The 72,089-nt window shown below is 35.2% G+C and overlaps 5 protein-coding genes across 7 annotated transcripts; 4 read left to right on the top strand and 1 right to left on the bottom strand.

The window, feature by feature from the left end:
• Positions 1-294: 294 nt before the first annotated feature.
• On the top strand, positions 295-12,464 carry LOC124824011 (glutamate synthase [NADH], amyloplastic-like). 3 transcript variants are annotated; one of them, XM_088110987.1, is made up of 22 exons: positions 295-1,064; positions 1,151-1,270; positions 2,574-2,678; positions 2,881-3,033; positions 3,273-3,373; positions 3,473-3,569; positions 4,024-4,133; positions 4,355-4,458; positions 4,540-4,719; positions 4,819-5,162; positions 5,247-5,317; positions 5,407-5,876; positions 5,970-6,839; positions 7,055-7,209; positions 7,497-7,658; positions 7,759-9,351; positions 9,657-9,863; positions 9,971-10,239; positions 10,419-10,724; positions 10,819-11,086; positions 11,266-11,523; positions 11,783-12,464. In XM_088110987.1, exons 1-22 carry the CDS (start codon positions 723-725, stop codon positions 12,068-12,070), a joined length of 6,573 nt encoding a protein of 2,190 aa, XP_087967113.1. In that variant the 5' UTR covers positions 295-722; the 3' UTR covers positions 12,071-12,464. The 3 variants fall into 3 exon arrangements, with proteins under 3 accessions (XP_087967113.1, XP_087967114.1, XP_087967115.1); XM_088110988.1 differs by lacking the exons at positions 295-1,064; positions 1,151-1,270; positions 2,574-2,678; ... (1 more) ...; positions 3,273-3,373; positions 3,473-3,569 and adding an exon at positions 3,621-3,773; XM_088110989.1 differs by lacking the exons at positions 295-1,064; positions 1,151-1,270; positions 2,574-2,678; ... (1 more) ...; positions 3,273-3,373; positions 3,473-3,569 and adding an exon at positions 3,631-3,691.
• Positions 12,465-17,970: 5,506 nt separating this feature from the next.
• Positions 17,971-22,129, top strand: LOC148201659 (LEAF RUST 10 DISEASE-RESISTANCE LOCUS RECEPTOR-LIKE PROTEIN KINASE-like 2.1). Its single transcript, XM_088109901.1, has 4 exons — positions 17,971-19,010; positions 20,166-20,198; positions 20,549-20,572; positions 20,710-22,129. The coding sequence occupies exons 1-4, from the start codon at positions 18,125-18,127 to the stop codon at positions 21,975-21,977; spliced, it is 2,211 nt and encodes a 736-aa protein (XP_087966027.1). The 5' UTR covers positions 17,971-18,124; the 3' UTR covers positions 21,978-22,129.
• An 11,343-nt stretch (positions 22,130-33,472) lies between these two features.
• Positions 33,473-35,563, top strand: LOC124822644 (rust resistance kinase Lr10-like). The gene is made up of 2 exons (XM_047294672.2): positions 33,473-34,279; positions 34,363-35,563. The coding sequence occupies exons 1-2, from the start codon at positions 33,610-33,612 to the stop codon at positions 35,475-35,477; spliced, it is 1,785 nt and encodes a 594-aa protein (XP_047150628.2). The 5' UTR covers positions 33,473-33,609; the 3' UTR covers positions 35,478-35,563.
• A 5,219-nt stretch (positions 35,564-40,782) lies between these two features.
• Positions 40,783-44,889, bottom strand: LOC124845502 (LEAF RUST 10 DISEASE-RESISTANCE LOCUS RECEPTOR-LIKE PROTEIN KINASE-like 2.4). The gene is made up of 4 exons (XM_088109764.1): positions 44,073-44,889; positions 43,278-43,310; positions 42,318-42,341; positions 40,783-42,198 (listed from the first exon to the last, which is right to left on the bottom strand). The coding sequence occupies exons 1-4, from the start codon at positions 44,887-44,889 to the stop codon at positions 40,952-40,954; spliced, it is 2,121 nt and encodes a 706-aa protein (XP_087965890.1). The 3' UTR covers positions 40,783-40,951.
• A 1,690-nt stretch (positions 44,890-46,579) lies between these two features.
• Positions 46,580-61,570, top strand: LOC124821116 (uncharacterized). The gene is made up of 5 exons (XM_088109458.1): positions 46,580-47,305; positions 47,459-47,877; positions 48,746-48,828; positions 60,496-61,154; positions 61,496-61,570. Exons 1-5 carry the CDS (start codon positions 46,580-46,582, stop codon positions 61,568-61,570), a joined length of 1,962 nt encoding a protein of 653 aa, XP_087965584.1.
• Positions 61,571-72,089: the final 10,519 nt, after the last annotated feature.

Below are 72,089 nucleotides of genomic sequence, written 5' to 3'. Positions count from 1 at the left end.
AAGAGTGAAAAAAAAAATAGTTACTAATAATAGAAAGTATTTATTTACGGTGTCTATCAGCCGCGGAGCACAGCACACAGGTTCCTAGTTCACGACCGAACCTACCCAGATGGTAGGACCCACCCATGAAGCGGCTTTAGCATGCCACATAGAACAGCTAGCACGTGGCGTCACTGTGAATACTAAGCTGTCCACAAAGAAAACAGAACAGTGATGAGGTCGAAGTTGGTAATTACACAAACACCACCACCAAGCACAACAAGAACAACCAGTGGTCCCCACACTCTCTCCAGCTCCTCCTACCTCCTTCTCTTCTTCCTTATATATCCACCTTCCCCTCGTCTCGTAACAACCCTCCTCACACCACACCCTCTGCCATCTATCTGTTCTCTTCTTTTTTCCTCAGTTTCGGTATTCTGTCTTCATCATACCAGACACTCCTTTAACATCTCAATTCTTGGTTACCATCTTCTCACAACTCCGGATCTTCAACCAGTAATTTCAGATCTGTTTGTCTTCATGTGAAAAATACCCCAAATCCGTTTTGTTTCATTTGGATATATACCATCTTTTCTATTTCCCTATTCAGGCACTTCTAACAGAATCTGGACGCTCAAATAAGACTTCTCACAAGTTTAACTCAATTAAAACTATAGGAGAAAAAGAAGCACACACCTTTCACCTTCCTATTGCTTTTAGTTTTTATTTTCTTTTCGTGAACAATGTCGAATGCTTTGTCGTTCACGCTCCCTGTTCTAAACAACCCTCAAATAAAAGCTTTCAATAACCCTAACAAAGCGCGTCTGCGTCTGAGAGGTAGGGTTGCGCGATGCTCTGCCTCTACTGTAGAGAAGAAAAGGTTGTTCGGCACACAGGTGCGGTCGAGTGGGTTCCGGATCGGGTTGCTGCAATCAGGGCGGTTGCCAAAATGGAGGGTGGCAGTCCGGTCAGCATTCTCCACGGTGCCGGAGAAGCCGCTGGGGCTGTATGATCCGGCTATGGACAAGGACTCGTGCGGGGTGGGGTTCGTGGCGGAGTTGTCGGGAGAGTGTAACCGCAGAACGGTACCTTTCGGTTTGGTTTGGATTTAGATGTAACGTGGTGTTTAAGATTGATGAGGTGATTATTTTTTTGGGCGTGTGCACTGCAGGTAACTGACGCGCTGGAAATGTTGGTGAGGATGACGCACAGAGGTGCTTGCGGATGCGAAGCCAACACTGGAGATGGTGCTGGAATTCTTGTTTCTCTGCCTCATGTCTTTTACCAGGAGGCACGTTTTTTGTTTGCGCTTTTTAATTTTACAAATATCTACCACTATGTTTTGTTTGCATTTTTTTTTATTTTACAAATATCTACCCTTAGGTTTTATATAAGTGAAAAGTGAATTCTGGATAGTAATTCGATTTTCAACTCGATTAATTTTACAAATACCAGATAATTTTTAAGTCAATATAGATATCTGGATTAGTAATGATTAAAGTTATACTAATAAAAACATATAAATAATTTGATTATCTATCTATATATAAATTCTACTTTTTTTAACATTGAATATATTTTACTTTACATAATGAACATGGTATTTCTATTTCTTCTAATAAATCTAGTAATAAAAAGTAAGTATGAACTATTTCTTTGAAGGTTTTATAGAAGTGATTGTAAACCATTTATAAAAGTATTTGATTTATAAAGTGTCTATTACATTTTATTTATAACATCATTTTGAAATTGGCAATTTGACATTTTGAAAAAAAAAAAATCTATCATCTCTGTCATACTTAAATTTAAATTAATAACTCCCTTGAACATTATGAGCTTTTTGAACAAAATTGTACTTAACTAATTTTTGTTCAAAACTTATCCGTACATAGAAACAATTACGTCCTCTTGAGGAAATTTCGAAATAGGCATTGTTTGTTGATTCATGGTTTATTATTTTGAGATGTATGTTTTTAGATGAGACATATTGACTTTTGTATGTATGTTTCATGCAAATTACTAGCAATTTTACCATTTTATCATTTGGGATTCTTAGTTGAAAATATATTTATGATTTTTATTTTGTTGTTTTTTGAAAATATATATTATTTTAGTTTCTATTAAAGATGATTTTAATCACTAATAGTTTCGATTGAAGATGATTTAATTTACTAATAGTTTTGATTAATGATGATTTAATTTACTAAAAGCTTGATTTATTTAAGATTTTTTCTCACTTTCAATTATTTATTTTTATTGATACCAACAGCAAATGTGAATGCTTTATTTATTTTTTATATTTGTTTCCTTTTCCTTTCTCTTTTGTTGATTTGGACTATATTATTATTTTAAAGAGCTTTGTATTTGCTTTTTATTTTCTTTTTTCCCAGGAACTTTTAAATTTTATATAAGTATTAGGTTGTACACAATAGTAAATAATACTTAATTGCATTAAGATAAGTTCCTACAGTCTCATTCTTAGACTGTGTAACCTTTTTGTTGATGAAAAAAAAAAAACAAAATATATGATCTATTGGAACTTAGCTTTGTATCTTTCACGAGTTAAATTAAGTAATAGGTTTGTCTTGTTGCAGGTTGTGGATTTTGAGCTTCCTCCCCAAGGAAAATATGCAGTTGGCATGTTTTTCTTGCCAAAGTCTGAAAATCGAAGGGAGGAAAGCAAAAGAACATTTAACAAGGTAAATCTGATTCAGAAGTTTTTGTATTTGATATTTAATTTGAATTGATGTGATGAATTATAATGGCTTTTGAATGCTGTACTTTTCATTATATACTTTTTAAATTATTCTTATCATGCTGAACTTGTCCTCCACTAGCTAAAATTATTATTTTATATTTTACTGACAATTGTTAGTAATTATGCTGTGGTTCTGGTTTAAGGTTGCTGAATCTCTGGGGCACACTGTTCTTGGTTGGCGGTCTGTACCCACTGATAACACAGAATTGGGCAAATCAGCCCTACAGACCGAACCAGTGATTGAACAGGTGTTTCTCACGCCAAGTGCTCAATCAAATGTCGATTTGGAAAGACAGGTATATTTTCTACATGTGACATTGGTGACAAGACATTTGTGTTAAAATATTTAAGTGAAAAAACTAATGGAAACATATTTCTTTCCTATGAAAAAGTTTAAATTTTTTCAGATATAAAATCTTGGTGAGAGTTGAATTTATTGCTTAACAAATTTTGGTTCAGCTCATATTTTTGTCACTGTATGATTAATTCTAAGTGATAATTAAATAGAACTTAATAGGATACTTGGTTTTTGCAGATGTACATATTAAGGAAGCTCAGCATGGCAGCTATTACATCTGCATTAAACCTCCAAAATGACGGCATTACTGATTTCTATATCTGTTCACTTTCATCAAGGTTGGTTGTCTAGAGTGGACCTCGTTTTCTCATGTAAATTATGTTTGCTGCAAATTATGTATTATGTCAAATTCGTGATGGTTATTCAATTTTATACAGGACTGTTGTTTACAAAGGTCAGCTAACACCAGCTCAGTTGAGGGATTATTACTTTGCTGATCTTGGCAATGAAAGGTTTACGAGCTACATGGCCCTGGTAAATATATTACCCATTAGCCTATTTTCTTTCTCCACTAACTCTATACTCCAACAAACAGCATGGGAACAACCAGTAACTGGAGAGATGCAAGGTTGGGGAATGACTTCTGAGGCATTGAGGTTTGAATGATCTCTTAAGTTCTTCCGCTTCCTTGAATACTATTTGAATTTGGATGCTGGATTGGATGCAATGGTCGAGTTGGTAAGAAAGTTCATTATCAAGATAAATCATGTTTGCAGAAATTTCTGCTGATGCTTTGTGGGTAGTTGATCTGGAGGACAATTTCTTCAGAGTGCTGGAGTGAAAAACCATTTTTGGTGAAAGTGAATGGGATATTTAGGATTTCTAGAATTTCTACCGGCACTTAATATATGCGTTTACCTGGAATAAACAGCATTTTTGCATTTGATTTTCTACACTGTTTTATTCTGTTTGGTGTGCATAATTGCAGATACATTCACGGTTTTCTACAAATACTTTTCCTAGCTGGGATCGTGCTCAACCAATGCGTGTATTAGGACACAATGGCGAAATCAACACACTCAGAGGCAATGTTAATTGGTATGCCTTCAGTAATTAAATGGTCTATCAGCAATATGCCCATTATGCTGAAATGAATGAATGCTAAATAGTGTCTGTTAATTACATGATTGTATCTTCATTCCTCCACAAAAGATGGATACTGTGTCAGTTGAGTGTGCGTCAAGCTTATAAAATCATTGTAAATTTTGTGGGGTGTACTCATTGCATTTTAATAGATGTAGTATTGTTTTATTTCTTAGGATGAAGGCACGTGAGGGTTTACTAAAATGCAAGGAGCTTGGTTTATCAGAGAGTGAATTAAAGAAGCTTTTGCCCATTGTGGATGCAAATTCATCAGATTCAGGTAAAATCGTGACTAAAGATTCTGTTTGCACCCTAGACTATAGTCCTATACTGAATCCTAATGGGTACTTTTTAATTGCAGGAGCTTTTGATGGTGTGCTTGAGTTTTTGCTTCATTCAGGAAAAAGTCTTCCTGAAGCTGTTATGATGATGATTCCTGAAGCATGGCAAAATGACAAGAACATGGATTCTCAGCGTAAAGCATTTTATGAATACTTCTCAGCTCTCATGGAGCCATGGGATGGGCCAGCTCTTATATCATGTAAATTTTGCTGGGGCTCCAGTTCTATCACATATTAATGTCCTGTTCGTATTGCTTTTGTCATTTGGCACTAATCCATCTAATCTAATTTCACTACAGTTACCGATGGTCACTACCTTGGAGCTACATTGGATAGGAATGGACTGCGACCAGGCCGTTTCTATGTCACTCATAGTGGACGAGTTATAATGGCAAGTGAAGTTGGGGTTGTTGACATTCCACCAGAAGATATATGTAGGAAAGGTAGACTAAATCCTGGCATGATGCTTCTGGTTGATTTTGAGAAGCATGCAGTTGTAAATGATGATGCCTTAAAAGAGCAGTACTCATTGGCAAGACCTTATGAGGATTGGCTCAAAAATCAGAAAATTGAACTCAAAGACATTGTTGATTCTGTTCCTAAATCTGGAAGAGTACCACCACCCATAGCAGGAGTGACTACAGTAAGTATAGCATAAATATTGATGTGAACAACTCTCAAATTTCTTGTAGACAATTCTAATGGTTACATGTTAAATGAACTGCAGCCATCCAATGATGACGTAGATATGGTAAATATGGGCATCCATGGCTTACTGGCTCCATTGAAAGCTTTTGGGTATGCAACATCCAACATTAATATTTGTTCAATTCTATCTGCAGTTTTTATGAAGAAAAATATTTTTACATGCTGCTTTATACTTGCAGATATTCAGTTGAATCATTGGAAATGCTGTTACTTCCTATGGCCAAGGATGGGGTAGAAGCCCTTGGGTCAATGGGAAATGATACACCACTAGCTGTCATGTCTAATAGAGAGAAACTTACTTTTGAATATTTCAAGCAAATGTTTGCTCAAGTGACAAACCCTCCTATTGATCCTATTAGAGAGAAAATAGTAACTTCTATGCAATGTATGGTTGGTCCAGAAGGAGATCTGACTGAAATCACAGAGCAGCAAGGTCACCGCCTTTCCCTCAAAGGTCCCCTTTTATCCACTGAAGAAATGGAAGCCATTAAAAAAATGAATTATAGGGGATGGAACAGCAAAGTTATAGACATAACGTACTCAAAGGAATGTGGTAAGAGAGGGTTGGAGGAAGCCTTGGACAGGATATGTGCAGAAGCACATGATGCAATTAATGAAGGCTATACCACACTTGTGCTGTCTGATAGAGGTATTACACACCTGGATACCTTTTATTGCTTAAAGTTACTTCTTAATGGTGCATGTCAACCTAATTAATTTATATCTGTGATTTAATCTCTAGCCTTCTCAAGGAAACGTGTTGCCGTGAGCTCCCTCCTATCTGTTGGTGCTGTCCATCAACATCTTGTTAAAACACTTGAGCGCACTAGAGTTGCCTTAATAGTTGAATCTGCTGAACCACGTGAAGTGCACCATTTCTGTACACTTGTTGGTTTTGGTGCTGATGCTATATGCCCATATTTGGCTATAGAGGCAATTTGGCGACTGCAGGTTGATGGAAAGATCCCACCCAAAGCAAGTGGCGAATTCCACTCAAAAGAAGAGTTGGTCAAGAAGTATTTCAAAGCAAGCAACTATGGAATGATGAAGGTTCTTGCCAAGATGGGAATATCAACTTTGGCATCATACAAAGGTGCTCAGATTTTTGAAGCTCTGGGACTTTCATCTGAAGTGATAGAAAAGTGCTTTGCTGGGACTCCAAGTCGAGTAGAGGGTGCAACATTCGAGGCACTTGCTAGTGATGCTTTGCAACTGCATGAGTTGGCTTTTCCTTCCCGTATTTTCTCTCCTGGAAGTGCAGAAGCTGTAACGTTACCAAATCCTGGTGATTACCACTGGAGAAAGGGTGGTGAAGTTCACCTGAATGATCCTCTTGCTATAGCAAAGCTTCAAGAAGCTGCCAGAACTAACAGTGCAGATGCTTATAAACAGTATGCTAAGTTCATTCATGAATTGAACAAGGCTTGCAATTTGCGGGGTCTTCTGAAATTTAAAGAGACAGCTGCTAAAATTCCTATTGATGAAGTGGAGCCAGCTAGCGAAATAGTTAAACGGTTTTGCACTGGGGCCATGAGTTATGGGTCAATATCATTGGAGGCACACACAGCATTAGCAATGGCTATGAATAAAATTGGAGGGAAATCCAACACAGGTTTGTTAAACGTTGTGGAAGAATATTCAAGCATTTTTTTTTTCTGAACTGTTAAATATATTTGCATAGAACGTTTTCCAGCACCGTTTTTTTTCAAAAATATCCAGAATATCCTGAGTTACTTACCACTTGAGTTTCTATTTGTATTAGATGATGATTAAGCTCATCAATTTATGAGATTATCTGATGATTGATTTCTTGGATATTTGTTATAGGTGAGGGAGGGGAGCAACCATCTCGTATGGAGCCTCTTCCTGATGGCACAATGAATCCCAAAAGGAGTGCCATTAAGCAAGTGGCTAGTGGGAGATTTGGAGTTTCAAGTTACTACCTTACAAATGCTGATGAACTACAGATAAAAATGGCCCAGGTAGCTGTCAAAATTAGTCTATTAAATTGAGGTTATTATACTGTTTCTTAAGTATCAGGAAAATTCATTAACTAGTCTCCAGACCCTTCATCACTGTTGGAGTTAAATTTCTATTGTTTATGAATTTATATTCGTGGCAGATGATGCTATGATTTCAAGGCACCTCTGGGTGCTATTGTGTCGTTAAGTATATATATACCTGCATTTGACCTTTGGTAACGTTAGATATAAACTGTAGTTTTTCACATAACAGAGTGGTATTGTCTTAACATAATTGTCCTCTCTAGGGAGCAAAACCTGGGGAGGGAGGTGAACTTCCTGGCCACAAGGTTATAGGAGACATTGCTGTTACAAGGAATTCAACTGCCGGGGTAGGACTTATCAGTCCACCACCCCATCATGATATTTATTCAATTGAAGACCTTGCCCAACTAATTCATGATCTGAAGGTATTTTCATCTAAGGATTCTATTTCTCAATCAGTGTTTTTAATTGAATATTCCTTAAATAGACGTTAATTCTGCTTAATTCCATTCTGTTAATATGTAGAATGCCAACCCAACTGCTCGGATTAGTGTGAAGTTGGTATCTGAAGCTGGGGTGGGAATTATTGCTAGTGGAGTTGTTAAAGGCCATGCCGACCATGTGTTGATCTCAGGTCATGATGGAGGTACTGGGGCATCCAGATGGACTGGCATAAAGAATGCTGGGCTTCCTTGGGAACTTGGCCTGGCTGAGACCCACCAGACTTTGGTTGCTAATGATCTACGTGGTCGCACAGTCCTCCAAACTGACGGGCAACTAAAAACAGGGAGAGATGTGGCCATAGCTACTCTGCTTGGTGCAGAAGAGTTTGGCTTCAGTACTGCTCCGCTTATTACTCTTGGATGCATCATGATGCGGAAATGCCACAAGAACACTTGTCCAGTCGGCATTGCTACTCAAGATCCCGTGCTCAGAGAAAAGTTTGCTGGTGAACCCGAGCATGTTATCAACTTCTTTTTTATGGTGGCAGAAGAAATGAGAGAAATTATGTCCCAGCTTGGGTTTAGGACAGTTAATGAGATGGTTGGTCGATCTGATATGCTTGAAGTTGATAAGGAAGTCATTAAGAGCAACGAGAAACTAGAGAACATTGATCTCTCTCTGCTGCTTAGACCTGCAGCTGAATTGCGGCCAGAAGCTGCTCAATATTGTGTGCAAAAACAAGATCATGGTTTGGACAATGCCTTGGATAACAAGCTCATAAGTCTGTCTAATGCTGCTTTGGAAAAGGGTCTCCCTGTATACATTGAGACTCCAATCTATAATGTAAACCGTGCAGTGGGAACCATGCTTAGCCATGAGGTGACTAAACGTTACCACCTAGCTGGTCTTCCAAACGACACCATTCATATCAGATTTACTGGAAGTGCAGGCCAGAGTTTTGGTGCATTCCTCTGTCCTGGTATCACTTTGGAACTTGAAGGTGATAGTAATGACTATGTTGGTAAAGGATTATCCGGTGGCAAGATTGTTGTGTATCCTCCAAAAGGAAGTAATTTTGACCCTAAGGAGAACATCGTGATCGGTAATGTGGCGCTCTATGGGGCCACTCGAGGGGAAGCTTACTTCAATGGAATGGCAGCGGAAAGATTTTGTGTCCGTAATTCTGGGGCTACGGCTGTTGTGGAAGGTGTTGGTGATCACGGGTGTGAGTACATGACTGGCGGAACTGTTGTTGTGCTTGGGGAAACTGGTAGAAATTTTGCTGCAGGTATGAGTGGTGGGATTGCTTATGTTCTAGATCTGGATGGAAAATTCCAATCTCGGTGCAACTTGGAACTAGTAGATCTGGACAAGGTTGAAGAGGAAGAGGACATTTATACTCTTAGAATGTTGATACAGCAGCATCAGCGTCACACAAATAGTCAGCTTGCCAAAGAAGTGCTTGATGATTTTGAGAATCTTCTTCCTAAATTTATCAAGGTATTCCCTCGGGAGTATAAACGCGCTCTAGCTAGTGTGAAGTCAGAGGAAGCCTCCAAAGATGAAGCAAAAGATGCCGAAGACCAAGATGATGAAGCACAAGCGGTAGAGAAAGATGCTTTTGAAGAACTTAAGAAACTGGCAACTGCATCTTTGAATGAGAAACAGAGTCAGGTTAGTTTATTTTTACCATCAATTTTTTTATAATATTTGTATATTATCTGTTCTATTTCATAAGAAAAAAACGATCTGTTTTAAAAATTAAAACCTGTTAGATTGGGTTTCACTCTACCAAATTTATAATATAACATTGATTTTTAATAAAATGGGACGTGTTAGATGGAGTTGAGGTGAGATGGAAATGGAGGGGTTATCTTATCTTCCTTAATTACTGGGCAGTATGCCAGGAAATTGTAATTTTATAACGTAGAGTAAGTTTTGCACAGTTTATCCATGTTGATGTGTTTGAATATCTGCAGGCTGAGGCGCCCAAGAGGCCAAGTAGAGTCAGTGATGCCATTAAGCATAGAGGTTTTGTTGCATATGAGCGCGAGGGTGTTCAGTATAGGGATCCTAATGTTCGCATGACAGATTGGAAGGAAGTGATGGAGGAGACAAAGCCTGGTCCCCTGTTGAAAACACAGTCAGCCCGTTGCATGGACTGTGGTACCCCTTTCTGTCATCAGGTGTGCATTTCCACCTCCAAGTTTTCATTTTTACTTCACAACTTACTTATTTTCTTAAAAGGGTATTCTGGACCTGCATTTAAACTGATGTTTGCATAATATTTCAGGAAAATTCGGGATGCCCTCTTGGAAATAAAATACCAGAGTTTAATGAGCTAGTATACCAAAATAGGTGGAAGGAAGCATTAGAGAGGCTTCTTGAAACAAATAACTTTCCAGAGTTTACTGGTCGGGTGTGCCCAGCGCCTTGTGAAGGTTCTTGTGTCCTTGGTATTATTGAGAATCCCGTGTCTATTAAAAGCATTGAATGTGCCATCATAGATAAGGCTTTTGAGGAGGGTTGGATGGTGCCACGACCTCCAGTCAAGAGAACTGGGTAACTTGTTTTTCTTCTTAGCATTTAGTTTTATTCACTTTTATTCTGTTGTTCCTTTTCAGCAAATATGTATAACCCACCAAGTTGATGTTCAGTAATTAGCAAAATTTAACTGGAACATTCTCTAAGTTTTTGAAATCGACTACTGTTGCCATTAAGTAATATCTTTCCTGATACAGGAAAAGAGTAGCCATCGTTGGAAGTGGACCAGCAGGTTTGGCAGCTGCTGATCAGCTAAATAAAATGGGTCATACGGTAACAGTGTATGAAAGAGCTGATAGGATTGGAGGGCTTATGATGTATGGGGTCCCCAACATGAAATCTGACAAAGTGGACGTAGTTCAACGACGAGTGAATCTTATGGCCGAGGAGGGAGTAGATTTTGTGGTGAATGCTAATGTTGGACATGACCCTTTATACTCTTATGATCGGCTTCGGGAGGAAAATGATGCCATTGTCTTGGCTGTAGGATCTACAAAACCAAGGTGAAGCAGTGATATGAAGTCCTTGTTACCTATTTGTTTTAGTTCAACTCCTCTAAGTGGGTGTACTGAGAATTATATAATTCTTTTCATGTAGGGATCTTCCTGTACCTGGGCGGGAGCTGTCAGGAGTTCATTTTGCCATGGAGTTTCTTCATGCAAATACTAAAAGCTTGCTTGATAGTAATCTCGCGGATGGTAACTACATTTCAGCCAAGGACAAGAAAGTTGTGGTCATTGGTGGAGGTGACACTGGCACAGATTGCATAGGAACATCCATTCGTCATGGTTGTAGTAGCATTGTAAATCTTGAACTCCTTCCTCAGCCCCCACCAACTAGGGCTCCCGGCAACCCATGGCCTCAGGTTTGATTTGGATTGTTAGTTTTAAAGTTTTGCCATGTATCTTCTTAGAAGTACACAACCAGAAATTGGACTCTTGTAATTACTAGTAATGGCTAAATAATTGACGACATAATTTTGTTCATATTAACTGTTACTGACTTGAATCTTTGAGCTTAAATTACAATATTTTTGGAATGCAGTGGCCTCGCATATTCCGAGTAGATTACGGTCACCAAGAGGCTGCAGAAAAATTTGGCAAAGATCCAAGATCGTACGAGGTTCTGACTAAGAGATTTGTCGGAGATGAAAACGGAGTTTTGAAAGGACTTGAAGTGATTCGCGTTTGCTGGGAAAAGGATGAAACCGGCAAGTTTCAGTTTAAGGAAATTGAGGGTTCGGAGGAGATTATTGAAGCTGACCTAGTTTTACTAGCCATGGGGTTCCTTGGTCCCGAGCCTGTAAGTATCCATCAAAATAACTTTATTTTGTTTCCTCAAAAGCTACTTAACTGAAAATGGCACGTTTATGGAAAAGTGAAGAGACATAGGGAGCCTCTATTATGTCATAATATCATTGTATAAAAGTTGTAAACGTTTGTGTGCAACATGAAAAAACGTCATAGGTGTTTTGCCCTGACATTTATCATGTTTTAGCCAAGTTCAGACATTGCAGTGATGTTTTTCAACAGATCACATGTTTTGCTTTTGGTTTTGGCAGACAATTGCAGAGAAGTTGGGAGTGGATAGAGACAACAGGTCAAACTTCAAGGCTGATTATGGCCGCTTCTCAACGAATGTGAAAGGGGTGTTTGCAGCCGGTGATTGTCGTCGAGGTCAGTCCCTGGTGGTGTGGGCCATTTCAGAGGGACGACAAGCTGCGACACAGGTAGACAAGTACCTTGTCAAAGAAGATGAAGAGCACAGGAATCAGGATGGGCCCTTGAAGAGGCAGCAGGGCCTCAACAAGAAGCAGCAGGGCAGCAACAAACACACTGTGATGACTTAGCTGGCTCCTGTAATTTTTCATTATCATAAACTTCCGAAAGAATTGCACAGAATAATAAAGTAAGAGTGTTCTAAGGTTCATCCTGAGATTCATTGGTTTACTTAGGTATTCTTGATTGGCAGTTGCTACACCCAAAGGGGCGAAATAATCAGAAATAAAGACAAATTTAGTGTTAGGAAAGCTAGAAGAACGTCTTCTGGGTGTTGGTTGGTGGGTCTTTGGTTATTGCAGATTCGAGTGTTCAGTTGTTCATAGCTGGTTTGTTATTTATTATTCGGGCTTTATTGTTGGGAAGTTTTAGCTATATTAGTTGGCAATGGTGACTACTATTATATGTAATGAAATGTACAGTTTGATAATTATTATTTAGATGCAACATTGTTTCAATTTTAAACATCTTTCTGAAGTTATTTTTAAACTTTAAAATGGCAATATCGTCATCATTATCTAGTCTTTCTCCACCCACTCTACCTCCTTTATACCCTATGCTGCCTTTCTGTCTCATTCCCTAGTGCGAGTGGTGTGTAATTTCGACGAGTAGATCGAGTCAATTATGGTATTGCTGAAATATCTATAGGGGGTTCCTATATATCTATAGGAATTACTAAGTATATTGATAGTTATAAATTCTTTTTAGACATAATTGCATAGATATGATAATAGCAAATGTGCAGAGAGAATAAACTAAAGATTATAGATTAAATAGAATAGAGGTTGAATATGATGGTTGTGATTATCAATTGTGAACAAATGTTGGTTGTGAATTAATATGCATTCATTGTTCATACATACACTCATCACATTTTTTCTGTTTTACACCATCAAACTAGGTTAATTTCTAAATCATGGTTGTCTAAGGATTCAATAACTTTGATCAATTTCTGCATTAAGATTCAAATTAATAGCAACCAAAGATACTACTTTTTATTTTTTCCAGTACCTATCATCTTTGGTTGATTTAGTTTAGTTCATATAATGAAAGTATTTTTCAAAATAATTCAAAGTTTATAGTCGAATACAAAAAGATTCATCAATAATCAAACATTATATATAAAACTAAATCAAAGTAGAAAACAAAATATAATTACATAAATGAGACAAAAAGTACAGAAAAGTTAAACTGTAATTCAATTCCAACACAAGGTTAGGTGCTTATTAATGAATCCAAGTTAGAATACAAAAAACAAATAACACAATGTTTAATATGTGAAAATTTTCTCTAACCCAACCTACTAAATCACTGCATCTTCTCTTTATTTATAGATTCAAGCTTCCTTGTTTTCATTTGATGCCTACGCTAAACACCTTACTGCTCCGCTAAGCGAATGACCTTTTCTTATGTGCAGGTTTTCTTTCGTGCTCAACCTCTTTGCATTTCGCCCTATTAAATACTTTATTTGGAAGATTTATTGTATTAAGCTTCTTTACATTTCACTCAAATCTATTTTTCTTCCTCTTGAAGATTTATTCTAAGCTCAACTTCTTTAGAGATTGCTTAGCTCCACGTTTCCTACCTCTAAGGGTTTCTTCTTAGCTTAGCACATCTCCAATTCGCTCATCCTTAAGAGTAAAAATTTAAATTTGTTTTTTCCCCTGAATCTGCTCAACTCCAGCTTATTGTGCTTAGCAGATTAGCTACTCCTCTGCTGCTACGACAAGAAAATTTAAGTTTAAGTCAATAAATTCAAGTAACTTTTGTACAAGTATTCATTTTGCATTTCTAAGTTGATAAGGGTTCTTATTTACAAAAAGAAATTAAAATTGTATACATTAAGTGTCTAAATTAGATATAAAAACACTTAAATTTGATACTTATCAATGATTACATATTTGAATATCTTAAAAGTGGAAAAAAAATTAGATATAACGATACGTAAATTTTGATACTTATCAATTATTACATCTTTGAATATCTTAAAAGGTGGAGAAGTACAAACCTAGTTAAAATTAAATTGATTTGATTTTGATCAATTGAATCTAGTATCTTACATAACCTTCGCGAAAACTTGGAAAGTAGATTGGTTGTTATTTTGTTTACTACTAATCATTATTAGTCTTATTCTGATCTATTATATAGAGTTGTTTGGGTAATAAATAATGACTTTAATACCTATTTTGATTCTTTGGTTTGTTAAGTTTGTTCAAAGTGGTCTTACCCTTTTTCAAATATTCACAATTGTTTCATATTTTGTAAAGATAGTTCAAGTTGGTCATTTTTGCTTACGATGTTAAAAATGCTAAGATTCAAATTGCCCTTATGCCAAAACTGAATGATCTGTCTAGTTAGTGATTGCGTGACAAGCTAAGCCAATGAGGGATTGCCATGTGGTAGTCCTCTTCCCACCCAAGTTAGGGTTCGCGAGAAACTGTCTCTCCTTCTCGAACCAGGGTTTTTGACCCTTATCTGTGGTGACTACTGGTTCTTCCATTTTACGAAGGAGCTCACACAGCGTGATTAGAGAGGATTTCTATGTTGTGGTTCCTTTTCTGTTTGCAGGTTTGAAGATTGATGGAGATGATGTTTGTGTTTCTTCTACGATGAAGAAGATGATGTTGCAAAGAAGGAGATGTTTATTGGCCATGATGGTTCACGAGAATGTGATATGGGCTCTTTGAGTTTGTGGAGAAGACAAAGATGAAGGAAAATAGGTTGCGGTGCCCAAGGTGATGGAGGAAATGAACTCGTCGTTGTGACACTATATAGATTAGGGTTTTCGAATGTTGGTCGTAGAGGTTTGAATTAGGTGATTTGGTTTCTGGGCTTTTCTGATTTTTGATGCAGGTTTTGAATCGAGGGAGAAGGAACTCACAATTAGGGTTCGAAGGGGTGAAGCGTGATTTTGGTTTGGGATTGGTAGCGTCGCGATTGAAGGAGCATGGTTGCAGTGGAGGCGAGGTGCGATTTAAGGTTTGATACATTTTGTGCAGGTCGCCATGGCTGTTGAAGGTGCGTAGTGAAGGTCGATGGTGGTTCTGCAATTCGAAACGAAGATGGTGCAATGTTCACATATGGAGGTTGATGGCGTAGTGGCTATTGAGGTTTGCATGCTCGAGAAGATGAACCTGTGGTAGCGCTAATGACGTCATGGTGGCGCTAATGACGTCATGGTAGGCCTGTGGTGGCGCTTTGCACGAATCCCAATTCACATACATTGTCAAGTCAATTGACCTTAGCATACCACACAATCACTAATTGGACATGTCATTCAGTTTTGGCTAGGAGGACAATTATATCGTTAGTGTTTTTAACGTCATAAGTAAAAAAACCAATTTAAATCATTTTTACAAAATATGGGACAACTGTAAACATTTGAAAAAGATAAGACCACTTTAAACAATTCTAAACCCGAGAGAACAAAATAAGTATTAAACCTAAAGAATGCAAATTAAGTAATTACTACTTGTACTTTCATGATTTCTTCCTAGACTTTCACTAGGGTTTTAAAAATGTTCAAAAATACTACAATGTCCATGCTTTATATTAGAATTAAAAAATTTTATAGTTTATATAATCTGGAATATAATTTTAAGTCTAATACTGTATAGATTGCACAATAATTGTAGATTAACTAATTCATAATATATTTTTGGATATTTAGGTTTTGTAATTCACAAATGCATTTTAGATTATTTAATTATTTAATGCATAACACATTTCAATATTTTCATATTATTTCATTTGAAATGCATTTATCCCATAATCCAAAATATATTTATGGATTGCCTAATTCAAAAATGTACTTTAAATTATACAATTTATAATATATTTTCAAATTACATGTATTTAAAATTATATAATTTAAAATACAATATATTTCAATTTACATAATTTTAAATACATTTTGAATTAATTAAATCCATACCACACTACACCTAAAAGTCCAACATACCTTTTTCCATGTGTTTAAATAATGAATTTCAACCATTTCAATAAATTTAAATATATGAAATATTATTTATAATTCTTTTTTACTTTCTAAATATTTTATTTGAATATAAGAATTGAATCATGTTTCAACATATTTCAATATATTTGTGTGTATGTATCGTATGATCAATATGAACGATTGAAAGGTTAGCTTTTGTTAGAACATATAAGCGAGTCAACATCAAACTCGATCGGGTAACCAATCAGTTAGTCATGATCAAATGGTCTGCTTTCGTGGGAATTTACAAACAAGTCGTCATCATAACTGAATGATCGAGTAGTTGAACCAATTGATCAATAGTCAATATGATGAACTTTAATGATGAACAATGTAGAGTGTGAATACTAATAATAGGGTCGTTATGACATTAATAATTAAAAGTTCACTCAAATATCTATAAATATAGGTTTGAGATAAGGAGGTAAGTACATTTACTCTACCATTAATACCCGATATATCAATTATTTGCTGACTTTAACATCAGAATGTCTTCTATAGATACTCTCCAAACGACCTAAACAAATGATTACAAGAACATATGTTTGAGATATCTCCCAAATAGTGTAGATGAATGGTTATGAGAAGACTTGGAGTTGTTAAGCCCAAGTTACGCACCGTTACACTCTTAACCTTGACCAATCAAAACAATATATATGTATTATATATATATATATATATATATATATATATATATATATATATATATATATTATAAAGAAAGTTCTTTATAAAATTTATATTTTCTATTCTTCTCTTAATAAATTTTAAATTCTATTATCTTAATTATTTCAAATAGTTTTTAAAATTTATGATTTTAGTTTCCTTATCAAACACTCCTTTTTATTTTAAAAAATTAGAAATTCATAAAATAAACAAATTAATTTCCTATATTATTTCGTGCCTTGTGGTGCAGAAAAGGTCAAATATCCCTATGCCGTGAAGCTTAATAAAAGTTTTAATTGCGAAGAACTTTGACAATGTTGTCTTCGTTGTCTTTTGTGTATGTATCTTAGTCTGACTAACAGTGACTTTATTGTTTAGGCTTCTCCTGCGAGGACTTTGATTTGCGACTTTGACTGGGGTAGAGTTAAATCCGATTTGAACAAATCATATTCCAAATTCTGGTTATTTTATGAAACAGAACTTGATATATACTCCGAACTTTATAGGATGAAATGGCTGTATTATAAAGGTAGAAAAAGCTTGATTAAATTTCTGAAAATTTATTCAGTAATGTTTCTTTTTATTATTTATTTGAGTTCTTTTTTTTTTCATTTCCATTTCCATTAAAAGCTTATTTAAAACTATGACACTTATTTCATAATTTAACAAGTTGTAATTCATAAGATAACTTCTAAGTGGCAAAGTAATTGTTTGATGATAAAGTTAATAATTTATAACTTTTTAGTTGATAAGTACCTTATTAACTTAAAAGTGTTTGGTGATATTAGTTGATAAAATAGTTATAAATATAAAATGAGAAGAAAAAAATATAATTACATATATATATATATAGTAATTATAATTTTATTCTTTTTTAGAATAATTAACTTTTTATTCAAAATTGTAATATTTATATTTATTTTCTAAGAGCTGTGTATACATTTTTCTTTTGAATAAAACAACTTTATCTATTTAGTATTAATCATATATAATTTTTTATTTATTTTTATGAATTAATTTTTGTTATTTATCATTTTAAATTATTACAACAGTAAGTTCTTTTTTTACAATTTTTATTTGTGCGTAATTTCCAAATATTATTATGTAATGAAAACATTAATTACTTTAATTTGTAATTTTAATTTTCTATAATTTGAACTACAAAAACAAATTAAAAAGTAACCCCTTAAAATGTACATACATAATTAAAATTGTAAAAATTAATATAATTGGTATCCATATATATAAAATTGGAGAAAAAAATCCTTTTTCCTATGCCCCTCCGGATGTTGTGAGCATTCTCAACACATTTTCAAATAGTAATTTGGAAATTAGTTTGGAATAATATGGTATGGGAAAGAGTAAAAACACAGTGTGAACAAGGAGAAAGGTCAACAGAGGGAGGGGCACCTTTTAATTAAAAAAGCAAGGCAATAATCAGAGGAAGAAGGGAATTTGAAGGATGGAAAATGAAGGGTGGAGTAGGTGTTCTTGCTCTGCACGTACTCTGATATCAATATTGTCTACAATTATTCTCCTACTCCAACCAGATAACTGCCTCGCTAAGCGACACCCACCATGTCCTACTTCATCATGCGGTCAAATTCGTAACATAAGTTATCCATTTCGGCTGAAAGGCGACCCAGGTCGGTGCGGCGACCCAAGGTATGAGTTAGATTGCGTTAACAACGCCACTCTCTTATTAACCTTTTCATCGGCAAAATACCATGTACGAGAGATCGACTACAAGGGATACAAAATCGTTCTTAGGGACCCAGGTCAGGACGAGGACGCTAATTGCTCTTTAATCCCTCGCAATTTCTTAGCGACTTCTAGTTTGTCGTTGCCGGTTGGCCCAGATAATTTCGGATCGGAGCCGTTCACTGGGGAACACTGGTCTACTATCGGAATATGGTACTTCAACTGCTTGAATCCTGTGAGTGACGATCCACGATATGTTAAGGTGGACAGGGGTGGATGTGGCAGCAGAGGGCACGTGTACGCGGTATTAGGATCTTCGTATGATGTTCGTGTGAAGGACATCAAGGTTGGATGCAATCTGATAGTGGCTACGGTTTGGACACCGAAGCAGAATGTTACCTACCACAAGTATGATGAGTATGACAGCTGGGAGGTTGAAGGGCTTGAAAGAATATCGGAGGGGAATGTTACATATGATGATATCGATCGCAAAATAAGTGAGGGATTTTGGTTGTCGTGGTTGCCGATTGTTTGCGAGGATAAATGTGGAAGGGGGACAGAGTGTCTGCTTATCAATGAATCCAGCGGAGAAGTCTTTTGTAAGAACCATTACTGTCATTACGCTTACCACACCACCCAAAAGTGCGGTAATATTATCCACTTTCTCTTTCTTTTTATTATTCCTTATTATTGATTTTACCATTATTTTATTTTATTTTATGATTATTTAGGTTTAACAGACATATTCATTTTATACTATTTTAGGAATCAAATATATATTATTTTACTAATTTTTAATTTTTAAGTTATAAATTTAAGAACATGCATTTTCATTTTTTTTAAATTATAATATAAAATAAGGTTAAATAAGTTTTTAGTCCATCAACTATCAAGCAATTTTATTTTTCGTTCCTCTTTCAAACTTTGGTACATGATCCTTATTCTTAAGAAAACTATAATTTTTCGTATTCTAAAACCAATGTCGTTAAATTCTTAAAGAAAAATTGACTTTGTGTCAGAAAAAAAAGAGGTGGCACACCGTTAGCCAACTCAGCATAATTTTGACGGCGTTGGTTTTGGAAGACGAAAAATTATAGTTTTCTTAACAACAATGATCAAAGTGTACCAAAGTTTTAAAGAAGGACGAAAAATTTCATAGTTAAGGGACTAAAAACATATTTAACTCTATAAAATATAATAAGCTTATTAAAACTCCTCCTTGTATTAAAGTTTAGATTTCTTCTAAATATGAATGATTAAAATTAATTTTTTTATTAATTCTACTAATTCACTTTTTTTTATCATTTCAATATATTCACTTCTTTTTTTAATTCCATATTGGATGGTGTTGGGGGTTACAGTGGGTGGAGGGGGAGGTGGTCATAATAAGGCTATGAACTAGTGGTATAATAAAAAGAGTTTATACACAGAAGAAACTGTGAGAAGTAACATATGCAAAGTTACCAAGGTAATAATAACAATCATGGTTGTTATAGTAATTGATATTAATATTGTGGTAGATGTGAGGGAAATGAAATGACCGTCGCGGGCCATATGAGAACAACAATTATAGTTAAAACAATAATACTACCAAAGATCCTTCTTTTGTTCTGCTATGCTGATTAAAGGTTGTCTTATCGTTAAAACAAAATTCATGTGCGTTATTAAATATTATCATGTGAATTTTCTTACAATTGTCATTTTTACTTATACAAACAAGCTATTAATTGTTTCTCTAAGTAAGTTTTGTTCATTAAGTTTCTAAATTTCATATTAAAATTTATTCTTTTCTTCTGTTTCAGAACCTTGGCAAAAGGTTTTGGGCTATATTCGAGGTAAGTAATTATTTCTGTCTTTATTTTTAAATATCTTACAAATTAGATTATTTTTAGATGAGTTTATATTAAAAAGTTTAGTTCTATTGATTAACGCGTTTTTTTTTTCTAAAAACGAATTGACTAACGAATAAACCAAGAATAACTAAAGAAAAAAAAAATGTTGATTGACGAGTTGAAGATAGAAAAAAAAATCACGTAATAATCACGTAACTAACGAATTATAGTTCTTTTATTTATCTTTCTCAAGTCTAATACTGAGCTCTTTCGTTTTTTGAAGTTCTTTTTATATAAGTGTGGCATTTTTTGGATTGACACGATATTTATTCTCTTATATTTTTTATTTGCAGCTTATCTTAGAGGCATTATTTATGGTAAGATCCTTTTCCGTGATTCCTAAAATTTGAATCACATCATATAACAAGTTTCATTAGTTTATACTCTTGAGCGAAGTTATGAATGATACCGGAGCATGTTGTTAGTTCTTACTCATAGGGCGATATATTTGTAGGAATAGGTAGCAGAATAACATTCAGTACGAAACAATTGGACAACCCTGTTGGACTGCAATATTTTGATGGAGGAATATTCATAGGACGACAAATTATATCAATATTTTTGGCAGGCAGATATCTGTTTGGAGTTGTACTTATTCTTGTGTTATTCATCTACAAATGGCGACGAAGACATTCTTCAATATATGGAAATATTGAAAATTTCTTGCTAGATAGTCATCTAAATCCCATCAGATACGAATACAATGAAATAAAAAAAATGACTAAAAGTTTCAAAGTGAAATTGGGTCAAGGAGGCTTTGGTGCTGTGTATAAAGGAAAACTCCGAAGTGGATTAGATGTAGCTGTAAAGATGTTGAGCAAATCCAATGATAATGGACAAGATTTCATAAATGAAGTAGCTACCATCGGAACAATACATCATGTAAATGTGGTGCGGCTTATTGGATATTGTGTTCATAGAAAAAAACGTGCTCTAGTTTATGAATTTATGTCAAATGGATCATTGGATAAGTACATTTTCTCCAAAGAAGAAAGCACCCCTTTAAGCTACAAAAAACTACATGAAATATCTTTTGGAATAGCTCGTGGGATTGCATATTTGCATCAAGGTTGTGATATGCAAATTCTGCATTTTGATATCAAGCCTCATAATATTCTTTTAGATGACAACTTTGTTCCAAAGGTTTCAGATTTTGGACTTGCAAAACTACATGCTACAATTGATGGTGTTGTGAATATGACTCTACCAAGAGGAACATTGGGTTATATGGCTCCAGAGTTATATTACAACAATATGGGTGGAGTAACCTATAAAGCTGATGTGTACAGTTTTGGAATGCTTTTAATGGAAATGACAAGTAAGAGAAGGAACTCAAATCCTAATGCCGAGCATTCAAGTCAAAATTATTTTCCTTTTTGGATTTATGACCAATTTAAAACGGAGAAAAACATTGACATGAAAGATGCTTCATCAGAAGAAGAGAAGATTCTAGTTAAAAGGATGTTCTTAATTGCACTTTGGTGTATTCAACTAAATCCAAGTGATCGTCCTTCAATGAACAAGGTAATAGAAATGCTTGAAGGGGTGATTGAAAGACTTGAATTGCCTCCAAGGCCTTCCTTTTACAATACTGAAGCATACGAACATGATGATATTGGCTCTAATGTCATTGAGTACACTTACTCTACTAGTCAGGATGATGAAAGCATAACATCGGATTCACCAAAGAATATTGAAATGGGCATAAATAGCGTAACTTAAATTCAGTGTAATGTTGATGGGAGTAATGAATTAATGTTATAGGTTGGTCCTTGTATAAATTTATTTGGTAGTGTAGACAACTATAGTTTTTCATGTGTAATAAGACAATTATAGTTTTTCTTATTATAAAAGTAGTAAGGTCTTTTTTTTAAGCCATATCAAAATCATTTCCTTTACTTTTTTTCTATTTTAGTGCTTGACAAAAAAAAATAACAGCAAAAATACTTCATTCTTTAAGGTTTTCTTAATAATTGTGTTTTTTTTTCAGGGAGAGGATATTATTGATGTTTTCTTAAATATAAAAAAGAAAATGGTATTGTAATTTTATTTCCTAACAAAATTGCATCATTGCCTATTGTTAGTTTTGCTTATCTTTTCATTTTTATTGCAGTTGCGACTTCTTTTCTTATTATTACTAAAGTGGTTTTAGAACTTGATTTTCTTACTAGTTGTAGTCAAAATGCTGGAATAATGTTGTGAAAAAAATCCTATATGCTCTATGACCTGAATGCAACTAATTCATTATAGTAAAAAACACCGTATAATATCGATGATTTTGGGTTTTTAACTGCGAATTATATAGGTCGACGTTAATTGTTTATATAAGACGTCGACCATGTAGAATTGACGTCTAATATGTGACCTAATCCACAATGCTTAGTTGGATGTAAAGGATGATTTAACATCCACTAAAAGGGGGTGAGACGTGAAAGTGACGTCGGCCATGAGGCATATTCGAAGTCAAGCTCGCTGAGCCGTAGAGGAGCTCGCCCAATGGTACATTTCTTTGGTTGGCCACTAGAAAGGGTTAATGTTGTGTAGTGTACAGGCTGATGTCAATACACCTATATTAATATCGTGCAGTGTACAGGCCAACGTTAAATTCAGGGTTATTTTTTTTAATTGGTTCGTTTTTTCTGATTTAACCAAACCTGAAATACATAAACCAATTTTCCAATTCATATATATCAAAATTCATCAATTCAAAGTTTAAACCATATAAAAAGTAAAGCTAAAAGTTAAAGCTAATGTTATCATCAAAACAAAAAGAACTTAAAGGAAAAACTTAAAGCTATAGCTAATGAAAATGTTGATTCAAATATCCTACCCATTCTTGTTTAAGCTTCCCTATTGTGGCATCTATGAATAAAGAGGACTTGTTGAACGCTGCAAAATCAAGAAAATTTTATTATTATATTCATTCTAATGTGAAAAGTTGATTGAGATTTGTAAGATTTCAAATGTAAATTTTTACCTCAGTCTAATCTGCTCTGATTCCTGCTCGGATTATTGTCTTCGTCCATGATATGATGTAGTAGCCACATGCCCGGGAATCTGTCTTCTTGTAACACTAAACATGTGAAAGAACATAGTCAAATGTAATGGTTTAAATTTAACTATGAAAATTAATAAGTTAAAGATCAACGAATTCCAACTTTAGGATATATAATTTCAATCTATTGTGCTCTGGGTCTACCATCGTTAGAGTCGTTTGACAACCATCTGTCATCATCTACCATGAGACATAGGTTGGCTTTTTGTTTTTTTTTTTATCATATTCTAAGAAGTCTAGATCATCCTAGGTACTTATTAGCACATTTTTCTTTCCTTGTTTAGAAATGCCAACTTTTCTCTTTATCTTCTTAAAATCAGGACACTTAGATTTGAAGTGGCTTGGTTTCTTACATTCATAGCATATGATGAGACTTTCTTTTCACTGATCATTTATGGAAATTGATCCAAGACATTTGCCTTTCTTTCTTTTCCACATTGATACGATCTTCTTGGAGATGAAAAGTAATTCATCTTCTTCTCCTTCTTTCATGGAGTCTTCTTCACTAGTTGACTCTTCTAAAGGTTCTTCTACTTTTGTGGGAATTATTCTGACAGATTTTTGAGCCTTTAATACTATGTTCTTTTCTTTCTTTATGATTCCATCTTGTTAAAGCTCCTACTCATGTACTTTCAGGATTCCAATAAGAATTTCTAAGCTCATCCCACCAATATTCTTTAAGGTTCTTAGAATAGTGACTTGAGGTCTACATTTCCTAGGAAGACTGTGAAGAATTTTGTCAATATTATCAAAATTATCATAAGTCTTACCAACGATCTTAACTTATTTAAGATAATTTGAAATCAGTTGAACATGGCTTGGATGTTTTCATTGTTTAGCATGGTGAATAACTCGTACTCACGTCTTAGAAGACTCAACTTATTTCTTTTGACTTCATTTGAGCCTTCATATGTGACAACTAGAGTGTCCCACATATCCTTTGCTCCCTTGAATGCATGTACTTTCTTGTATTCTTCTTCAGACAAAGCACACATTAGTGAATTTTGAGCTTTGGAGTTAAGAAGATACCTATGTTTTTTCTCGTTGGACCACAAGCTTTTCTATAAGTGTTATCCCTTATTACCAAGAGGTATATATAGTCCCCATTTCAAACCGCATCCCATTAATCGATGTGGTAGGATTCAAAGAATATAATCATTCTTTGCTTCCAATAATCGAACCATTCCCCCATGAATAGAGGAGGCATGTTGACAACATATCCTTCGTTTTCCATTGACCACTACAATTTGTCAGAGCGGTTGCCGGAATGGTTAGCGTTGAACAACAAACCAAGAGGGGGGGTGAATTGGTTCTTAATAAAAATGCGTGCCTTTAAAATTTCTACTCAATTATACTTACTTAGCAATTAATAATAACAAGTAAATAAAGTAAAGTTGAGAGAAATTTGCACAAATTTTATCCTGGTTCGGATCTTACCAATCTTACGTCCAGTCGCTTATCTCAAAACAAGATAAACAATTCACTAATCAAAACACAATTACAAACTACAATCACAAGGATACAATTTGTAAAAGTTTAGAAAACACCTTTCTTGATGCCACAAGAGATGAACCTACACCTCCTTTGAATCTTCACAAGGGATGAAACACTTCCTCCGAATACTTCACGAAGGATGACTTTCTCTTCCAAATACTTCCTTAGACACACCAAGGATGAACCAATTATTCCTCTGTCACTGTAGCAGCACTTCACCAGCTCCACAGACAAGAGTTTCCTTAGCCGAACAATAGCTCACAATTGTCAAGAGTTTCTGAGTTATAGAGCACAAGGGAAGAGTTCATTACAAAATGAAGCCTTCCATTCTACTTATAGGCTTCCATTCACTAAAAGACAAACTTAACGACTAGTTTCTCCAACGGCTATAAACGGCCATAAATGGCTAGTTAGTCCAACAGCCATAAACGGCTAGTTTTTCCAAAGACTAATTTCTTCAACGTCTGCTTTGAGCACGATATCATTGTCGCTGAGCGTGACTATTCACATGAATAGTGTTACTATTCATGTGGACAGTGCTATAATGTTTCGCTACAGTGATTTTGCAAAACACATTTTCTACTCTGAAGCTAAGTCATATACATGAAATCTAGACTTATTACAAAAAGCTTTATCATACAATACAAGTCTTCAAATAACTCTTCTTGGTTCTTGATTGTTCTTGACTTGATTTTTTGGCATCATCAAAAGTTCATCTTCATCATTTTGCTAACACAATTGTTTCCTCAAGTTTTGTTAGGAACTCACTCCTAAGGTAAAGTCTGGTGGCAACAACTGAAACTATTTACACAGTGAAATTCTTCAATTATAAAAGGAGACGAGGAACGCGTCAAACAACCTTTTTCTTTTGCGATCTGAGCGTGTTAGAGAGATGTGGGAGAGAGAGAGTTCCTTTCTTTGAGTGAGTGAGATCTGAGCGCCTCTGAGTGTGTGAGATATTGTGAGCTTCCTCCTTCCAGTGCTCCTACGAGATTCTGGCTGAGCCTCCGCTTCTATGTTCGTAAGCTTCTCCTCCCTTCCTGTAAGTTTTCCTTTTCTCAATCTCTTCCTTTTCTTTGTTCGTTCTTTCATGCTTTCTTGCTTATGTTCTCTTTGGCTTGACATTCTTTACTCGTTCTTTCCTTTACTTTGTTCTTTACTTCTCTCACTCTATTTCCTTTATTCTCATTTCCTTTATTTTGCTCACTCTTTCCTTACTCTTTACTCTTTTCTTCAATTTTTTTCTTCGCTCTTATCTTTACTTTGCTCCTCTTTTATCCGCTTCTATTTTCACCTTCTACATTTTTCTTTTATTTCAACTTAAAATACACTGTCATAAAAACATGGGGTACCCCTCTAAACAAGGGAAAAAGAAACTTTTATTTTGGTATGAACACGATATGGACATGGACAATTGGACATAGATCTAGTTAGGATCCGCTGTGAGGACCATGAACCCGATCTACTCCTAAACATAAGGACAAGACTAACTGGATAGAGGACAAAATTGACTCAATAATTAAAGAAAAGAAAGAAAAAAATGAACACTTAACTTGAACACCATAACATTTTTTTTTATTTTTTTTTAATTATATTTTCCAATTATTTTCTTGTTTTTTTATTTGTTTTTATATTAGACGAGAATGAACAACAAAAAAATTGAGAAATCGGAGATTAAGGTTAAGCCGGTGTGTCAACGATGGCGGCCAACCGAGGACCAGGTTAAGATCATGACGAATATCTTCAACTACGGAGTCACACACCCTAGTTGGGCTCAAATTTGTGAGATTATCGCACGACTCAGGGCTTATGGAGAAGTTGGGGAGTACAACTTTTATTGTTGGTTTCAAAACCACGAGAACTGAGTGAGGCGTTTACACGTAGAGCTGGACCCTACTAGCACAACATACTCCCTCCTACCAAAGTTCATGTATGGTAAGTTTATTTTGACCTTATTTCCCTTTTTATTACTTTTTCCCTTTTTCCTTTTTATTTTTTTATTTTTTATGTTATTTATTTTTATTTTATTTTTTACCCTTTTTTTTTCTCGGAGATTTCTCTTGGGTAATCATGAAAGTTCCAAGGCTCCTAAATCTCTTTCCAGTTTCGATTATACTCGAAGAAGAAAAAGAGGTCAATCGGCCCCTACCATTTCGCACCGAGCTCCCTCAATAGAGATCTCCCTAAGACTGCTGCTACCCAATCAATAGTCTTCTTGAGGAGATTTTATTTTGCATTTTAACGTGTGTTTTTTTTATATGTTTTTGTTGGCCATATGTGGCCAAAATTTGAACAAGGATTGTAATATATGTACACTGAATTTGTTTAAATTGTTTTGCTAATTTTTATTTTTGGTGTTTTCGTTGGTCACTTGTGGCCAAACTTGAACGAAGCTTGTAATATGTACTTTTTTGTGCTTGTTTTATTGTGTGATTTTGGTTTTTTTGTTGTTGTTAAATTTATAAAATTCTAGATCTGTAAATTATTGGTTATATACAAGTTGTCAACCTACCAAACCCGGAAATGTCGGTAGGAGACACGACTTTTTGAAGATCCGACCTTCACTTTTCCTTTTTCTATTGCTTTTGTACTTTTTGTTTTTAGGTTTTATTTTATATACATGTTGATAAATCCACACAAACTAATTTACACATTATTTTTGCAATCTCAGTTCATGAAATTATTCTCAATTTCGTCTCTTTTTTCTTAATTATTTGGTTCAAAAGAAAAACATTTAATTTATTAGTTTGAAACAATATTTGAATAAGGTATACGAAATTTCTCAAGATTTAAAAAAAAAGGCTTCATTGATGAGGTAGCAAAGAAATGAACATGGATTTGCCCTAATCTAAAACAAACTTACGCGCCCGAAGACTCAAAGTTAACCAGTATGAACTTATGTTAAGACAAAGACATGAACATATGCCCCTAATGTCAAAGTGTTGATGAACCTTAAGATGAAAAACACACACTTGACATGAACTGACTAAATGACCTGAACAGGGTGAAAATGGATAATGGGATTGACTCTTAATGACCATAAAATGAATAACACATGTTAACGGGAGACTGGATCGGGATTAGACACACATTTAAAAATTGGTTTTAATTAGCATTCTATTCAATACATAACATGCAGTACTCATAGCATCAGCCCAAAATTGTTTAGGAACCCTATATTCATTTAACATAGTTCTAGTAAGTTCCTCTAAGGATCTATTTTTCCTTTCTACAACTCCATTTTGTATGGGTTTCTTTGGGTTAGATTGAAAAATTATTTTACAACCCAAGCATATCTACCACTTGGAACACCATAATCCTTAATTTTACATTTATTTGAAGTATGACCCTTTTTCATACAATAAAAGCATGATACAACATTTCTTTCTTTTCTTCACCCTTCTTTTGATTTGGGCAGTCAACTTTTAAGTGTCTCTTTTCTCCGCAACCGTAGCATTTATGGTTTGAGAAAGATCCTTGATTTTCTTTCTTTTCATATTTGAATCTCCCTTTGCCTTTTGATTTCATGAACCTGTTGAGCCTCTTGATTAGTAGACTCAAATTTTCTTCTTCTTCTGAGTCTTCATCTTCCATTTTCCTTTTGCTCTTTTCTACCTCAGATTTGAAGGCTAGAGTCTTTTTCTTAGTTTTTGCTTCTTCTTCATCTAGTCTTCCGAGGTCAAGTTCATGCTCTCTCAACTTTCCAAATAATGTCCCCATGGTCATTGTGTTGAGATTTTGTGACTAAGAAATTATTGTCACTTTTGGTTGCCAAGACCTGTCTAAAGATTTCAAAATTTTTATATTAAACTCATCAGTATCAAAATACTTACCTAGTCCAATAAGATGGTTTATGATGTTGGTGAAGCGTTTCTGAACATCTACTATTGTTTCCCATTGCTTTATCTTGAACATCTCATATTCCTGGATTAAGGTATTCTTTCTAGCTCTCTTTACATCATCTGTACCTTCATGGGTTACTCTCAGTACTTCTCACATTTCTTGTGCAGTCTTACAAACAAAAATCTTGTAAAACTCATCAACAGTTAAAGTAGATGAAATAATATTACGAGATTTTACATCGTTACCAAATTTTTTCTTTTCTTTAGCAGTCTATTGGTCACAGGGCTTTGGCTCCTGCATATTGTTAGTTGGAAAAAAAAAGGACCAAATGCAACAACATCCCAAATATCTACATCAATAGACTCCATAAAAATTTTCATTCTAACCTTCCGAAATGCATAATTTTCACTTGTGAATAGTGGTGGCATATTGATAGAAGCACCCTCTGCGAAAGTTTGATATTGACCCGCCATTTGAATGACTATCAAAGCAAGCTCTGATACCAATTGTTAGAGCGATTGCAGCGGAATGATTAGCATGGAACAACAAACCAAGAGGAGGGGGTCAATTGGTTCTTAATAAAAACGTGTGCCTTTAAAATTTTTACTCAATTAAACTTACTTAGCAATTAATAATAACAAGTAAATAGACTAAGGTTGAGAGAAATTTGCACAGATGATTTTATCCTGGTTCAGATCTTACCAATTCTACGTCCAATCGCTTATCTCAAAACAAGATAAACAATTCACTAATCACAAAACATTTACAAACTACAATCACAAAGATACAATTTGTAAAAGTTTAGAAAACACATCTCTTGATTCCACAAGAGATGAATCTACACCTCCTTTGAATCTTTACAAAGGATGAACTACTTCCTCCAAATACTTCACGAAGGATGACTTCCTCTTCCAAACACTTCCTTAGACACACCAAGGATGTGTCGGAACAATCGGTACCGTTCTAGAGTCGCGCAGCGGAATAAAATATAGACAGCGGAAAGCGTGTAACTATCACAACACAAGTTAAAATTTTTATCGAACAGTTGATGTGCTAAGAGTTTAGGGATCAAGAAAACCAACACAGAATTTTTATCCTGGTTCGAATTAAAAGATTCTATAAATAGTGATTAACCTTTTTCACTAAAAATATAGTTGTACATATTACAAGATAATGAAATGAGAAAAGAATAGAAAACACCTTCCTTCAACAAACGAACCGGAAGAGCTTCCTTCGACGCACGAACCGGAAGCAACAACTCTGCCAACTTGAAGAGAACTGCTCCTACCTTTGACACACAAAGCGCGAACTTCTCCTATTCACAAGACCAGACAAGAGCACTCTTTCACTTTGAGAACTTCCTCAGACAAACTGTATTCTCAAAATGGCATAGATCCTTTTCACTCACAGAGAGCTTCCCTTAGGCACAAAGATCTAATACTCTCAATTGAAAAGTTCTTTCTAAGGGTTGTGAAGACCTCTATTTATAAGCCTAGTTTCGTACAGGGTCAAAAACTGAAAAGACATCTCCCAACTGCCACTGATAATCGATTATCATAAGTGATAATCGATTATTTGTGTCCGTTATGGGGTTTTCAAAAAAGTGATAATCGATTATCATAAGTGATAATCGATTATTTGTGTCCGTTATGGGGTTTTCAAAAAAGTGATAATCGATTATCCTGAGCAATAATCGATTATTCCAAAGACTTGGACAGAATTAAATGAAACAGTGATAATCGATTATTCTGTGTAATAATCGATTATTTGCGCAAGCAACTCTCTTCTAAACTGGCTCGTGATAATCGATTATTCCTCTTGATAATCAATTATTTTTGCAATGACTCACTAAATACGAAAACTTCTAAGAGTTTTTACATCATTACATTTTATCCTATACATTTGTTTCTACAAAATGCGTTTAACAAAATATGCATTTAGAGTCTTCAATTCTTCAGCTTTTATCATCATCAAAATCCCACAGTAGCTTCAAGATACCAATGCTCCTCATTGGTAACAGGATGAACCAGTTATTCGTCTATCACCGTAGAAGCACTTTACCAGCTCCACAGAAAAGAGTTTCCTTAGCCGAACAATAGCTCACAATTCTCAATTATGAGTTTTTGAGCACTAGGGAATAGTTCATTACAAAATGAAGCCTTCCATTCTACTTATAGGCTTCCATTCACTAAAAGAAAAACTTAACGAATAGTTTCTCCAACTGCTATAAACGGCTAGTTTGTCCAACGGCCATAAACGACTAGTTTTTCCAATGTCTAGTTTCTTCAACGTCTGCTTTGAGTGCGATATCCTTGCCGCTGAGTGTCACTATTCACATGGATAGTGTTACTATTCATGTGGACATTGTTACAGTGTTTCGCTACAATAATTTTCCAAAACACATTTTCTACTCTAAAGCTAAGTTATATACATTAAATCTAGACTTATTACAAAAGCTTTCTAATACAATACAAGTCTTTAAATAACTCTTCTTGGTTCTTGATTGTTCTTGACTTGATTTGGGTATCATCAAACTTCATCTTCATCATTTTGCTAACACAATTGTTTCCTCAAGTTTTGTTAGGAACTCACTTCTGAGGTAAAGTCTGGTACCAACTAAAATATTCAAGAAACACTCTAGAGGGGGATGAATGGTGTTTTTCAAATTCTTTTCACAAAACAACATCTAATGACTTGTAAAGATAATATATATATATATATATATATATATATATATATATATATATATATTAATTGACTCTTGGTTTTTATTGAGATAGTTGAATGGAAAGTGGTTTTGGATAAGAAAGCAATAAACGAAAAATTTTCATATTGGTTCACTCAACCCGGGCTATATCTAGTTCTCTCCTAAGAACTCTTAAGGGATTCCACTAATCTTTTCTAAGATAACACGAGTCTTGCCTCTCTAAGATCTCACCGAGTATTCTCACCACTCCTTGTTACAATGAGTACTAGTACCACTCTTGGTTCCCTAGTCAACACAATTAGATCAAGTTTAGCCACTCCTGGATCTAACCCTAGACAATTTTCTGGATGTTCAACTCAACATGAGCTAAACAACCAAGTATTTAAGTTCTCTTTAGAATTTACAACAAATCCATAAATGGATTTTCTGTAAGGTACAGATAATTAACTCTTAACGAGAGGATATGTATTCTAATATAATACAATTTATGACACTTGAATGTGTTTCTTTCTTTCACTAAGATTTTTCTCTAAAAGAATATTGAGCTTCAAATGATATAGGTTGAATTTTCTCTCATTTCACGTTACTATTCTTCTTATGTTCTCTTTATTGCGCTTTTTATCAACAACAACTTCTCTTCAAGCTTTCTTCTATATATAGCTTCTCTTGGAATATGAATATTAGAGAAAAAGTTGACCTTAAGAGAGTAGGTAGACTTTAGATATGAAGTCAGACTCTACTTTGTAGGGTTCAGAGCTTTTTCTCATAGCCTTAGGTGAAATTGAGCTTGTACGAAGTGACTAAGCGTAGGGCTTCAATGGAAAATTCCTAAAATGTTCTTCTTCTCTCATAACCTCTTTTTCTTGGGTGTCAAGATTCTGATCATATCTTTCTACTTTATCGATCTACAAGAATACCAAGAACAAGGTATACGAGCATCGAAGTACTTTTTGTACATGCATTAAATGATTTGAATGTTGATACACGTTAAACAATGTAGCGTATTCAAAACATTTTATCATTTGTCATTTCATTCATAAATGCATCGTTTGGTAAGATAAATGTTTATTCATCAGATGGGTATAAACATAAGATGGTCACTTATGAGACGATGTTTTCTCTAGAAAGCTTTGCTTTATATATCACTGTATTTGAATGAAAATTTCTTTTAACCCTCAGTGTTATATAAGAGATAGACTTTTATTTTCATAAGAAGCTAGCTTGTTTTGCTCATGAAGTCTATTAATTGATTCAATGAGAGATACTATCTTTCAAATGCTATTTATGATTTTATGAATCATTTAAACATTTTTTGTGTAGAAAACATTATTTATAAACCTTGCTCTAGACTTCTGAAAAGAGTTTTTCATTAGACGTTACTATGTTTTTTTATGTAACAATATTTTATTTAATACTCTTTGTTAAACTTCAAAATCTGTCTTGCCTAAACAATTTATTTTCATTTTGTTTTAATAAAATATAGAAAATTAAATATTAAATAACTTTCCAAAATTGTTAAGTTTAATTTATTGAGTTTATATTAACGAGTCGAACTTTGTTTTAAAAACTTATTTTAATATTTTGTGGACAATTTGTATTTACTATATGTAAAATTTAATACATTATTTGTTAACAAGAATTTAAATAACAATGTAAAAGTTATTAAGAAAATGTATTTAAAATTTATCTCACAAATCTCTTTTATAAATTTTAATTTTATATTTGTAATTTAATTTTTTTTATCGACAACAATTTCAATTTCATTTTAATATATATTTTATATCAAATTTCTAAAACAAAATTAATAATAATCTAATTTTATCAATTAAGACAAATATTTTAATCTATCATATCTCGATACATCATTTACAAATTTTTCTTTTAAATTATTCATTCATCTATTCAAATTCTTTAATCCAAATCCAAATAACAAGGTAATATCCTCTCAATCCCCTCCATTCCACGAAGGAACCGTCTATCACAACCAATCCCCGTCAATACACTAATTACAAGTTACAACTGTTCCTCCGTAATTATTTTATTAGATAATGTCAAGTCCACTTTTTTGTTTTGGTATGCGAGTCAAGTCCACTATTTAATTTTTGATAAGCAAGCAAGTCCACTCGTCTACTTCCAACGCGGAATCGCAGTTGCACTTACACCCGGCGGCCATCATCTCCTTCTCCAACTTGCGCACGCACTTTAAAGAAAGGCTTAATGATGCAAAGCATTGCTAAATTTTCTGCAACCACTCAATGCTAAATTTTCAAACTCTCGCTCTTCTGCTGACGGTGTTGCTTCTGCTATGGAAGCCTGCCATCTGCAAAAATGGGTGCACGGAAAAGTGTGGCCCCATTCACATCCAATTCCCATTTCACCTCAGAAATAGCAAGTTGAATCACACCATGGGCTATCCTCGTGGGTTCGATCTGTTGTGTACGGCTGCAGATGAGACTGTGATGGATCTGCCTTCTGTTCCAATAAAATTGTATGTCCAAAGCATAGATTACAAGTCACAGCAAATCCAACTCTACGACCCTCAAAATTGCCTTCCTAGGCAGCTCATGAAGCTCGGCACTTCCTCTATTTCACCATTTCAATTCCTATCATATAGGGACCGGAATGTTTCCTTCTTCCGCTGCAACTCAATGTCATGCCCAATTTTGCAACTTGATTCTGAAAATGACTTTCTTGATCCCGAGATAGTATCGTGCACAAAGTTGAGTGATGTTTACTCCGTCCAGTGGTATGTAGAGGATGATTTGAAGAACACCGTGGTTGCGGAATGGACCAGGCCCAATTGCAGTTCCTGTGAAGCACAAGGAAGTAAATGTAGATACAAGAATGGTACCCAAAGTGAAATCGAATGTTTTGTTTGCCCCACAAACGGGCTTCCAACATCAACTATTGTACTTATCGCAGCAGGTATGTGCGGTATCCTTGTTTCGCCGTTTTCTTTCTCTGTTTGTGGTTCTTTGTAAGGTGTCTAACAGAAGATACACCCACAGGGGGATTCGGTGGTTTCCTTCTTGTGCTGCTTTTGGCCAAGGCTTTGTTTCATGTGCATGACCATTATAAGATGAAAGGAGAAGACCAAGCTCGTATAGAGAAATTCTTGGAGGATTACAAGGCAATGAAGCCTACAAGATTCACTTACGCTGACATTAAGAGAATCACAAATGTGTTTAGTGAGAGTTTGGGAGAAGGAGCTCATGGAGCAGTGTTCAAGGGAATGCTCTCCCGCGATATTCTCGTTGCTGTGAAGATACTCAATGACGCTGTTGGAGATGGAAAGGATTTCATAAACGAAGTGGGAACAATGGGCAAAATTCATCATGTTAATGTTGTTCGCTTGCTTGGATTCTGTGCTGATGGATTCCACCGTGCTCTTGTCTATGATTTCTTCCCAAATGGATCACTGCAGAGATTCTTGGCTCCACCCGACAACAAGGATGTTTTCCTTGGTTGGGAGAAGTTGCAACAAATTGCTCTTGGTGTTGCCAAAGGGATTGAGTATCTCCATCTGGGCTGTGATCATAGAATACTTCACTTTGACATCAATCCTCACAATGTTTTGTTAGATGATCACTTCAATCCAAAGATCACTGATTTTGGACTTGCTAAACTGTGTCCTAAAAATCAAAGTACTGTGTCTGTGACTGCAGCCAGGGGAACCTTAGGCTACATTGCCCCTGAAGTTTTCTCAAGAAACTTTGGTAATGTCTCTTATAAGTCTGACATTTACAGCTATGGAATGTTGCTTCTGGAGATGGTAGGAGGAAGAAAGAATACAAATATGTCAGTGGAGGAAAGTTTCCAAGTTCTGTACCCTGAGTGGATCCATAATTTGGTGGAAGCACGAGACGTGGAAGTTACAATTGAGGAGGAGGGAGATGCTAAAATTGCTAGGAAACTTGCCATTATAGGACTTTGGTGTATTCAGTGGAACCCAGTGGACCGTCCATCCATGAAAACTGTGGTACAAATGCTTGAAGGAGATGGAGACAAGTTAATTGCACCCCCTACTCCTTTTGATAAGACCGGTTCCTCAAGAACAAATGCAGCTGTTCAAACAAGACACCAGAATTTCGAGTTGGAAATTATTCATGAAATGGAAGAGTAAATACAGTCTCACCGTTTCATCAAATGTAATTCGTACTTTAAAGAAGTTGTAATACAATAAGCCATTTCCCTTGTTAAGGTTTCTAATCTGTTTTTTATTGTTTCGCATGCTTATGCTATTATACTAATACAATTTTAGTTTTGGGTTTTGGTCCCAATAGATGATAGTCTAAAAGGGCTGGCTGAATTGCAACACCAGATGTTTTCTTTCTCTACTTAAACTCCTTGTAGTTGTGACCAAATTCCACCTCTGGCCATTAATATTATTCTCAACCAATGCATTTTTAACCATTTCTTTATGGTGGATGATACTGCATTTGGTGCAACTTCTGGGGTTTTTATGGCATGGAAGACAAGTTCCAGCAACAATAGAATTTCAACATTCAAAATGCACAAAAAATATATACTCACAAAAAGATGGGAAGTATCTTTTGGTATGCTCAAAATGATAGCCAGAACCAGATCAAGTTGATGGACAATTGCCAAGAGAATTTTTTTAAGAGATATTAGGACATTGACTATATGAAAATAATGATGTTGGAAAAATCAAGTTAGATGGTAGAAAAATGAAAAATAGTGATGTTTTTGAAGGGGGGTAATTGTAACAGTGATAACAGAGAACACCAAGGAAATAGTGATAACAGACAAAAGAGCAAGAATAGTATAATCAGTGTAAAGCAAAAATCTGTAATAGTATTATTTACTAGAAAGGGGTTTCTTACAAGAAAGGAGGTACTGCTATGGAGGCAGCAGAAATTATAGAGCTAAAAGACGAAAAATCCAAAAACATAATTGATTTCCCAAAGAGAGAAGACAGAGCAACTTCAACCCTAAAAAAACTTCTCCTCCAACCATTGTGACCTATAAGCTAACAACCTCACCATAGTCCCTAAGCCGTACGTACGTTAGTTATTTTGGGCCGTGGGCTTTTCCATATTTTTCCTCATTTGCATCAGCTGTTGTAATTGGCTTCATTAAATTTCCTCCCCCATTAAATACAACCTTGTCCTCAAGGTTGAAGTCTCGAAAAACATATTGTAATGCAATGTGATCCTCCCAAGTGGCTTGAATGTTATCCAATCCCTCTCATTGGACTAAATGTTGAATCTGCTTAGTGCCCTGATAATCACCCTAGATTGAAGAATAGCAGCTGGTCGGAGTACTAGTTGTGCATCATCAGAAGTGATAGGTATGGGAATATAAGATTTGAGAGTGATTCCCCTTATAAAGTTTAAGCTGCTAAGCATGAAAATCTGGGTGAATTTTAGAAGTCTCTGATGACAGATATTTGTAAGCAACCTTGCCAATCCTTTTTATAATTGAGAACAGACCAAAGTATCTCAAACTTAGTTCCTGGTTCTTCCTTAAGACTGTCTATAGGGTTGCAGCTTGACCAACACTTTATCTCCAACATTAAACTCCACATTCATTCTCTTCTGGTCTGCATTTTTCTTCATTATTTGTTGAGCTCGATGGAGATTTTGCACAAGTTTGGAGAGAATAATGTCCCTATGCAACAACTGCTCTTGAACTGACATTAAACTGTTGGATCAGGTACGTATTTGACTATTTGAGGTAGGTCTCTTCCAGATACAACTTTACATAGAGTCATGCTAGCGCTAATGATGATATGCATTGTTATACCAAAATTCTGCCCAGGGCAAGAATTTGACCCACTCTTTCGGATTTCAAAATGTGAAACACCTTAAAATACATTTCCAAACGCTTGTTTATAGCCTTAGATTGTCCGTGGTAAGCTGTTGACATGCTAAGTGTGGTACCACTCAACCTGAACAAATGTTGCCAGAATTGACTACTGAAAACCTTGTCCCCTATCTGATAATATGGATTTCGGAATTCCATTTAGCTTAACCACAAGAGTGACAAAACTGTTTGCCACCTGTTTACTGGTATAATCTATTTTCGCAGGAGAAAAATGGCTATACTTCCATAGTCTATTCACTACTACCATGATCACTGGGAAGCCATGAGATGGGGCAGCCCAGTAATGAAATCGATAATGTCTTTCCAAACAGTTTTCTCATTAAAAACTATGTAATCACTGATTCTTTATTATGAACAAAGATATGTAGGACATGTCGGGTTTACTTTCAAAAATCCAAAATTTTCTCAAATAGATTTTCAATCAGTTTTCCCATTTAGTACTACATGGTTCTTGATTTTTGTTTGAAAATGTATAGAAACGAGTTCAATCCTTCTCGAATCCAAAATTAGAAAATATGTTTTTGTTTCTTATTCTTATTTCTTGAGGAAAATTAACATTTTAAAATATCATTATTTTGCATATTTAATTAAAAGTTTCATGACTAGATGTTGTGGAGTGCTAAAACATTAATCGATTATCAAACTTAGAATCTCATTTTGTAAACTACGGTGCTCACTCCAAACTCTATCTTTAAAATTTTAATTTTTATTTTTATTTTTGGTTTGTCATCCTATCACGAATTCGATTGTAACACTTAGAAACTTGATTTACCTACTGGCAAGTGTCCAATATGACTTAATTTTAATAGCAATTTGGTATTAATCTTGTTTTGATTATGTTAAATATTTGTAGAAATCACCCCAATTTTACTTGTTTTGTAGATTTTGATGACATTAGAGAATCAAAGGAGAAAAATCATGAAAATTGAGGAATTTTAGACAATTATAGACAAAACTAACTTTGGCACAGCTAAAGCAAAACTATTGTGGCTTGAGAAACACAAGCAAACCCACTTTGAAGGAAAACCTCAAACACTAGACCTAAAGAAAAGCCACCAAGCATATGCCTGAGTCACAGAAAGCATGGAAGCCTACCTTAGATGAAAACTTCTAGGCCTAGAGCCACACTTTCACCACAGAAGTCATACCCTCGAGAGCTTATAAAAATAAAGTTACTCTTCTATTTTGAGAGATGACTAAAGATTCTTTGACATACCTAAATATTTTGCATTCATTTGACACTACCATTCATTACTTTTTATTCTCTTCTTTCTTGAAACAATACAAAAGTTTTCACTTTTTTGACCATTTTATCCTTGTAGCTTTGTCAAATGAATATAAAAGTGTGTCATGGTATCATTACTCTTTGAGAGATTTTTGGATAAATTTTAGAGAAATACTTTTATAGAGTTTTTCATATACTCTCCTTTACTTTAAGGAATTTTATTAGAAGTTTAGAAAACGACGTCTCTTCTTTATATTGAATTTGTTATATTCATTATAACAAACTAAATCTCCTAAAATTTTAAACAAAGATGTAACTTTTTTTAACTTTTTTGTAATAGATATTGTTTTATTCATGAAAATATGTTTTTAATTATATGAATTAGTTTATATTTGTTGTTAGATAAACTAATTATTATCTTATTTTACTATCTTAAGAGCAGTGATTGATTTGAAGTTATCCATTGTTTTTAATTCTCTAAATCAATTCAAATAATCATTACTATTTTGATTCTTATTGTTTTTAACATTTGATTAGTTAAACTCGAAAAAGTTTCATCCCTGACGAATTTTATTCATGAAAAATTCTTTTCAACTTAACCAAATTATATATCAATATTTTTTTGGTGAAGTGGTGAACCACATAAAAGCATTTTATTCAATGATCTTGGAAAGTATTTCATCTTAAGATGTTCATTCATCAATATATCTTGCCATTATATTTGAAATCGAGTTATTGCTTAAAAGTAGATTCTCCCATTTCTCAAAAAAATTTAGTAAACTTTGGGATTTGATATTCTCTTTACAACTCTTCTTGTAGCACTATATGTGGAAATGGATTAATCTAATAGGGTTTATTAAAATACCCAAATCTAGCCCTTGGTGGTTAATCACATTTTCTATTATTTTATTTATCTTAGGATTTGTATTCACATAATTCATGTTATTCCCTGAACCTATGTTCCCCACCATTTCTTTGCGAAACTAATTTATGCCCTTATGCTATACTTGATTGGCATCTTGACCTCTCCTTACTAGACAAGGGATTTCTAAATTATTATTAAGAGCATTGCAATTTCTTCCTGCACCTCCGTACATTTCAACTTGCACCCCGAGTTGTGAAATGATGCATATGCCCTTACCTTCTTCCTCACCTTCTCTCTTCTCCACCAACGCACCCATCTCCTCCCTTCCTTTTCTTTCATCGGTGCTTCCTCTCTTCCTTCTTTCTCCAATGACGTCTCCTTTTCCCACTTCTTCCTCCACTACTATCCTTTTTTTCTTTTCTTCTTCCGTGTTCATATTCTTTACACTGTAAATTATATTTTTTATTGTGCAATTTGGAATGCACAGTCTATAATATAATTTGTGTTTTAAATTATTTATTCTAAAATGTAAAATAAAAAATATATTTCAAATTATATAATATAAAATAAAAATCTAGAAAATAACTTTTACATTCTGAATTATGCATTCAGGAATGTCTTTGCATTTTGGAATTTAAAACAAAGAGGATAAAATTGAAATTTTTAAATATATAGAATTGTAGAAAGAAGTTATGGAGGTGGAGGATATAACCACCTAAAAGCATTTTATGTTTACTTTTAATATTGCCCATTTCAAGGTATCTTATTTTGTGGAATTCATAACACCTCACAAATTCAAGCCAAACAATAGCAGTTTATACCAAAAGAATTAACATTATAGTGAGTTCTTATGACAATATATTCATCATCTCGTAATTACTATCATCCTATTTTCTAATTAAATCTAATGACTCACTTTATATTTTAGAACTTATATTATTTGGACCTACATTTCTCCCATACATCTTGAATACCCATTTGATCTATTACTTCTAGTTTGAGAATCACTTTCCATGGATCGCTTTCATTCGCATGGTATTATTTTTCTAAACATCAATGTTCCAGTCCCAATTACATGTTGTGTACGAAACAGGAATTTCTTCAAATCGATTAATTGTGATTGGTTCCATTTGAGTTAGTATTGGACTTGAATGCAACACTGTAAATGTTATTTGCTATGACATTGATGCATTTGTTGACTAAGTAAACTATTTTATTTGTTTTCCTTGGTTATCTGGTTTCTATCTCCTATAAAAATGGTCGTTGAACACTTTTTTATTTCCTTGATATCACTGCAATTTAAAATACTATGAAATTGGTGATTAATTACCAACATCAAATATATATTTTAAAATAGGATAGTTTTAAAAATTAAATTGAAATATATTTGTACCTTCAAAATACGTCATATGTCAATTTACAACTTGAGAAAAGTGACAACAAAATAAAGGGCAGAGAAAAAAAAATGATGCCTCTGAGAAATTGCACTAATGTCACACTTTCTTACTATATGAAAGTTTTTAAAAGCCATAATCATCTACAATAGCGAACAATTACGACCAAATCAAATTATCCAGGACCAACCATTCCATTAATTCATTAGTCCCATCAACATTACACCTAATTTAAGTTATCTTATGTCCTCTTTAACACTCTCTGGTCAATATAATGATATGCTTTTATTAGGTTGACTATCAGAGTAAGTGAATTCAGAAAAGTCAGAGCTAATATTTTCATGTCTAGAGCTAATATTTTCATGTCTGTATGTTTCATTTTTATAAAATGAAGGCCTTGGAGGCAATTCAAGACCTTCAACCATCCCTTCAAGCATCTCTATTACCTTGTTCATTGAAGGTCGATCACTTGGATTTAACTGAATACACCAAAGTGCTACCAAGAACATCCTTTTAGCTAGAATATTTTCCTCTTCTGAAGCATCTTCTATATCAATATTTTTCTCTTCATGAAATTGATCATAAATCCAAAAGGGAAAGTAACTTTGACTTGAATGTTCTGCATGAGGATTTGAGTTCCTCCTCCTACTTGTCATTTCCATTAGAAGCATTCCAAAACTATACACATCAGCTTTATAAGATACTCCACCCATATTTTTGTAAAACAACTCTGGAGCCATATAACCCAATGTTCCTCTTGCTGCAGTCATATTGATAACACCATCATTTGCTGCATGTAGCTTTGCAAGTCCAAAATCTGAAACCTTCGGAACAAAGTTGTCATCTAAAAGAATATTATGAGGCTTGATATCAAAATGCAAAATTTGAATATCACAACCTTGATGCAAATATGAAATCCCACCGGCTATTCCAAGAGATATTTCATATATTTTCTCATAACTTAAACGAGTATTTTCTTCTTTGGAGAAAATATATCTATCTAATGATCCATTTGACATAAATTCATAAACTAGAGCACGCTTTTTTCCATATACACAGTATCCAAGAAGACGCACCACATTTACATGATGTATTGTTCCAATGGTAGCAACTTCATTCATGAAATCTTGTCCATTATCATTAGATTTGCTCAACATCTTTACTGCTACATCCAACCCACTTTGGAGTTTTCCTTTATATACAGCACCAAAGCCTCCTTGACCCAATTTCACTCTGAAACCTCCAGTCATTTTTTTTATTTCTTTGTACTCGTACCTAATGGGATTTAGATGGCTATCTAGCAAGAAATTTTCAATATTTTCGTATATTGAAGAATGTTTTCGTCGCCATTTGTAGATCAATAGCACAAGAATAAGTACCACTCCAAACAGATATCTGGCAGCCAAAAATATTGGTATAATTTGTCGTCCTATGAATATTCCTCCATAAAAATATTGCAGTCCAACAGGGTTGTCCAATTGTTTCGTACTGAATGTTATTCTGCTAGCTATTCCTACAAAGATATCGGAACATGCTTCGGTTGGATTCATAACTTCGCTCAAGAACATAAACTAAGGAAAATTGTTGTATGCTGACAATTCAGTTTCTAGGAAACACAGAAAAGAATCTTACCAAAAATAACGCCTCTAAGATAAGCTGCAAAATAAAAAATAAAAAATATAAAATCGTTCCGAAAGTGGCACAGGTAAAAAATAAATAAAAGATAGTGTAAATTCAAAAGTAGCAAACGAAAGAGCTGAGTATTTGACTTTAGAAAAATAAATAAAAGAACTGTAGGATGCAGAGTTTGTGAGTGTATTGGAAAAGAGAGAAAAGAAAAAAAATGAAGTATAGTTCATATATTCCAATCTTGTTACTGATTACAAAGATGAGCTTGAATATATAGGCATATTCAAGCATTATAAAAGAAACGAACAAACAACAGAAAAACAAAATCCGTTTATACATGAGCAAAACTGAAGAAGAGATATACTATCTCTATCCGAGTTACATAATGTTTCTCGTCATATCAAAAATGAAACAGTAAAAAGGTTTGAAAGTAGCATGCAGAGTATGTTTAAGTAAATTTTTCATCATTAAAAGAATTAAGAAAAGAAATATAGAAAAAAATTCAGCAAATTAAAAATAATTTACCAATAAAATTAAAACCATCTTTCAAAGACATTAGTATAAGTGAGATTTTACTAATTAAATTAAATTAATTTGAGTTTATGAAAAAACTTAATTTCATTTTTTCTTATCTTTCTCTTAAAACCTACTTACAAAATTATCTAAACATATCCTTATATAATTGGCCAAAATCTCCTAACCACTAGTGACCAGGTAAACTTTATATATATATATATATATATATATATATATATATATATATATATATATATATATATATATATATATATATATATATATAAACTACAAAGACCGAAATATTATTTATATAAAATTTGAATGGCTAAAGTTTGACATCCAGAATTACTTTTTCATTGACGAATACTCTAATAAATAGTTTCTAACTAAGAATATTAAAAAATAGAAATATGAAAAAGAATAAAGACGGAAATAATTACTTACCTCGAATATAGCCAAAAATCTGGTGCCAAGGTTCTGAAACACGGGAAAACGATAGAGTTGTTAATATGAAATTTTGAAAATTAACGAACAAACTTATATGAAGAAACAATTAATCGCCTATTTGTCTAAGCAGAAATGACAATTCTTAGGAACTTGACGTCATAATATTTAAAGATGCACTTGATTAAGGATAGTCCAATATTTAGAAAATCGTAAAATCAAATATTTAAAAAATAGCTATTTTTTTTTAAATTACATTTTAAAAAAAATTATTTAAAAAATATAAAAATTATATTTTAAATTCTACATTCTCGAATAAAAAAATTATGAGTGCAAGTTGAATTGATAAAGGTGAAGAAAGAAATGGCCTTTGTTTTGTGGATAAACTATTTACATTACCATATAAGTTCATAGTCACCCGTCAACCCACTACATCACCCAACACTATCCAACTAAAAAAATGAATTTGCTGAATTAATAAAAAAAAAAAGGATTTTAACCATTCCTTTTTAGAAAAAAAAATAATTTTAAATGTTTATTAGCTTTTTATTAATTTGCTTAAAAGTTATATTTATTATAATTTTGAAATTGTTTTAAGTGTATATTCTTGAATTTATAACTTAAAATTAAAAAATAAATAAATAAAAGGAAATACACGTCATCAAGGGTGTAAAATCTCCATGATAACTTAATAATTTTTCTATAATATTCAATGAATAGTATAAGCACACGATATATCTATTAAAATAAAATATTAATAATAAGGAATAAAAGGACAGAGAAAGTGGATGATACCGCATTTATCGGTGGTGTGGTAGGCGTAATGGCAATAATGTTCCTCACACTGGACTTCTCCGTCGATAACCTTACACTCCGTTCCCCTTCCACATCGATCCTCGCAAATCACCGGCAACCACGACAACCGAATTCCCTCCCTTATCACGCCACGGATCTCGTCGTAGCTCACATTCTCTTTCGGTGACCAGTCAACCACTGTAGCCACCATCAGATCGCACCCAACCTTGATGTCCTTCACACGAACCTCATACAAAGACGGTTCTAATACCGCGTACACGTGCCCACCTCTCCCACATTCACCTCTCTCCACCTTAACATATCGTGGATCGTCACTCACAGGATTCGCGCAGTTGAAGTACCCTATTCGGAGAGTATACCAGGGTTCCCAAGTGAACGGCTCCGATCCGAAATCATCTGGGCCAACCAGGCCCGTGGGCCTGAAATTACTGTCCGATAAGAAATTGCGAGGGATGAAGGAGCAATTAGCTTCTTCCTCCTGACCCGGGTCACTGACAACGACTTTGTATTTCTTATAGTCGATGTCTCGTACATGGTATTTCTCCGAGAACAAGGTTAAGAGTGTGACGTTGTTAACGCAATCTAACTCATACCTTGGGTCGCCGCATTGGCTTGGGTCACCTTTGAGGCGAAATGGGTAAGATATGTTGCGAATTTGGCCGCATGATGAAGGAGGACATGGTGGCTGTCGCTTAGCGATGCAGTAATCTGGTTGGAATAGAAGAATAATTGAAGCCAATATTGACACCAGAGTGCGTGCAGAACAAGAACACCTATTCGAGCCTTCATTTTCCATCTTCCATCCTTCAAAAGTTGATGATGAAAACCGCTTGCTTCTTCCTCTAATTATTGCCTTTTATTTTGAATTAAAAAGTGCCCCTCCCTTCATCCACTTTTCCCTTTCACACTTCGTTTCGCTCTTTCCCATGCCATGTTTTCCAAAACAAACTTCTAAATTACTACAACTATGAAAACGTATTGTATTAGCTATGAAACTATGTGTTTTTGGTCAGATTTTTTCAGGTCGAAAGTTTAATTAGGATATAATTTAATTATGAGTTATTGATTTGTAAAAAATAAATTTTAAAGAGTACAAAATTTTAAAAATTATATCACTTTTTCAAGTTAAACAAAAAAATTAGATTTGTTAATGGCTTTTTTTGAAGGATTATATTAGAAAACTATAATTATATGTTTCTAAAAATATATAATATGAAAAGATATTGATTAAGTTAAATATTTACTTTTTAAGACAATTTCACGACTTGTGTTTATCTTTTCATGGGGTTGACGTAAATCATGCTAATTGGATACCGTGTTAACAAATTTTCAGAGTACAACAATCTTGACTACGGGACCCGTGCCTCCAGCACAGTCACACAGCAGAGGATTAGACCAGATACATTATATAGGAAAAAACATATAAACAATGGCAGATGTTTGATATGAAATATTAAATAAATTGTATACTATTAACACGAAACTCTGAATATGATTAAAAAAAATAATATTTAGGGTTTATGTAAGGGTTGTTCATATTGAGTGACAAGGAATAAGGGATGCCCACTACCCCATTTGTTCTTTTTTATCCAACTAGTGCACTATCCAATTTTGTTACCGATGATATGACATGTTTGGAGCAGCTCTTTTATAATGACTTTCAGAAAATAAATAAATTTTATTAAGAGTTAAAATTAGTTGTGCAAATTAAAAATAAAACTTAGGGTGTTACTCTCTCCACCACCACAACTTGCTTCCTCCACCACTCCATTCCCCTTTTATCCTTTTCTTTATTTTTTCATTCCTATTTTATTCTTATTAAAATTTTAGGGTTAATATTATTTAAAATCTCACGTAGACATTCATTTTCTTTATTATTCTTCCCTCTTTCTCTTTTATAGAATTGTGACGTGAAAGTGTGGTGAACTTTGTGTTTAGTAAGATTGAAAGTGGGGAAAGAAATTCATCTTCAGCCGTGAGTGTGGTGGTGCTTCAAGGTGCTGATTCAGAGGCGTGAAGGTGCGTAATAAAACCCTAAAATATAAATCGTATAATCTTTAAACGGATGTGAGCATCCGTCAACGGATGTCAACATCCGTTTAAAGATTACGGTTTATATTTTATAGTTTTTTAATATTAATTTTGAATATATTTAAATAATATAATTTATACTTTTTGATATATTATTTTTGAATATATTTTGATGTATTTTAATAATGTATTTTTGAGGATCTTTATTCTTATTAGTATGTATTTAGATTTTTTTATTTTGCACGTTATATATAGTTAGGGTTTTTGTATATATATATTTTTATATATGACTTTTTGTATTCTTTAATAATTTTATAATTATATAAAAATTTATTTATTAGTTTAATTATATGAAATATATAATTTTATTATGTTATTATTTTTATATTTGTTTGATTAATTATTAATTATATTAATAAGATTTATTATAATTTTATAGGTAATTATTGTTTAAAATGGATGAATATCTTCATATGGATTCTCAAGTTGGTTCTAGTTTGATATCTGATTTCTCTTCATTCATTGGCAAAGTTGGAGAGGGAGATTTGACAAATAAATTTACCATAAATGAAATATTTCGTTCACGGGAGCACTTAATTGCATGGGCAAGAGGGATGACTTATGATTTAGGATTTGTTGTGGTAATAGTAAGATCTGATATAGCTACTGGTGTACGGGGAAGAAAAACGTTCGTCATACTTGGATGTGAAAGAGGAGGGAAATATCGGAAATACAAAGCCCATGCGGTGCCTAGTGTATACGGCACTCGTAAATGTGAGTGTCCGTTTAGATTAAAGGGTAAATCAGGTTCAGACGGTGATGGATGGGTGTTGAAGGTGATGTGTGGACATCACAACCATGATTTGGCTGAAACTTTAGTTGGACATCCTTATGCTGGCAGGTTAAATATGAGTGAGCAATCATTACTGGTTGATATGACAAAGAGTAAAGTTACACCTTCAAATATTTTATTACCCGTCAAACAAAATAATGATCGAAATGTCACAACGATTAAACAAATCTACAACGCAAGACAAGCGTATAAACGATCATTGAAAGGGTCCAGAACTGAACTACAACAACTTATGATGTTGTTGGATCGGGATAAGTACATTCATTGGAGTAGGTGTGCCGACGATTCAAAGGTTGTTACTGACCTGTTTTGGACACATCCTGAAGCGGTGAAATTATTAAACTCATTTAATGTTGTATTTTTTATGGATTCCACATATAAAACAAATAGATATATATTTCCATTGCTTGAGATTGTGGGCATGACGTCTACAGGGTTAAACTTCTCTGTAGCATTTGTTTTCTTGTCTACTGAACGACAGAGTAATTTCACATGGGCTTTGGAAAAGCTGAAATGTTTATTTTTAACATCTGAGGGTGGTCCTAAAGTCATTGTCACTGACCGAGACTTGGCTTTGATGAATGTCATTGCAAATGTATTCCTTGAGTCATATCAGATGTTATGTGAGTTCCACATCCTTAAAAATGTTAAAGCTAAATGCAAAATGTTAGTTCATTCTACTGAGGTTTGGGGTGTGTTGATGGATGCATGGCAAAATGTGATGGATTGTAATGATGAGAGCTTGTTTGCTGAGTATGTGAATGGTTTTCAATACGCGAGCAGATCATGGCCTTTGTTTTTTGAATATGTGAATCAGACTTGGATTATTCCGTACAGTACATACTTTGTAAAGTTTTGGACGAACAAAGTAATGCATTTAGGGAACACAACCACAAATAGGTATGTTGTAATGTTATTTTATTTATTTGTTTTGTAGATAAATATTTATTTGCACTTATCACTACAAAAAAGAAGGGTATTACCGAAGGCCAGAAGCCCTCGGAAATAGCCCAAAACCGTCGGTAGAAGACATTTACAGACGGCTTATCGACGGCCAAAAAGCCCTCGGTAATTTCCTTGTCGCTAACATTTACCGAGGGCTTTTGCCCTTCGGTAATTACCGAAGGGCAGAAGCCTTCGGTAATCAGCGGACGTGGGTATTTACCGAAGGGCAAAAGCCTTCGGTAAGTTCGAGGAAGATGTCAGAGACATTTGTATTTATGAAAGAACCAACAACAGACCTGCATAGCAATTTCCATACACAAACAGACCTGCATAATAATTTTCAAGCACATACAGACCTGCATAATGTGCATCTCAAAGATGCAATCATTGATCAATAATATCCATAGAACATCCATTAATTAGTTGAACATGTATTTATAGTTAAAACATAAAACAATGTGGAATAATGATGTTTTAACATCCAAAGTCATGCAGTTTATCTAACATCGAAATGATCTAAACTCCAAATGTTCTAATATCGAAATGTTTGTATAACCAATGTGCTAACAAAATGAAACTAATAATGTACATAATTATCATCAGAATGATCTTCATCATCCTACTCCTCTATTGATGGCTGGATTGGTGTGGGTTGGACTGATGAAGGTTGGACTGATGAGGGTTGGACTGATGTCGGCTTTTGAGAGGCAGCGGGTGACGAGGAGGGTCGTGGCTGGGTCAGAGGGATATTGATGTCATCCTGTGAAGTTTGAGGCAACACTCTCATGACCAGGGCCTTAAAGTTTGTAAACTCTGCTCTCAGATCAGTGATTTCTTGGTCACGTTGGTCTAGTGCCTGCGTGAGGCGGAGAACGACCTCGTCAGGAGCAGTGGTGGAAGAAGAAGGTTGGTGCTTCAGAGTACCTCCTCTCGACGGTGTATAGTTTGAAGCAAGTTGTCCTGCACCGTACACTCGCCCCTTTTTCTTCCCACCAACGATGTCGACCCAACACTGTGTCCTACGGATGTCATCTTCTGCATGACTACCATCATCCGGTGTAGGAGCTGACTCATGTTCAGATCTAACCTGTGAAAGTCTCGTAGAAAATTCTTCCTGTTGAAACATTAAAAACAATGTTAGGGAATGATAGAATGACATAAATGAATAATTAGTAAGCCTTATAGTGTGAAATTTGCTTACATGAGTCTTGCGAGATCTTTCATCAACGAATTGATTAGTTCCCTTCCTTACATGAGTCTGTGCAAAGACCTCATCAACATGGATCGCCTGTCCGAGAGCTTGTGCCTGTAAGATAATTTACAATTAGAAGTGTACATATGAAATAGAAAATACATAACTTATATATGAAAGAAAAAGTTAGGCAATGAAATTTTACCATACGAATGGCATGTTCATGAATGGTTATCGACCCACCAGTATACAGGGTGCCACCCTTTTCAGATGCTCTGTTTCTCTGCGCCTTGGCACACTTATTGCGAAACTCTACTGTATTCCAATGAGCCAGTAAAGAGTTCCAAATTTGTTCGCCCAGCCAGTAAGGGCGCTCTCCTGCATTGCGGGCATCCCTAAACATCTCTGACAGCCGATGAGATGCTTTCATGTGGAAATTTTTGTGTATCTGTGTTTCATGTTCAGGTTTCCACTGCACCTTCAGCTGTAACATTAAACAGAATAAACATTGATTAATGAACATACTAAAATAAGAGGGACAATTAGTTTAATGGATTGTTCACCTGAAAGCGCTCCCAGAATGACTTTCTGTCGTCATCAGGTATTGCTCCCCAAGTAGGCCATGGACTTAAAAACTGTTGCTTAATTGAACGTGTGATGGCTTGGGAAGCAACCCTAGATGGAATAAACCTGAATAATAAAAGTCATTTCAATTACAGTGGTATAAACATCAAATTATATGAAGAGATTAAAATCTTACCCTTTACCATACGGCTCAATCCATGGTCGATCATGGAGGGGCGGGTTAAGACCTTCACCATCACCACTTGAATCTGGATCAGCAGATGGTGTGACAGTCTTAGAAGGCGGTATAGAAGATGAGGAAGGTATAGAAGTAGGGTCAGGGAGAGGAGTGGGGGTAATAACCACAGGGGGAGGAGTGGGGGTAATAACCACAGGGGGAGGAGTGAGGGTTATAATCACAAGAGGAGGAAGAGGGTCTGCTGCAGGGGTAGTAGGCTGGTGTGCTGCAAGAGTAGGAGAAGGGTGTACTGCATGGGTAAGAGGCTGTATTGGAGGGGTAGGAGGAGGCCCCACAGATGATGTACCGGGGGCAGCAATGGTAGGTAGTCTAGCAGGCACCCTAAGTACATACTTTGGTGCCTGCCGTTGCCTCTTTTTAGGCCTTGCTACCCCCTTTCCTTTATCAGGACGTTCTGAACCTTGTTCTGTCATTACTGCATCGAAATGGTTATAAATAAAGGGAAAAAAAAAGAAATGAATGTAGAAGGATCAATGGTTTTTAAAGTCAATCTATAAATAATCGCATACAACTTTTAAGATAGTAATTTAGATAACTCTATTCAAATGATAGTTCAATTTGCTACAATAGATGTCCAACATTCAATCGTCGTCATCATGATCTTCATCCTCATCTTCTTCTTCTTCATCATCGTTATCATCATCATCTTCTTCTTCTTCTTCGTCGTCGTCATCATCATCATCTTCTTCTTCTTCTTCTTCTTCTTCTTCTTCCTCTTCTTCTTGTTCTTCATCACCTTGTATTATTGCTTCTAAATCATCTCCATCACCATCAGGGTCGACCAATGCGGTTATACGTTCAACTTCAATAATTTCTTGTGGTTGTGACATTTGGTCAAGTTGGTAGGCAACATCTTCCTCAACCTCATTTGAGTCAATGCGACCTCTAGGCTTGGTTTGTATTGCTACGGCCCAACCACGCTTGTCAATATTGCGGAATGGTGGATATGGCACATAATAAACCTGTCTAACATTAGTTGGTAGAATGAAAGGATCAAACGGTCCATATCTTAATCTCTGGTTGAGTTCGACAATATTAAAGCGTGGATCAACTCTAGTACCAGCTCTAGAAGGATCAAACCATTCACAATAAAAAAGTACTACTCTGTTTGGAGAAGTAGTGTTGTTGTACTCTAGCTCATATATTTTATGAATGATGCCGTAGAAATCATCATAAGAACCCTCTGTTAGGCCCTTGACATACACACCACAATTAGATGTTTTCTTTCCTTTAGACCATTCATGTGTATGAAATTTGTAACCATTGGTGAAGTAAGTGTGCCATTCTTTGACACATCTCATTGGCCAATTCGAGAGATGTCTTAACTCTTGAACTGTGGGAGTTAATGCCTGATTAAAAACCTACAAAGACACTAAAAAAATTATAAAAGCAAGAGTCAAATTAACCGATTTTTAAACGTAGGAAAAACTACAGACCTGATTTCTAAACCAATGGGGAAACTCAGAGTGTATTCTAGCAGAAGTATTTCCTTCTGCGACTTGCTCAGCAACAAGAAATGAGCTGGTACAAATGAAATTCATTAGTGTATAACAATTGTGTCGTTGGAATTATAGGATATGGATGATGACATACTCAAGGTAGGGCTTAACTTCACTACAATTGATTAAGACATGGACATGAGCAGAATTGAATTCAGCATCAGCTAACCAATGTGTGAATTCTTTCCCTGCGTAACGGCCTTATTGTCGAAAAACTGATAATGCACCTTCACGTGGTTCAACTTTCCATTACATTTCATTTCTGACATGAGTGGGGGATAACATGAAGTTTTTGAAATAATGTGAACAAAAATACGTTGTCTCTCTGTGCAAGTAAGCTGCACAAATTGAGCCTTCTACTCTAGCTTTATTTTTAACTGAACGTTTGGATTCTCCCATAAACCTTTCAAATGGATACATCCACCTGTACTGCACCGGTCCCCCAAGCCAAGCTTCATATGCTAGATGTATTGGAATATGCTCAATTGAATCAAAGAATGCAGGAGGGAATATTCTTTCCAATTTGCAGAGAATAATTGGGATATTTTCATCCATCTTTTTAAGGGAATTCTCCTTTAGTGTCGTGCAACACAAATCTTTAAAGAAGTTACTAATTTCTATCAATGGATTTAACACATGCATTGGCAAACAACTGAACGCAAGAGGGATGAAAGTCTCCATGAATACATGACAATCATGACTCTTCAACCCTTGAATAGTACCGTTCTGAACATTGGCACATCTGGACAAGTTAGAAGCATATCCATCTGGCATTCTAAGCTCCTTGATCCATCCACACACTATTCTTGTCTCGTCCTTTGACATGGTGTAATTTGCTTTTGGTTTAAATAATCGACCGTTACCTTGCGCCTTCAACTCTAAGTCTTTTCGTCCACAATACAAAGGTAAATCTTTTCTTGCTTTCTCATTATCTTTTGTCTTACCCTTAACATTCATAACTGTGTTGAAGACATTGTCAAAGAAATTTTTTTGTGTGCATGACATCGAGGTTGTGTCTTAGCAAGTTGTCCTTCCAATAGGGAAGTTCCCAGAATATGCTTCTTTTAGTCCAATTATGCCATTCTCCAAACCCTTCTATCCTGTTCTGACCACATTCAGTGACTTTTGGATAGTCTTTCACTCTTCTCCAAACGTGTGATCCAGTCAACTTTGGCGGGGGCATATCCGTTTCAACTTGCCCTTTGCGAAATGCCTTTTTGTTTCTTCTAAAGGGGTGATCAATGGGCAAGAACCGTCGATGGTAGTCAAACCAACTACTTTTCCGGCCATAACTCAATTGAAATGACTTTGTATGTTCCATGCAATGTGGACAAGCTAATCGACCATGTGTGCTCCAACCAGATAACATACCGTACGCTGGGAAGTCATTGATAGTCCACATCAAGGCTGCCCTCATAAGGAAATTTTGCTTCCTTGAAATGTCATACGTCCAAACACCATTCCATAACTTCTTCAAATCATCAATCAAAGGCTCCAAATAAACATCAATAAATGATTTGGGATTAGATGGACCTGGTATTATACACGATAAAAACATGTAAGGCTTTGTCATACACATCTCAGGTGGTAGATTGTATGGGGTAACTATCACGGGCCAACATGAATATGGTGATGCAGAGGCCTGAATGTATGGGGTAAACCCATCAGAGCATAAACCAAGTCTGACGTTACGCGGTTCACTAGTAAAGGATGGATGTTTACGATTGAAGTGCTTCCACGCTTCACCATCTGAAGGATGACGCAAAAATCCTTCAGTTTTCTTACCATCATGCCATGTCATGTGTTCTGATGTTTGCATTGAAGTAAACATTCTTTGTAGTCTTGGAATTATAGGCAAGTAGAACATAGACTTTAAGGGAATGGGTTTTTTTTGCCTCCGGCCAGCATGCATCGTATGATATCGAGGTGAGCCACAAAACTTGCATTCAACCAACAATGCATCAATTTTGCCACTATCATTGTCGTAGAATAACATACATCCATTAACACAACAATCAATCTTCTTGACTTCCAATCCCAACTTTGAAACAATTTTTTTGGCTTGGTAATAATTCTTGGGCAAAATATTGTTTGGTGGTGTCAAATCTAACATCAATTTTGTATAAAAGTCCACTGCTTCAATGGGGACGTTCCAATTAGATTTTCCAGCCATGAGTCTAATGCACACTGATAATTTTGACTCAGTTGAACCTTCAAATACAGGTAGATTTTCCTCTGTTAGTAAATTGTAAAACCTCTGAGTGGTTTCATTTGGAGGCTCTTCATAATGACCATCGTTTGCTTCTTGTTCAGCATGGCGACGAAGAGCACTGTCGACCATCTCTTGCATATCGGCAAATTGATCTATCTAAGATGTACGTACAATAGTATTCGAACCTGATGCAAGCCGCTTTTCAGCTGCAGTGGAGGTCGAAGGAATTTCTTCACCATGAAATGTCCAAACCGTGTAATTAGGCATGAACCCTTTTTGGTATAGGTGAAGTTTGACGACTTCATCTTTCAAAATCCTTGTACATTCGCACTTGATGCATGGACATCGAATCCCTCCATCAACAAATCGTCGGGCCATCTCCATAAACTCTTTAACTCCGATGACAAAAGATTCCTTCAAACCTCTCCTTCCACTATAACAACGGTCGTACATTTATCCACGATGGTTGAGACAATGGGCCATGTTCTGTGACAAGCCAAACAAATAAAAACTTAGCCAAAACATACACACTCCATGTGACATAAGTACTAAACCTATTACTACTCAAGTCAAACATGGAAGGCAATTTCAACACTATTGTCATAGGCATTCAATAAGGGCATCCAAAGAGAAGTCCTCTGTATTGAAATGCCTTTGACACCCTAAGTGGTTGTGTGTACAATTTGGGGGAGTCAATAATCTGACATTACTAAAGTTCTCTTTTATAGAGTACTTTTACATATTTTGTACATTGTAAGTGTTTAAGGTACTGTTACCCTTCTCATTCTATTGAGAATGTTTTTAGTACCATACGACTTTAAATGACTACTTAACTTAATGATGGAGTAGCCTAATAAATGAACATACAATATACAGGAGCATACAATATATACATCAACATACAACATATAAATGAACATTCACTGGTGGTCTAAATGCAGGTTTGATAACAAATTTGTCCAAGGAAATAAAATTATGTACTACTTTAGTCTATTTAAAGGTGTTCAATAGTCAATATATGTTTTTCTTTTTATTTTTCAATTCACACTTCAATTTTATCTTTCTTTGATCTTTTCAAAGCGGTGTACATAGTTAGTTTACTGTTTTCGTGACTACTTTAATATACTTTTCGGTCTTTGGACTTGTAGTGTATTTTAGGTACTACTTTTAGGTTTCTAACTTGACAAATTTTTAGTTTTAGGTATTTTATGTAGTGTGAGTGCTTAAATAGCTACGTCCTACCATTCTTAACTTGTTAGGTTTATATTTATTTGTAGTATATTTTCCTAGTTTAGTGTACTATATTTCATCTAATTTCTGTTTAACTCTACCTTGTTGCTGTTTTTCGGGTTGTTCTTGTGTACTTACACATTCTTGTGAGGGAGTGATTATTCTGTAGTTTTGGCCAAAACAAAGTCGAATTTCGAAGTATACCATTTGTATGGTGTGTCACACTTTGAGCAAGTCAAAAGTGATATTTAAAAGTTGGTAGCAGAGTTCAATTACTCATAAAACGGTCTAAGTGCATAATAGATACTAAACCATCAAAATTCAGTCAAAACTAGGAACTGCGAAGGTGTTTTTAAGTAACAGTTTGGATGGACCAGCACTGGAAAATAATGTATATAATATGTGAGATAAACAATAATACATCATACTAATCTATATTTTAATGTTTGAGGGATTAAACTAGTATAATATTTAACGTAAATATGACAAAACATTGATGGATTAAACTAGTTTAAGATTGTTGTTTCACGACTCAAGTTGTTACAAGAAAAAGTCTTCAGGATTATTTATCAGCAACAACATTAAATTTTTACATAAATTTAACTCATGCATTTAATTAAGTTCTTTAAAAGAAGAAATGTAATGTGATGATTAACTTAACTCTACCTTTTTCTTATATCAAATTGTTTCAGTTTTGCTAGTACTTTTGAGTTCTCATTCATGAAGATGTTTTACTTGAATTTGTAGTTTTGAGTCCAAAGTTTATCATAACAGTCAAGAACCTCTAAGAACCTCTAAGAAATGTAGTACCAGTCAAAAACATTTCTTAAAACTGGTATTACCCACTCTCAAATGTAGTACTACCCTTTCTGCTCATGTAATGATCAAAGTCCATTTTGCAAAACAATACTAATTACTTTAGGTTTGGTTTGGTCTCTTTAAAACTGCCAAGACTGGCCTATGTTGTCACTCAATGGAATTTAACTGGTTTTGCCTTATACTGATTCACTGCCCTTTTGCCATTCTGTGTCTCACCTCTCACCTAACACCAAATAAAGTCATTTCACATTATTTCTTCTAACAAAACAGACAGTATAATCGATGCAACCCCACAAAGATACCATGACTTAGATCAGTGACGTACAATACCAGATTACCCAATCCCCTGTACCCAACTGGGTACCCTTTTTACTAACCTGTCACTGTTTTCCGTTCCTCCTTTTCTTCTAAATTTTTGGTACTGTTTCACCCATTACATACATATATATTACGGAGCTGTGTCAGTGAAACATTGATGAGAGGTTGGTGCAACCCATTTTATTATTGGTTTATTCACTACTAAACAAGGACATTTATTGGTCTATATATATGAATTTGAAGTTGGTGCAGCCCATTTAAGATCAATTCTTTTTCTTCCCTCCCAAAATGTTGTTATTGGTGACAGGTTTGATGGTAATAAGTTGTTGGACAGAGACACAGGAAAGAACATAATGTTTGTGGGGGACTCCATAAGTAACACCATGTGCCAGTCAATCACTTGTTTGCTTCACATTGCAGTCCCAAACTCAACTTACATTTCAAAAAGGTTAACATACGAACTCTTTCAAAAGGGGTGGTTGATCAAGAAATTAAACGGATATATGTAATGGTGACAGAGAAATGAAAGTGATTGGTAGGGAGAAAAAAAAAGGTAGGAAAAGTGAAGATGGGTCTATTCTAAGGCGAACAACCATAGAAAATGAAAGAAAAATGCTTATGCTAAATGAATCAGTGGTGATTGTAATGGTGAGAGGGTGGAGTTAAAGTGAGGAGGAATATATTCAAAATGACTCTCAGTTGCAGGATTGAACAATCTCACTGAAGCACCTTATTATTATTACTATTAACCCTTTCACTTACACTTACACAATCACTAGTATTTTTTATCCTCCTTTTGCTTATGTAGGATCCAAGTATTTATAGTGGTTTTTGTCCCCACACTCATCACCCTTTCATAATATAAAGACTGAAGTTGAGCAACATCAATTATTTTTTAGTAGAACACAAAGACAGAGAGAGAATGTGGTTGCATTCTCAGGATTCCTATTCTTTGGTATGCGTGGGATCATGTCCCAACACAACGATGTGTTCATGAACTGTGGAAAAAGTTTTTATTTTCCAGAATAAGATATGTATAACTCAATTATGGTTCTCATCCTCATCAGAATAATCAAAACTCATAATAACTTAATAATGATCACTAATCTGGATCTGGTCATCCTCTGACTATTTTTTTTTTCACAACACAGACACAACAACTTCATGTGTTTTCGTTTCTAGTGCTTGTTTTTTTCTGTTTACACAGCAAAGTTTGGAGGCTTTGTACTTGTTTGATTGACTTATAATTTGGTTCAACTTTTGCTATATTATAGGATTACATAACTTCAATCATGTGCTTGAAGAATGGGTTCTTAGTGGATTTGACTATTGATAAAGAAAAAGCCAGGATTTTGAGGTTGGACAGAATTAGCTTTGGGGATCAGTGGAAAGGATTTGATGTTTTGATTTCCAATTCTTACCATAGTTGGTCTCACACAGGACAGTAAGCTTAATGAAAATCATTACATTTGAGCTACCTTTTGATAGGTTCTTTTAATCAAGAACCTATGAATAACACTAGAAACACAACACAGAACAAATCCTCTAAATTATACAGCCTCCTTTTATTGCAAAAGAATCAACATAAAGATGAATACAAGGTACTCAGACAGCTTAACCTCTCCCCAAAGAACTACAAGAGTTCTTGCACAATCAACAAGACTCTAAAAACTCCCTCACATAGAACTCGTTCCCCCCTTTATACCAACTACTAACAGAAACCTATTTCCCCATTCCCTAACTGCCTTGGCAGTTAGGCTTAGTGCCTTTACTTCTTCTCCTAAATACAATTAACTCCCTAACACCTTTTTTATGCTTTATCAGAGGACGTAGCCATGTGGCTAATGGCTTCAATTTAATGATATTAAACGTGTTCCAACTACACAAAACAATCAAACCTTAGGTGGAATACTAATTTTGCACTACATATAGTCCCTAGTAAGCTGGTTTCATACTAAACCATATATAAAGTCATTTAAACACAAATGAATGTTCAAGCAACTTTGTTTGATGATATTCATTGTCTTTAAACTCTAAAATGAGTTCAAAACACCCTACCAACATATCCATGAATACCTTTTTAACACACTAAACACATTCACATTTGAATTTATAACATATAAAAAGATGCTAATAAAAACATAAATATGAACTTGGATGAGAAATTACAAGAAAATAAAATAAGTACAGTACAGAAGTTAGGAGTGAATGAAAGACTAATTTGAGAAAGATGGAGGCCAGAATTCCATAACATAGATTGATGGAAGCAAAGTCAAAAAAAAATTTGAATGGGGAAGTTCAAGGGGCCACACCCATCAACTGTTTCACAAATTCACTCATAGAAGAACCCTCCTATAGTATAATGACAATGCTTAACACCCCTCCATCCTTTTCGTTTTTTCCCTAACCTAGAACCTTTTTCATGATTTCACATTTAGTGCATACAACTCCATAAACAAGTGGCAGTCTCTTCCTTTTTAATGATTTCACATTGCAGCAGTTGATTTAGTAAATATTTACAGTAAAAAACTGAGAATGACAGTCACATCAGGTCCTTTTAAGAGGATTCTGAAGGGAAAGCTTGTGGAATAATGGTGATGAGGAAAACTTTATAGAAAAGTGTCTGAAAATATCATGGAAGGCTTTTCATCTATATGTATGATATAATTATAACCTTTGAGGCTTTCGTAGTAGTTTTTTATATTATAAACTTGAACCAAATTTAATATTTAACATACTTTTGTAAGAAAAACATAAAGTGAATAATACCCTGGAATTTCAGAACCAACAACATACACCATGATACAATGAATTGGACTAATACTATTTAGAACAAGCTTTTGTGTGTAAGCAGAGAGCAATGGGAGTGTAGGACAGAAGGAGTACTTTTTCTGCAGAAAAGGAAGGAAGTATAAGAATAGCATAAGGCCTGATATAGAGTGACTGGGTCTGGGTTCTGCAAAGCAACCGGCATAGACAAACTACTGTACTCACAAGGTGGAGAAGGCAAAGGCACCAAAAACTATTGGATGATGCATGAGTTGACTTGCTGGTAGGAGTTCTAGTTTGGACCGCTACCTACTGCTATAGTATCAACCATTTACAATATATAACATTATGTGTACGTTGATTGGAAGCAAATCAAGGGGAGGTTAGAGGTTGAAAGGTTCATAGTTGAAGTTTTTGCGTACTTAGAGCACACACTTGCAGGCATTAGAAGCAAAAGCAACAGTTACAACAATTGGCACTATTGCTCAAGCTTCACCACCTCGTTTGCTTTTCTTGTACCTAAACTACAGTTAAGGTTATTTAAACCTTCTCACTGGCATGCCAATTCCTTGCCCCTTATTCCAATTAAAAACCAATCTTTCTCAATCAAACAACATCATACAATCAAGCCACAACAACATCAAACAATCAAGCCACAACAACATCAAACAATTCAAGAACATTTAAACTCATAATGAATTTGTAAAAGCACAACTTACCTCAACCGAGATAGCCCTTGACGATGCAACCTTTGTACACCACGACGGCGACCCCCATAACGGCCACTCCAACGAAGTCCCTCAACCAAGTTCCTTCAATCATATACTAACAAGTGAATGAAAAGTAGATGAAGGCAACAACACTGTCTACGCTTCACCAATATGAACATCACAGTGTGAATGAAGTTGTGTAGAACTTACCTCTACCAAGATGCCGCTTCACGAGCACGACAGTGATAGCAGCCCACAACGGACCCTCCGACAAAGTCCCTCAACCTTCACACACCTTCCGTCAACGAACCAACCAACCCACGACGAACCCTAGCCCAATCCTCCCCAAACAACCACGAACCGTGAACGAAGAGCGATCAACGACCCACTCACCACCGTCACGGACCACCACCACTGACTACCCGACAAACTGAAGGAGCGTGAAGCAAGGGAGGGAAGTGTTTGCAGAGAGGGATGACACAGACAAAAACGACGAAGCTGAAGTAAAATGAAATTGGGGCACGAAGAACCCAATTTGGGACTTACATTAATCAGGGAGTTACCGACGGCTTAAAAGCCTTCGGTAATCATCTCAATACCGAAGGCTTCAAAGCCTTCGGTAAAATGCCGTCTGTAAATCGCGTTTTTCCAATAGTGTGTTGATGATCTTTTTATTTATTTTAGGGTTGAGTCTGCTCATTGGAGTCTGAAGAAAGTTCTGGGCAATAGTATGGGTGATTTGTGTTCTTATTGGGATAGTATTCATAACGTTGTTATCATATAACACAACAAGATTAAGGCGTCATTTGAAAGAAGTATGTTGCTCACGAGTGACCCTTTTAAAGGATACAAATATAAAAAACTTATTGGGTGTGTCTCTCAATATGCATTGGATCTCATTGCTAAGGAATTGGAAAGAGTATAGCAAATAGGATTGGACTCATCAAAGTGTATATACGTATTGAGACGTACATTTGGTGTCCCATGTGCATGTGAATTAGCACGGTATGATGTTGGATTGACCCCTCTGGGTGAACTTCATATCATGTGGCAAAGATTGCATTTCTCAAATGTTGAATTAAATGAAACTGAGCCCGAGTTATCCATTAAAGATGAGTTGAAACAAGTACAAGAACGATTCAATGAGGTTGAAAATGGAGGTAAAATCACCATCAAGCAAAAGTTACTTGAAATTACTTGTCCTACATTGACATCAATGGTCCCTCCATTACATAAAGTCAAGACAAAGGGTGTTAAAAAAAGTAAAGTTCAACGAAGAGAAAGGTCTACTACGCAGGATCCATCATATTTTGAGTATGTCGATGCCTTTCATTCAACCATAGAATCTTCAACTGTGAAAAGTAAATTACAATCAAAGCCAAATGTAGTGAAGAAAAAGAAAGTTCCAATGATAGACCAGTTTCATTCTATTACTCACCCATTCATTGTGGACGTTGTTGATGTTGTGGCTGATGGTCACTGTGGATATAGATGCATTGCTGCCTCGTTGGGACTCGGAGAAGATTCATGGCTCGTTATTAGAAATGATTTGTACAAAGAACTCAGTCAATGGCGTGATGAATACGCAAGCCTAGTAGGAGGGTATGATAGACTAGAAGAGCTGAGGAACTCTTTATTGATTATGAAGTCACAGTCGACGGTAAGTGTTTCCTGTTTTATGTATTTTATTTATTATAATTATTTTATCTAACAACTTGTTTTATTCATAACAGGTTAACATGAATAAGTGGATGACATTACCAGACATTGGTTATGCAATTGCTAACCGATATAATGTCATATTAGTGTGTATGTCATCATCTCAAAATTATACTATCTTTCCACTACGTTCCACACCACCTTTTGATATAAATCAACATCGGTTAATTTGTATAGGACATGTTCATGGATGTCATTTCATGCAGGTAATTGTATTATTTTGTGATTTCATTTCAAAATTACTTATAACTCAATTAACTATTATAATTTGTATTGTGGCAGGTTAAGTTACAAGAAGAGTGTCCTTTGCCCATGGTCAATACCATCTCTTCAACCCACTGTTATCCTGAGGCATGAGCGTGGTCATCTATGTATACTAGTAGGATGCAAACATTTGCACACCTGATGGGCGTAACGACATCTTATGTTGACTTGGGTGATTCATGATATTTATAAAGATATGTAAAAATACACTATTACTTTTTGATAGGTGTATTTTAAGCTTTTTGATGGACCCACACAATTCATTCAACTAAAATACTAAACATTTACTTTTTGTTAAAGTGTTTCCTAGATGTATATCTCTCCCTTCTTTTCCTTTATGTAGCTCCTAATAAAATATTATATATATATATATATATATATATATATATATATATATATATATAACACCTAATATAATATATTATATATTTATATATACATATATTTATCTTGAAATAAGTACTACATGCAAGGATTCCATATAAAGTATTATTAATGGTGTATATTTAGATTAATACAAAATAAAAACGAATAATATACTCTTTGTAGAAAATTCTAGTACTGTACCACATTCATTTAACAATGTAAGTTTTATAAAAATTAAATTACAACTCTAAGCCATTAGTTGAAATAAACATGTACACCATATTTATTAAATGAAAATCATATTAAATGAAAATAGGGTCAATGACATAATATACTTCAGGCCAAATTTTGGAAAATAAAATTATTTAACGAACATTTAAGGTAAACATTAGCGTATCCAAAATAACACAATCTCGTGAGTCATAATTTGTTAAAAAAATGAAATACAAAATCCTATCCGTTAGACGTCGACCGTCTACCACGCACATGCCTCTGCCCTCTCCTAGTTGGAGAATATTCGTCGATGCTCTCATTAGCAATCTAAAGCAGGTCCACTGACACTTGATGTGCAACAATACCCTCGATCACATGACGACACAATATCAACGATTGTAACATTCTCGCCATTCGCCTAAATCTAGCCTACATTATAATTATATCCAACAAATAAATAAACATGGTTAAGAAAATTTAATAACATAAGCAATGAAAAATAGCATACCACGACGCCAGATGGTGAAGATGGAGAGGATCTACGATGGGGTCGTGCCTCTTGTGGAACATCGGGGCACTGTGTAGGCGCAAGAGTCGGTCTCGCGTCAGGTGGAGCAAGAATAATATAGGGATGTGATGTTTGTCTCACATTCGTAAGGGTATGATGTTTGTCTCACATTCGTAATAACGTGATTCATGAAGTGCAACCACGCATAATCAACAACGACTACATCTGCATCTGCAACGGCAGTGGGTGGTCGTGGAATCTCCTGGTATAACCCAAACTGCCTCATCACACGCTCAGACAAATGACGGGAAAGGGTGTCACCAATCCGAATCCATCCAGAATACATACAAATGCCAAAGAATGGACGAATGCCCCGATGTCCCTCATATGGATGCCATACAACTCCATTGTATGTCAGGCCATCCAACTACGACCGAATCTCTGCAAGAGTCGAACTCAACCGAGGGCTCTGCCACCTAGCCGCATGTGGTGTGGTCTCATCATAAGAAGACACCAACCGCCTCCTTCCCATGGTAGGGAAATGCCCGTATATCCAACTCTAAAAATGAAATTATTTAATTAAATATCTTTCTTCTTTGAACATCGAAATAAGTACATCAAATAAATGTGAAGAGTATATGTCTGTACCTGAAACAAAGTCACAAATCCAGCCATCTGCTTCGTGGAAGCCAGACTCGCATCCCCGAGCTGGTCGTACAAATGGGCGAGTGGAGCAACACCCCAAGCATATCTACCATACGCGTGTACATCTCTAAATAATAGAAGGTAAGACACACGTATAGAAGTGGCACTTTTATTTGCGAAAATCGTGCATCCTACTAGATGCAACAAATATGCTCTGGCAGCATAGTCCCACTGTTGCGATTGACACCTCTGAACATATATCTCTCTTAGCCAGCTAAGTCTGACTTTCGGACCACGTGCATCCTCCATCTCAACACCAGCTGCGCCACCATCAACGCCAAGCAGTTCTACAAGGGTTGTACGAGCCTTCTCAAACTCCAACTCCTCCAAATCACATAATTGTCCCAGTACCGGAAGGTGAAGTAAAGTGGAGACATCGTCAAGAGTGATCGACATCTCCCCTACAGGGAGATGGAAACTACTCGTCTCAAAGTGCCATCTCTCTATGAAACCGAGCAACAAGACCTTATCAACGTAATCATAGCAAATATCTGTGAGAGGCATCAAAGCGGAATTCAACACAATGTGTTGAATTCCTTTGGCGCACGGTCCTAACTTATTAATTTTTTTACCATGGGAGATCAGCTTCAGTATCTCCCCTCGATCCTACACAACAATATTTAATATTAATTGTATTCGAAAAAAACTTAATAATTAAAATTTAAGTTATGCACTCACCCGACCCTGCGAAATGTCATAAGCAACATGATGAACATAGTGTGTCAACAATGAAGCATCACGTGGACCTCCAAGAAATCCACCGACATCCTCCTCTTGTATGTCAGGAACATCGACATGTTCCCCCTCCTCATTATCGTCATGAGGAGCCTCAAATGCCTCCTCGTGAACAGAACCCTCATAGGCCTGATATGCCTCCTCCTCAAACGCTCGGTCCTCGGCTATAGGTCATCCTGAATTGGAGCTACACGTCTTCTCCGAGCTGAAGCTGTAGGTCGTTTCCTACCTTCACCCTGTGCAGAACTCTCTCCTCGAGAACTCTCTCCACGAGAACTAAAAGATGAACCTCGTGTTCTTACCATTTCTGACAAAACTATTTTTAATTAAATTAATAATTATTTCATTAATTAATACTATTTTTTTATTAATTTAATAATAATTATTTCATTAAATAAAATAATTTTAATTTAGATATAAATAAATAAAAAATTAGAAAAAACCACTATATTTAAATACTCTATAAACTAATTTAAAATATAATAAATTAATAAAGTAAAAAAAATAAAAATATAATAATTAGTAACAAATTAATTGAAAATAAAAAATTAAAATAAAAACAAATAATAAACTTAAAAGTTAAAAAAACTACAGGCAAAAAACAGATGTTGGGTATCCGTTTGGATCTGAAACGGATGTCGACATCCGTCGACGGATACCCGACATCCGTTTTTCCTGGTTATCTTCTTCCTTTCTCCTAACACACGCACACATAGCAAAAAAACGTAGAGCAGCCCAGTACACACAATAGAGATATATGCATTGCATTTAAAAAAAATTTTAAAAATATCATCACTAACCTTGTGGGAGAACACACTGCCACACCTCACGTCGCACCACCGCCGCACTGCCGCGCCGCACCGCCGCACTATTGCACTGTCGCGCCGCACCGCCGCACTATTGCACTGCTGCGCCGCACACCGCCCCCACCGTCGCACTGCTGAAGGAGGAAGAAAACGGATATGGAGGAAAAATGGAAGATGAGAAACGGATGTGATGGAGTTTGAGTGAGAATCTGAGAAGGTTGAGGTGGGTGAGAAGGGGTAGAAAGATAGATTTTAGGGTTAAAGTAAATAATTAGGATTAAAAAGTAAAAAAGATATTTTTGTAATTATAAAAGGTTAGTTTTGTAATTCAAAAAATATGTAATAGAATTGGGGAGGTGGAGGGAGAAAATGTGGTGGTGGAGGGAGTAACACCCCTCATTTAATTAGAAGTTTTTTTTTTCAATTAAAAAAATAACAAATTTTCTAATTCAAACCTAAATTTATGGGAAGGATCTTAAATTAGATTTATGATCAATCAAACATAAGAATGAGTTCACATAACGATTCAAATTTGTTTCTTCATAAAAATTGAATTATATATAGATTTTTCATGTTACCTAACTATTTCATACCAAAATAATTTCATGAGTTTTCGTTTGAATATTTTGTAAAATTACTAATCTAATAAAAAAGATTTATTAGAAAAATTAGATGGGTTGGTGATCTAACCCAAATGAGTCGAATTTTTAATGAGTCGGATTCAAAATTGGTCCATATCAATTTTTTTTTCAACCTAACTTGATTCAAACTCTAATCTATTTTCACAGCACTAATACAACTTTAAAATTGTATTATTTTATGTAGGTTAAAAGCATAACTATGTCTGTATTTGCTAATTTTTTATTATTTGATAAGTGTTTCTATGAAAAGTAAAAAACATTTATAAAAATTTATGAAATTTAAATATAAAATTTATGAGAAATTATAGGAAATTATTTATTTCCGTAATAAAAGTATACATTAAACTTTCAATCATTTGTTTTTGTCACTTTTCATATATAATGCATGTTAATGTTCATTTATGAAAACTAATTACATAAGAGAGAAAAAAGTAAAGAAAACAAAACTAGAATTGTTCTTCTACAATATTTATTATTTTTAATAATAAAGTGTATATATGAATTGTTTTCTTTACAATGCATATATTTTTTCTTTACAATTTTTTCAAATCTAACTTAATATTTATGGGAGGAAATAGAGGTTGACGAGCTTTATTAATCTTTACAACTTATTCACTATTTTCAGTTGTTCTCACTTTCTATTATACAACATTAAATTTAAATCAAATAATAAGATCTTACCATTTATTTTTCAATAATTTTTATATAATTATTTTCAAATATTCAATTGTTTATTTGTTATAAATAATATATTTTTTTTCATATAGATCACTTATTTTGTTTTGCATATTCAACATCTAAGATCATCCTACATAAGTACTAAATGCTAATTTATGTTATATTCAAGTTAAAGTTTTTATTAAAATTCCTTTTATTTGTACTAAATAAAAAATAGTAATAAAAAAATCAATGACAAATAAATTGTAAGACCCTTAAAAATAGAGTATTAGATGCACTAGAGTGTTTTAAATAATGATACTCCATTATTTTATTTCAAAAATATCAACATTATAAATAAAATTTTCTCATAAGGAGTTTCATTATCTAAGAAACTTTCTCTCTCTAAAACTCTTTTCTTTAAAATTTTCTCTACCTTCTCTCTAGAAACCCCAATTCCTTACTCATCTATAGGAAGATCAGAGATCGCCTCTTGAGGCGAGATCTTTATTTCTAGCCGATTGATTTCAGCTATAAGGTAAGTTGGTTTCTATCATTCTTCCTTAAATTTTGGGTATCTTTGAATGTAGGATTTTCTTTACTCTTTTGGGGTTTGAGTCTTTCCTAAGACTCTCTGTTGAGCAGTTGTACTAAGGGTATACTATGATCAAATTGTCATGAATGGTAGGAGGAACTAGAGATCTTTGAGTCGTAGGAGGAATTTTAGAGTTCAGAATTTTCGGAGCGTCAACTAGGTAAGGGAAGCTAGCTTGTTTGGTTTCGATTTGGTATGCATGTGATATTTGATGTTTGTGTGATGATGTGATGATTGATTTGTGAACTTTGATTAAACCATGAAACTTGGTATGTTGGGTGCTTGAAAATGATGGTATGTTGAATTGAAAATTGATGCATGTTGGTGTGTTTGGTTTGCTACTATTAAAGTTTGTTTATTGATGAATTTCTAAATGTAGATTTAGTAAGTTTGAGCAGATGTATTGTCATAAAACTTGGGTATGGGATAAATTATGAGAACAATGAGTTTTGGGCATAGGAGTGGGAGTTTTAACAGGTAAGATTTTAAGATCATGGTTGTGGGGAAAGTATGCAGTTATGGGAACTGTCTTGGGGCCATTTAGGGCTTAGTTAGTCTCTTATTGGACAAAAATCTAGTAGATCGTTTGGGTAAGAGATCGTTTGGTAAGGTGTCGTCTAGGTAAGAGATCGTCTGGTAAGGGGTCGTTTGGTAAGGGATCGTCTGATAAGGGGTCATTTAGTAAGGGATCGTTTGGCAAGGAGTCGTCTGGTAAGGGATCATTTGGCACAAAGAGTCGTCTGATAAGGCATTGTTTAGTAAGGGATCATCTGGCCAGAGATCATCTAGGTAAGAGTAGTCTAGTGAGGAATTGTCTGGAAAAAAGTAAGTTGTGGGGAATAATGAGTCAATATTTTCTTGACTTCACCTAGTTTATTGTACTGGATTTAATTAGGGAATTGTGCTTAATTGTCCAATATTTCTTCATTTTTGCTAATTGTTCTTAATTGGACCAGATATTCTTATTTTAATTAATTTGAATTATCTGAAGCTAATTATTTGCATTATTAATTGGAGGGAAATTGTTGGATAATATTTTGGAACTTAAAGAGAAATGTCTCATCAATTATATTTTAAACTAAAATGAGAAAGAAGGGTGCTACGTCCAGCAACTCACGGCCCACAATGGATAAAGGAATTCTTGGGCAACAGTTTGGGAGGTGTCACGGCCTAGTTTGAAAGCACACTTAATTTCTTTTAGATAAAGTGCAATTCATTTTCTTGCTGAAAAAGGTGCACACGTCCAGGGACTTCATTTATTGGAAAAGAAGAGTGGGGCCCATGGACAAATTAAAATTGGTGCGTCCAACAAAATTGGAGAGACATCTTTCTTTTTCTTCTAGAGTGAAGCACGCTGGATTCATTATTTGAAGGGACATTGGAAACGCTGATTCATTCAAGAAGTGGAGTGTACGGTGATTGAAGAATTCAATTTCAATTGCGGAGAGGTGGCACACATTAAGGAAACGCTGAATCACTTGGGCTGGAAAGAAGCACACTGACTCAATTAAAAAAAGGTTGCACATCCAACAAGCTTGGGAGGTGCAAACGGATGAGCTGGAAAGCTAGATGGTGCTGGATCTTTGTAGCGGGATTCACTTGGGCTCTCACGCATGTTATGGCCTTGGTCCAGCAACAGCGGGCTTGGATGCACACGGAGATGGGGGACACGCTGCAGCTGCTTCCTTCACTTTGAAAAGGGGCACACGGTCACAACCCATTGGGAGCGTCCAGCGAGGATGGAGAACAGTGTGCAGAAGCCACACGCAAGACGAAAAGAAATGGGAGTGATGTTTAGCAACTATGCACACATGTCCAGCGTGGTAGAGAAATGGGCAGCAGGGCCTGGTCCAACATCCAACCTTCACACGGACAGCAGGAGCAGCTTTGGATGCACGATAATTGAATGGAGAAGGGCGTCCAACAAGCAGGTCCAGCAACGTGAAGAAGCAAGTCCAGTAGAGAGCAGCAGATTCGGTCCAGCAACCCTTCAGGTCCAGCCGCTACAAGGGCATTCATGATTCTTTCTCACAAGAAGCGGAGGAGAGTGGAACGGTGATTCAAGAAGGAGCTGGAGCAAGGATGGAGGGATACGGCTGAAGCGGAGCAGCGTTGAGGGGCACACTACCGTCACGTCCACAAGGGGAAAGCTCCAAATGAAAAAAAAGTCTTCTTTTATATTGTCTCACGCTTAACCGAGAATGATTTTTATATTCTACATGTTGAATGCCGACTAATGTTTTAAGCTATTTAACTGATTCTTCATTTGCGTTTTTTTAATGTTCATCGTTATGGAAGTTCACTTTGGCTTTGAAGGTTTGGTTGCAAGCTGCTCGCTTATTCTATTTTTATTGTCACGCGTTTTTAATTTATTGCTTGCTATGATGGATGTGCGTAGGTGCTTCCAGACCACAATTAGCACTTCATTGTTTCTCTAGTTTAATAGTTGCATTTTAATAGGATAATTGCAATTGTTGATTCCTCCGCTGCATTTAATTGGTTCAAGCATTTTTCTTGCATTAAAATTTGATTCTAGTGCATTAAGCTTTTCAATTGCTGCTTCCATTCTCGGGTTGCATTTAATGATTCGTATTCAAGCTCATTTGGTTGATTGAATTCAGCAATTAGCTTCGTTATGCATTTATGCGTGTTTCTGATTTCTCTGTTGCAATTTAACTAGTTCCCACATCTTGTTTTAGGACCATTGAGTTTTCTGTTTTCGTTTACTATGTTGTTTACTCTGTTCGGCTTCTTTATCTTCTTGCATTTCCAATTTCCTCACTTGCTTTAGAGACCCTCCAGTCTCAATGTAGAACAGTTCGGTCATTTGTAGGATCGTTCGGTCTTCATGCTTTGTTCATTTATTTCAATGTTTTTCAATTTGTTTGGTTGTGTTTAATTTTCATTTTAATTTAGTTCATTTCTAATCAAGAAAACACTTTCAAAACCTACCCCCACTACATGTTTGACCTAAGTCTCGAACCACATTTAGTCCTTGAGAGACGACCTAGGAGTCACTTCCTAGGACTATACTGCATTCTTAATGCACATCAAATTTGTATGGGGTGCGACAGCCCCATCAAATTTTTGCGCCGCTGTCGGGGACCGACAATTCGGTCTTAGGTCTTTGTTGTGTTAGTGTGTGTTGTGTTTTGTCTTGTGTTGTAAGTGTGATGTTCTGTTTTGTGTGTGCATTATTGTGTGTGCGTGTTGCGTGTTTAATTGTGTTGTATTGTGTTTTGTTTATTTAATAATTTTGAGCATTTCCCTTCTACTTTCCCCCTTCTTTTTCCATGTTTACCTATTTTGATTTTATGAATATTGCTTCTTCTGCCTGTGCCTATGACTATGATTCTCCTTCTGCATGTTACTCTGATTATGGTTCTCGTGCTGATTTTTATGTTGAGGACAATATGACTCATCCTCTGACTCTTGAGAGTGCTCCTTGGGAGCCGGTTCCACTTGATGAGGAGAATGCTCGTTGTGTTTTCAACACTGGACTGATACATTTGTTGCCCGAGTTTCATGGTTTTGCAATGCCCACATAAACATTTGGAGAACTTCTATCTCATTTGCTCTGTAATGAAACCTCCAAATGTCCCGGATGATCACATTTTCTTAAGGGCATTTTCGCACTCATTAAAAGGAGAAGCAAAGGATTGGGAATATTGTCTTCCTCCAGGATCTATCACCAGTTGGGAAGATCTTGAGCATCAGTTTCTGGATAAATTCTTCCATGTGCAGTATGGTTACAACAACGATCCTGGGTGGAATGATCCTAACATGGAATGGTATGGGACCCAACAACATCAATATCAAGAACCACCATTTCAAAATACTTGTATGCCTCTGCCAGTCCAGCAACAACAGCAGCTGCAGCTTTATGAGCCTGCCCAAATAGCTCCTCAGCCTTCTACTTCTGAGCCTACATTGCAGGAGTTGTTGGAGTAGATGACCATGCAGAACCTGCAGTTTCAGCAAGAGAACATGGAGTTTCAACAAGAAACAAGAGCTGTCATTCAGAGTTTGACTGATCAGATAGGGCAGATGGCCACTCAACTCATTGAGGAACAGTCTCAAGATTCAAAGTTACCATTTCAGACTGTTCAGATTCTAGATGATGTTAGTGTCATTGACCTAGGAGATGGGAACCCGAGTCTTATACTCATTGTGCCACCTACTTTCCCACCTTCAGATGTCCCTACCCTTGCACTTGAGGATATAGATCTTGATAAAGATTTTGAGGACCAGACAGATATGAGCAACACTTTTGAGATAGGTAGACCATCATCATCTTCCACCACTTCAGCCATATTTAGGGAAGTGGAGGTAAACATACCTCAATTTGATTATGTTGTTGATGATTATGCAGTTTATAAGTATGTTGATGATTGTATTGTTGATGAGCATGCTTTTAATTCTCCCTCTCTGCATGATGAGAAACACTTTTTTCTATCACATCTGAATGTTTATTCTCCATGCACTGAACATGAATCTGAGTCTATTGTTGATATTGCTTCTAAATTTGAAATTGATTCATGTTCTGAGAGTATATCTGAGGTTTAACCTATTACACTAGGATTGGATTGGGTGTTACACCCCTGCATGCCATTTCTTTGGAACCACATTGCATTAATCCTATTGTAGGAGGTACACATGAATTTGACCAACATGCAACCACAGTGGAAGACAAAGGTGCTTTCATACACAATAGTTTGAAGATCGATAGGCACCGGCTGAACCCGCTCACCAACAATCACTTCTTCTTAGAAGCAGTTCTTCCTCAAAACTTCCTTGTTGGATCCTGTGCTGGAAGACATCTCCCTGATAGTCCAAAATTGGCAACTTCCACCCTAACCTAGGGGAGTTTTCTTTTTCCTTCTCCTCCTTTCCCTACTTTTATTGCACTTGTCCATGATCTGTTGACTGTTTTGATTTCTGATCTTATGCTTATGACACATTGAGGACACTGTGTAGTTTAAGTGTGGTCTATTGGGGGAGATTCTGATTTTTCTTTGTTAGTTTTTGTTTTTCGTGTTAAATTTTTTTCTTTTCTAGTTAGTTTTTGTCATGTCTTGTGTACAGTTTTGCATGTTTCTCTTGATTTCTGGACTTTGTTTGGGTTGTAGACTTGTCATTTCCTTCACTTGATTGATACTTATTGGTTTGAAATCCATTGCTTTTCTTTGTTTGGAAAGATGATTATGATGTTTGAGAGGTTGATTTAATTGTGACAAATACCCTGTGTGAGATTTGAGCCACTTTATATTCTTTCTTGTGTGTGATATTTCTCTTGATTGCTTGCACATATGCCTTGGCTTGACTCTTGTTGATAATTAATGATTGATATGCATGTTTGGAAGTTATAAAGACAATTTTTTTCTTG

The sequence above is a fragment of the Vigna umbellata genome, chromosome 3 (genome assembly GCF_029865625.1).
Source record: "Vigna umbellata cultivar VRB3 chromosome 3, Vumbellata_1.0, whole genome shotgun sequence".
Classification (NCBI taxonomy): Eukaryota; Viridiplantae; Streptophyta; class Magnoliopsida; order Fabales; family Fabaceae; genus Vigna; species Vigna umbellata.
The sequence above is the reverse complement of the archived record's forward strand: the minus strand, read 5'-3'. Positions and strand labels throughout refer to the sequence as shown.

What these genes read in the sequence shown, in the direction of transcription:
- LOC124824011 (XM_088110987.1), top strand. Translation starts at nt 723, where the DNA reads ATGTCGAATGCTTTGTCGTTCACGCTCCCTGTTCTAAACAACCCTCAA. An exon ending in CCATAGCAGGAGTGACTACA is followed by an intron (nt 5,163 to 5,246) that starts GTAAGTATAGCA and finishes AATGAACTGCAG; the next exon opens with CCATCCAATGATGACGTAGA. An exon ending in CCGGCAACCCATGGCCTCAG is followed by an intron (nt 11,087 to 11,265) that starts GTTTGATTTGGA and finishes TTTGGAATGCAG; the next exon opens with TGGCCTCGCATATTCCGAGT.
- LOC148201659 (XM_088109901.1), top strand. Translation starts at nt 18,125, where the DNA reads ATGGAAAATGAAGGGTGGAGTAGGTGTTCTTGCTCTGCACGTACTCTG. An exon ending in GGTTTTGGGCTATATTCGAG is followed by an intron (nt 20,199 to 20,548) that starts GTAAGTAATTAT and finishes TTTTATTTGCAG; the next exon opens with CTTATCTTAGAGGCATTATT. An exon ending in TCTTAGAGGCATTATTTATG is followed by an intron (nt 20,573 to 20,709) that starts GTAAGATCCTTT and finishes ATATATTTGTAG; the next exon opens with GAATAGGTAGCAGAATAACA.
- LOC124822644 (XM_047294672.2), top strand. Translation starts at nt 33,610, where the DNA reads ATGCTAAATTTTCAAACTCTCGCTCTTCTGCTGACGGTGTTGCTTCTG. An exon ending in TATTGTACTTATCGCAGCAG is followed by an intron (nt 34,280 to 34,362) that starts GTATGTGCGGTA and finishes ATACACCCACAG; the next exon opens with GGGGATTCGGTGGTTTCCTT.
- LOC124845502 (XM_088109764.1), bottom strand. Translation starts at nt 44,889, where the DNA reads ATGGAAAATGAAGGCTCGAATAGGTGTTCTTGTTCTGCACGCACTCTG. An exon ending in GATTTTTGGCTATATTCGAG is followed by an intron (nt 42,342 to 43,277) that starts GTAAGTAATTAT and finishes TTTATTTTGCAG; the next exon opens with CTTATCTTAGAGGCGTTATT. An exon ending in TCTTAGAGGCGTTATTTTTG is followed by an intron (nt 42,199 to 42,317) that starts GTAAGATTCTTT and finishes ATATCTTTGTAG; the next exon opens with GAATAGCTAGCAGAATAACA.
- LOC124821116 (XM_088109458.1), top strand. Translation starts at nt 46,580, where the DNA reads ATGGATGAATATCTTCATATGGATTCTCAAGTTGGTTCTAGTTTGATA. An exon ending in GGGAACACAACCACAAATAG is followed by an intron (nt 47,878 to 48,745) that starts GTATGTTGTAAT and finishes CTCTGCTCTCAG; the next exon opens with ATCAGTGATTTCTTGGTCAC. An exon ending in AGCAGTGGTGGAAGAAGAAG is followed by an intron (nt 48,829 to 60,495) that starts GTTGGTGCTTCA and finishes CATGTGAATTAG; the next exon opens with CACGGTATGATGTTGGATTG.